The sequence below is a fragment of the Cupressus sempervirens genome, chromosome 8, assembly GCF_028749045.1.
Source record: "Cupressus sempervirens isolate cs-2001-9-10 chromosome 8, ASM2874904v1, whole genome shotgun sequence".
In the NCBI taxonomy this organism is placed as follows: domain Eukaryota; kingdom Viridiplantae; phylum Streptophyta; class Pinopsida; order Cupressales; family Cupressaceae; genus Cupressus; species Cupressus sempervirens.
Window position 1 is genome coordinate 43,058,197 of NC_143125.1, and position 72,089 is coordinate 43,130,285.

The 72,089-nt window shown below is 34.9% G+C and overlaps 2 protein-coding genes across 2 annotated transcripts; both read left to right on the forward strand.

Moving 5' to 3' along the window:
• Positions 1–42,924: 42,924 nt before the first annotated feature.
• On the forward strand, positions 42,925–46,481 carry LOC149541495 (2-alkenal reductase (NADP(+)-dependent)-like). Its single transcript, XM_089796740.1, has 6 exons — positions 42,925–43,181; positions 43,296–43,470; positions 43,595–43,761; positions 45,332–45,414; positions 45,704–45,830; positions 45,909–46,481. Exons 1-6 carry the CDS (start codon positions 42,951–42,953, stop codon positions 46,164–46,166), a joined length of 1,041 nt encoding a protein of 346 aa, XP_089652866.1. The 5' UTR covers positions 42,925–42,950; the 3' UTR covers positions 46,167–46,481.
• A 5,274-nt stretch (positions 46,482–51,755) lies between these two features.
• LOC149541496 (NADPH-dependent oxidoreductase 2-alkenal reductase-like) lies at positions 51,756–54,474 on the forward strand. Its single transcript, XM_089795619.1, has 6 exons — positions 51,756–51,920; positions 52,398–52,474; positions 52,755–52,779; positions 53,527–53,609; positions 53,899–54,025; positions 54,104–54,474. Exons 1-6 carry the CDS (start codon positions 51,756–51,758, stop codon positions 54,359–54,361), a joined length of 735 nt encoding a protein of 244 aa, XP_089651745.1. The 3' UTR covers positions 54,362–54,474.
• The last annotated feature ends 17,615 nt before the right edge of the window (positions 54,475–72,089 follow it).

The following is a 72,089-nucleotide window of genomic DNA, read 5'->3' on the forward strand; positions in this document are numbered from 1 at the left end:
CTTTAATTGTGAACTTATTGGTTGGTTGCAAACCAGCCACACCACTTTGTAGTTTTCCATAATAGTAGAGAGTTGGCAAGTTCTTCTTGGCCAAGGCGGGGAGAGTTCATAGTCTCAGACTCGTGCAGGCTTCTTCCAACCACTTTCGAGGCAATCTGGACTGAGGCATTACTCAAAATTCATGCTAAGACTATAGGCCACTCCTATGCTTTGAATAGAGTGTTGAAATTGGTGATATTAGAATGTATTTCAAAAATTCATGTTATGGGCAGCAGTAGTCATGGATCATTTTAGACCTACCACATGCAAAGTGTCCATTTTATGTTAGTTTGAGCTTCACTTGGTTTCAAGAATACTATAATATTCTCTACTTAACAAGGCCAACCACGTGAAGGTGGAAGCTCATATAGCCTCACCCCCCTCCCCCCTAACATCAATCTAAAGTACCCATTATCATCTAATTACATACTTCATTCATTCATCCATCCATTTATGAACTATAACATTCAATCAATACAATCACATAACATTCATTAATATGATATAAAATTCATTAATACACAATACTAATCAAGACTTCATTAAGACATAACAATATTCATTAACATAAGATAAAAATCAATATTAATACACATCATTCATTCATACATAATTACTTAAAACAAAGTTCTTTCATTATCCAACAAAGTTTATCAAAGAAGATTTTTTAAAACATCATTTCTTCTTTTTGTTTTTCTGATCTCTCTTAAGAAAAGTGCTCATAGGAGCATACATATCTGCATCATTCTCCTCCTCTTCTGGCACGTGTAATGTTAAATTACAATGGCTCCTTCTCTTTGGAGGAGCAGGAGGCTGCTACACTAAAGGGGGCTCTGTTGCAAGAACAAGTGAATGGGATAAATTGGCATAATCTTTTTCTTTTTTTAACTATTACCAGTCTATAATTAAGTACTAGTACAACATAATGTGCATTGTTCTTACTTGACAATGCCACATCATGTACATTAACATTTTGATCCGCCACCACATCAACATGTTGAACACTTGGAACATGTTCCACTCCTTTGACATGATGTTCAACATGCTCTAAAATATTCAAAAAAATATTATCAAGAGAGATGGATTCATTTTGAGTACAGTGCATGAAATATGAGTCAATAAATTTGACTCAAATACTACACAGTTAAATCATGATAGCAATATCACAATATTTACTATATGAGATTTGTTAGAACAAATGATTTATCAAAGTACAGAGTTGGAAATCATAATCAACTACTGATCAAAAGCTTAAAGATCCCTATTTAAAATAATGAATATGTTTCAGCAACCAGAGATAATCTTTAAAGTAGTGATGTTAGAGAAATAAGAACAAAACTATGTGAATGTTCCAAATCATATAATAAATTGCCTTGCCAATCTATAAACCTGGTTGTCATTGCTCAAGAATACCCTAAATACATAATACAAGAAATGCAAACTACTATGATTTAATAAACAACAAATAGCAAAGAGAAAAGTCTCAACTCAAACAAACAAAATCTCATGTACATTGCAATGGAATTGAGCAGCAATAGAGAGACACCTTCCAGTGATGAAAACTATAGTTATGGATTTAAAATATTTATCATTAGCAAAGCTTCTTATGATTTCATCCATGATTATTTTTAAAGATATGTGCTTTTTCAAATCATACATTAAAATAGCCTCACCAATCTGAAGACCTGGGGGTAATGGCTCACAAACTAATATGAATACTTTGTGTTTGATATGCAGTAAAATAATATTTGGGCTTCATTGTGGAAGTCAATAACTATGAGTAAAATGTATTAAGGCATATGATCATATATTCCAAAGTTAACCAAATTGACATTTTTGTCAAGTGAATGAAATAGGATATGTCTCAATTCTTTCTAGAGTTTAAAACTATTTAATCTACAACCACAATCAATCAAAATATTTTTGGCCTTCTCCTGGCAGGGTATTCTCATATAATATATAGGACCATAACTCTTGCAATCGAAAAAGTTGCACTTAATGCACCTGTTTGTCATCAAAACCCAATTTTTCTAATTGAAAACTACTAATAGAAGCTCTTCATTTAGCTTAGATTGCAGAAGAATCTTCCTACCTAAAATAATTCAAACAATCTTCCTCTATGAAGGTGCTCTCAGGGTAAATTCAACAAGGTCTTCCAACCAAACCAACTATGTCATTTTGTTCACATCTATACTGTAAACTTGGGAGCATCCTTTGCTAAAATAGCACATAATCCTGAGTATGATCATTGCTTCTTTCAAATATTACTTAACCCAAATCAGAAAAATAGTAGATAGTAAGGAGAGATAACAGTTTTCCTGAAATCATGTTATATTTTCGTTACCATTTGCTTCATAGTGATTACAGTCTGTTATCCTCTTTCAACTATGACCAATATTTGAACTTAGATGGTGTATATTCAAAAAGACTCTCGACGACTATAAAGTATAAAGATACACACATCTTAAAGACTGGGAAGTCAAGTCTCTCATGTCATTTGAGATGCATATTCTTGAGGATGCTAATAAGTGGTCTTTTATTATATTTTTATTAGCATGGAACCCTCACTTGGAGAAAAGTTTGAAGAGGTTGTAGTCTTTAAACAATACATTTTCTAAAAGATTTGCACAATCAGCATAGAATATATGTTTGGATAAGACCATGCTTGGACAATAAATGGAGGGACAACATTTCATATTTTTGATTGCATAATTAATTTCCAATAGCAAATTAATACCTCCACCACTATAATGCACATTATGGCCTTCGTCATGAGTAGGTTCTGTGGTAGGATATGAAGGCTGCAATAAAATGTTATGCACATTGTTATGTAGTCAATTTACGTTCAAAACTAATACCAAAAAAGAAAAGGATCAACTATTCAATTTCATTTACTTTTCATCTAACCAATTTACTTGTGAGATATCATTTCGTGAACTAGATTATTGGGCAAGGCTTATAGATTCTTCGCATAGGCATGCAACCACAACTTTATAGCCTTCCTTCAAGGCAAGTTTTCTATCTTCATCTGTGACCTCCAAATTGAATTTTGTGCCCTATATTTTTTGCTTAATATCATCAGTTTTGTATGTATGGTTTCAGTAAACAAAATTGTTTGCAACATTATATTAAAAAAAATTATTTCATATCATTGCTCCTACTTACAACTCGAGACTAGAGATTCATATAGCCACCAGAGCCAAGTTTGTGTTGGCCAAACTTTTCTAGTCTCGCTTTTGTAGCTATGGATGTGTCCTACTATCTATGAAAAATTTCAAACATCTAAGATTATATATTTACAAATATGAATAATTAGTGCATGATTACAATGTACTTAATACTATCATGACATACCTCTTTTTGCCTTGTGCTGCTTCATTATCCCTATCTTCACATAGCCTTTTCTCCTTTGCATCTTCTACTATTTCATTCCACTCCATTGGTGGAATCATAGTTGGATGGTCGTACTTTGGGTTATCCTTAAGAGCCCTTCTATATTGATCCCTCATAGTCTTTATATGCTTTACTGCTCTTTTGAGAAGTAGGCCATTGTCAAACATGTCTTTTCCAAATTTCTCGTCAAAAGATGCAAGGAGCTGATTTTTTAATTCTATGGTTTGTAAATTCCACCTTTTTAAAAACAAATAGATTGTTAGATCAATAACTTTAATATATTACAGTAAATGGAAGAAAAGAGAAATTATGTAGCAATGATATGAAACTGCATACCTTTTACTTATGGTGGGTCTAAATAGTCTCAATGTCATATGAAAAAGATGTTCAAAGAAAAAATTATTACCTACAAAAACATAAAGGTTTTATCAGTCCAAAATGAGTAATATAAAAATAAATTAAATTTAAACTTTAAATAAAAACAATTTTAAAGCACCTAGAAGCTTTCGTTCTTTTAACGGAAACATAGTTTTATTTTTAGCAATAATGTCCCTTCATATGAACCAGTACTAATCACGCAAAATGCTCCAGGAAATGGATCAGCTTCAACAGTACTGCTCTCTGCTAGTCTATCAACTGAAACATCATGACAATTAAAGCAGACACCAAATGAATTAAAGTATACTTATGGATATAATCAAATTGAAGAAATTGACTAGCAAAAATGTTTTTTCCTCGCATTCCATTAAGGATTTAATTCAAGATTTGCTTTCCATTTATCTTATTAATAAGATCACATTTTTGGAAAATCATCCATTCTAGACAATGTACCTTCATTTTGTGAATATATTTGTAAAGTAATCTCTGCAGGCAACAAAGCAGTTAGAGTTTCTAGTGGGTACAAATAAGAGACAGCCTAACACCTATTCTTTGGAAGAAGAAATGGTAGTTGTACAACACCATGATGCAATAGCTAGTACTTCAAAACACCATGTGGCCAATAGCTAGTACATTGTCCAAAACATGATGTCTAATATTGGACTAGATAGTGTGGGATTTGTTTCCATGAAGCGGTTGTGGTGCAGGATACGGTTCCGTACAGTACTGTTATGATTGCTAAGTGTGTGGATTAGTTGCAATGGTGTGTTCATAAGTTTTTTGGCTTTGATTTGACATAAATTGGAGTTGGGGTTTGCAAGTTATCAGCAATTTAGTAACAAGGGGTCTGAACAGCCTTGTTTTCTACGGCCTTGTACAAATGTAGCCCTAACTTGCAAATCCACTAGTGGCAACCTCTGAAACTGAGGGATATGCAATTTAAGGGACCTACAAACATGATTCCAAGAGTTGGAGGCGTGCTAAGAAGGGAAAGTATTTTTCCTAGCTGGCCCTAGGTCAAGCAAGACCATGTGCTTGACTAGTTTTTGCAAGTAGAATGGTGAAAATCATATTGGGAAGCACTATTGACCAGTGCAAGTGCTGAATCTAGTTTCAAATTGATGTGTTAAGGATTTCCATAAGTAATTGGGGTCTTGGTAACCCACCTTGTCCATTCTTCCTTAAAGCCCTAGCCTAACTTGATCAACTTGGCCTAGGTACCAAGAAGCAGTTTGGGGGTGCTAGAGCAAGATTTGCCTAAGAAATTTTTGGATCCTTACTAAGTTCCTAAAGAGGTGCTTGGAGTGGTGGAGAAGTCCCTATGCCATTGAGGGATGGTGAAAATACAAGAAATCAGATTGGAAAGGCTACAAGGATTGTAGGCCTAGAAGTGAAAAGGTGTGTTGTGGGTTTGGTGGATTCCAAACTAACAGTGGATTGTGGTTAGACTACATGTCTTGTTCGCTGTCACCATTGCTTGTGTTAGTGGGTGAAGTTTTTGAAGTGGATTGCCCATTTGGGCTAAGTAGTTGTGTATACTCGGTGTGGGTAAAGGGACTTGTGCTAAGTCCTAGTATCCTATGTTGGATTGTGAAAGCCATTAGAAGTCTAATGGAAATTATAGCTTTAGTATCTAGTGACCAATGCTATAATTTTGGTTTAGTTCACTACCATTCATGTAGTTCTAGAAAGATCATGAAGGTTGCACTGGCACTAAATCCAAATAAACCACACTATTTATGTGATTCTTGTTTTGCCAAATTGAAAAAAGCATCAGAACTGGCAGTGGTATCTTATAATAACAACCAAAACATGCTTCCTACGCATTTGAATGATATATGAGATAGACAAAAAAAAATAAAAAATAAAAGGTTCAAAGACACAATCTACAACTCTACAAGTAAAGACCCAAGGCGACAAGTGTGGTATAGAGCTGGAATCTTCATCCCAAGTACCTCCTTTGCTATAGCTGAAGGATATTACTATCTCAAACTTACTTGATTCACAAGAAACACTAACAAAAGCAGCTATTTCAATTCCATCGTTAATAAACAACTTACAATCAATATCACCACTCTCAAGGAGATCTAGTCCAGCACCTTGTTCTACAACACCAACTACACCAACTCCAACAATGGGAGCCCTTTCTTCTAATAGAGGTTTGGTTGAAAACCTTAAGAAGAAAAATCAAGTCTTGAGTGAAGAAGTCCTCAAGTTGCAAAGGCAAGTACTTCAATTATTCAATAACATTTTCATTCTATAAAAATGTAGCTTTGTTCCATAACACTTTGTAATTCAATATGGGGCCTAGAGCACTGGCCTCATTTCATTATCAGTGCCTAGCAAAGCCATGCAGCTTCACGATCTTAAAAATTAGCATGCAAAGAAGGCACAACCAGCCGTATCTTTTGCTGCAACAGAATCTTGTAAATGCAAAGCTGCAAAAGAAGCAATCAAATCCTTGAGTGAACAAGTAGATTCATCTAGAATTCAAGCATATTCTGTAAACTTGGTTTTCACATTGATTTGCTTTCAGAAAATGGTTGGGCACTACTGTTATTTGTCACTTAAACTTATTATACCCCTTTCTTACAAGAACCACTGTAGAGGAAAGAATGTATCTGATAGCATGCTTTTTATTACAATATTTTCTAGATGGTGGACTTGGGATGTTAAAGGCAAGCCCAACTAATTGCAATATGAATATTCTTCATTATAAAAACAATGAGTTTTATGGAAAATTATCTTTTCTACACTCTGGCCATTCTATTTATAGCAGCTAGCATAGATACTGCTTTTTGTTCCAATTAAGTCTTAATAGTTAAAATATTTCAAGATTTGAATTTTTCGTGCATTCGAAGGGGAAGATTGATTGGCAATTATTCCATTGTATGATTCAACACTATAGATTTAAGTTTCCTTGTGTTGATTGAAATGACAATTTAACAATGCAACTCAATGCTTCTTACGACATTATGATTGGCATCTATAAATCATATATTCATCAGGTCATTGCACAAATGCTCATATATATGCTTGTAGTCTCTGCATATAATATATCTGACCCTGTTGTATGCTAGGATCAAAATGTGATTTGTCTAGTCCACAAGATTGTTTCCTCAACTAATGTGAGAACTGGTTATGCTTCTTACGACTTTTATGAACAAGTACTATTCTACTCACTACTCATGAAACATGGGTCAATGAGTTTGACTCAAAAATCACACAGTTAAATCCTGATAGCAGTGACCGTTTTGACTTGCTATGGAAATTATCTCCTACTTATCAAGTACTATTCTTATAATCATCTTTATATATCATTCTCATGTTTTCTTAAGTCCTCCCAAAGATGGAGCAGTGGCATGGCATGGAAACAAGCAAGCAAATGAATCAGAACATGCATAGGAGAGCTAAAATAAGAACTATCCTAGAGAAATGAGAGGAAACTGTGCAGAAGGGTGAAGCTATGTTTTCTTATCGTCACTATAATATTCAAGTTTCTACAAGTAATTAGCTCTATTTGAGCCTTCAAGTGCATTGTAACTTTTACCTACACTCTACAGTGGTCTATCACATTTCTTAATATGGGTTATTTGAGCTATTAAGTGCACTGACTTTGCTTAGACTCTACAGTGCTCTATCACATTTCTTAATATAGATTATTTGTGCTAACTCAAGAGCAACATGAGTATAACAAGAAATTCCAAAAATCAAGGAATAAGAAATAGTTTATGCTTTCAGTTCTACATAGGTGAATCTACCACTTAAGAGAAAACATCATGGCACATAGGAGATGTCCCTATGCCATTGAGGGATAGTTGGTGAAAATACAAGAAATCAGATTGAAAAGGCTACAAGGAGTGTAGGCCTAGAAGTGAAAAGGTGTGTTGTGGGTTTGGTGGATTCCAAACTAACAGTGGATTGTGGTTGGACTACATGTCTTGTTTGCTATCACCATTTCTTGTGTCAGTGGGTGAAGTTTTTGAAGTGGATTGTCCATTTGGACTCAATAGTTGTGTATACCCAGTGTGGGTAAAGGGACTTGTGCTAAGTCCTAGTATCCTATGTTGGATTGTGAAAGCCATTAGAAGTCTAGTGGAAATTATAGCTTTAGTCTCTAGTGACCATGGATGGATCGGTCACCAAAAGGGCTTGTAGCTTAGTGGTAGATCATCCCAGCATCAACCTGGTGGTCCTCAGTTTAACTCCTGGTTGGTACACAGAAAATTTTACCCTAGTATCAAAGCCAAGGTAAAGTAGACGAAGGTCAGGATAAGAGCCCCAAGCACTTCCAGTTTGGATGAAAGGGAATGTAGGAAACACCTAAACCATATTTCTAGACCTTATATTTTGAATTTACTTAACAGGTTTCTATGTCTAACCATCATCTACCACTTATCTTTGTTACCTATGATTATAAAGTTACTCATCAATACTTATTTCATATCCTAGGTTGGCATGGCAATGTCTTTGAGGGAACTCCATGCAGGAATTGAAGAGAGAAAGCTATATTCACATGCATGGTGTGATAGGGTTTTTATTCTTTAGTGAACTTATCTATAGTAGAAATGTTAAGTTAATAATAATAAATTTGTAAAAAGTAGGTAGTAGCTTCGGCAAAGTCTACTCAATCAATTGACCAACAATACATGAGTTTTTCAAAAAACTAAATACAAAAATAGTGTATTAAAGATACCATATTTTTAGAATTCATGATATATTATTGTTTATGTTTATGATAAGATAATGTATGATTTTTAATCATCTATGTTTAGGATATCTTTCAATGGTCCATGGTCTATTATCACAGTGAGAGTTCAAGAATATAAAAGTATACAATATCCGGTGACAAAATCTTGCCTACGTAGTAAAATATATGTATGTATGTATGTATGCGTGGTGTGTGTATGCATGTGTTTGTGTGTATGCAGGCTTCTATAGACATCATTTAAGCACTGATATGCTACTTTTTTGTTCATCAACTTGTACAAATACATTACAAAATATAGAAAAACAAGGTTTTACTAGTTCTAGTGGGCATAGATGAGGATGTTTGCATGGCCCTTGTTGCCGACAATGCACTAGGCAATAGTGGACTGGCAACCGAAGGAGGAGTTGGCACTTCATCATGAGCTAAAGAATACAATATTGTTAGCAAAGACATTTGCAATGGATAAAAATCAAATGGGATACTAGCTAGAAATGTCCACAAAAAAAAAAAGTAAGTGTTATAATGTTGATGAAAACAAACAAAGTGCTACTTACACGAAGGTTGTGCGCAATGACCATCACCATGTTCACCATGTGATGTCACAAATGGCACAAATGTCTATACAAGTACACATAAAATTAGAGATCATGATCCATAAGATAGTATAAAATATTCATATCTATTGAACTTCTATTATTGCTTTAGTTGAATTACTACTTACCTGCAAAGATTGGATTCTACGGCCCAATTCTGTTCTCAGTGCCTCTTTCTCCTCACTTTTTTCACCCTCAATGATAATGTTAACAAGTTCATCAGTGTATCTTTGCTTGATTTTCTGGGTGATGAACACAAGGTCAATACTAAGGGCGATGTTATGTAGATATGAAGCTCGTATTTTAAATCGCATATGATCAGCGGTCATTCTAGCTTTTTCCTATCATTTGTGACATTAAATATCACTAAAATTTCAAAAAAATAACTCCAAAGCCATAAAGAAAAGAACATGATAATATGACATTTGTTTCTATATTAACATTAAACTTTACAATATTTAATGTTTACCTCTACTGAAGGTGTCTGAGATGGTGCATCCATATCACCCTGTGGAAAAAATTAGTAAGTCTTAGAAATCAGTAGCAAAATTAAAGTAATAGACTTACCAAAAAAAATATTAATAATAAAGTAAATTGTATATGTAAATCATTTGTCTTAAGTTAAAAATTTAGTGTAACTAATGTGTATATCTAAAAAAATATTTGACATGTTCTACTTAATGTTTATATGTGCACATATGGTTTAGAAAGAAAAGTTTGGTCATACAAGACCCCATCATAGTTCACATTGATCCTAGCTGGACATTTCATTGATCATCATGATCTTCATCCATGTCATCATCATCAACATCATCGTGTTAACCTCATAACGGTTTTTGACAATTGAGTGCCAACACACTTAATCACATTCTACATTGGAGCTGAGTACATCATGTATGCCGAGCCACAACATGAGCCGAGTTAGGAAAGACATCAGGTGTTGAGTGATCTTCAGGTGTTGAGTGAAGATTAGGTGCTGAGTGAGTATAGGTGTCGAGCATGATCCAAGTATTGAGCATCATTCAAGTGTCGAATCTTAAAGGATGCCAAGCAAGATAAGAGCATGTACAGAAGCTGAGTTACAGAAGGTGTTGAGCATCAGGAAGCAGTAAGTGCTAAGTAACACAGAATCAACATATGAGTTTGAAACTTCACAAACTCAGATGTAAAACATTTTCATAGTCAAAATAAGACAAATCTCAAAGGATCTAAGTGATAAGATCAAATCATTTATATTTCATATGCAATCTACATGCAGCAAATAAGAAAAATGGAGAAGGCATGCAACAAATAAGCGATGTGCAAGGAATAAGCAAATATTAGAGATTAAATAGGGATCATAGATCCATACTTAACCCTAAGCCTTTGAGTGTATTTATAAGGAAGACGAAATCAAATCAAGATTAGAGAGAGAGAGAGAGACGAATGAAAAAGGTGTGTAAAGATTAACCAGGTCACTATTGATACAGTGTAAAGCCTTTGACAAGGCAGGCCTTTAATAGGGCAGACCATCAGAAGTGGTTAAACATTATTATTGCAGTGATTTTGTGGGTATCATCCCCACCCCAGTTTTACCTTCTTATTTCTGGAGGGTTTCTGGGTTACCAAATCTTAAGTGTTATGTGGTGATGCATATTTGTTTCTTATGATTTCTTAATGTTTATATGCATGCAATTTACTTTCAGTTAAGAAGTTTTAAAGGTCAAAGCACAATACTTCTAATTCAGCCCCCCCCTCTCAGAAGCATTCTTTCCAATAAGATATTCCAACAATTGGTATCAGAGCTCAAGTTTCTCTCAAAGAGAAGCCTAACAGCTTGGAGGAAAAGATCTAAGGATGGAAGCCTTCAAACTTGGAAAGATCATTGAAAACCAGGTAATAGATGTGCATCTTGCTCTACAAAAGGTAGAGGAAGCTAGAGTGGAATTAAGAAAATCTTTACAAAGAAGAAAGGAGATAGCCATAGCTGAAAATGACATACACTACAAGGAGATTGATACCACAAAAGTGTTTACCAATGGAGACACTAAAGAATTTGATGCAGCAATAGCAGAACTAATGGAGAAAAATAAAGATCAAGCAAATGAGATAAGATCTCTCAAGATGGAACATGAATCACAGGCCATAATGTTATGTGAAATCACTGAACAAAAGAAAAGCGCAGTTGAGGACAAGGTCATGATGGAAGATGACAAAAGAAATCTTGCAAACAGACTGGAAGAAAAGAGTACTAAATTAACAAGGATCTCAAACATGCAGATGGATACACTTGCTCAAATGATAAACCTTCATCATGAACTTAATATGAAAGATATTGAGATCTCTACTTTGAGGATGCAAAATGAACAATTACAAAATGAACTAAACAGAGAAAAGGAGATAGTAGAAAATCTCAACAAGTCAAGCGAAGCCATAAAGTTCTTTGAACAGTTGCTGAAATTCCCAAGATCAACCCATGATACATCAGGACTTGGATACAACAGCACTGAAGTTGGAGAATCATCAAAGAGTGTTGAACAAAGAAGTGACAAAGGTAAAGATTCTAAACCCACTTGTCATTACTGTAATAAAAAAAGACATACTGCTAATATTTGCAGGAGTAGAAGAATCAATCAGTCAAACACACATAAAAGTAAGAGTTACTGTCACAAGTGCAAAATGTAAGGACATATGACACAAGACCGTAGATTCAAAATCCCAAGAACACAAAGATTTGATGGACATTGTCATAACTGCAAGAAATATGGACATAGGGCATTTGAATGTAGATCAAAGCCTATGTGGACATCATATCAACCAGCAAAAGGGAATGAAAGTCACTACTATTGGGATTACAACACCAGGTACAATTGTCACTATTGCCAAGAATATGGACATACACCCCAAAATTGCATAAGAACACATTTCAAGGGAAACTATAAAAGATGGTTGAGCCAAACTACATGTTTTAGTTGCTTGAAAACTGGTCATACCAACAAAAATTGTCCAACAAGGTCCAAAGCACCAAATACTGATGCCAACAAAGGAAAAGAAAAGATTGATGTCATAAGAGGACATATGAACAAGACTTGGAAGAAGAAAGATGAGTGTAGTACATCAAGCAAAGGGATCACTTCACCTAACGGGTCAAGTGATCACACTTCATCAAACTAAACATAAGGGAGGTGTATGGGACTGATATACAAAGTTATATCATACATTAGTCCCAAGACAAAGAAGCACTGAAAAGAAGAATTAAGCATAAGATAAGATGCTAAGACTAAACTCGAACAATGATGTCAAGTCATCTTTGAATGTTGAGTAGAATTGCTTTGGAGGTTGAGTTATCAGCAAAGTTATTAGATGTTGAGTAAGCATAGCTGTCGAATGGATGCCGAGTTGAAGAACATTTGGAAGCCAAGTGACAGGTGTAGGTACTAAAAAGCATTAAATGCAAAAGTTTCCTCTATTGTTTAAAAGTAAAATTTGATTCATTCCTGAGTCATTCAAACAAAAAGCGATTATTTCAAGCACATCTGAGCGATTTTCAAGCTCTCAACCAGTGATTTGCAGTAAATTAACATTCACCCAAGCGATCAAAGTATCTATTCAGGTATTTCCCACAAGTGCCAAGTTTTACAACTTGAAAAGTTTTGCTTTAAATTGTTAAAACCCTAGTTTGAATGCAAATGGCGACAAGCTCAAAAATGACCCAAGAGAAAATGAGTCATGAAATTCAACTTGTTAGCAACAAAGTTAAGCAACCTAAGCTTAGAAAAATACCAGAGGTTGCATACAAAAAAAATCCTACTGGTGCCCTATCTGCCATTCCTGGAAAAGTCGTTATGGTTCAGGATGTGCGAAAATACTACAACTATAAAATAGGAGCAATAGGAGATTTGGAAATCTTCAATGCCTATGATAAACTCTACAAAAATGGTATTCTGAAAGATGAGTTTTCTGTCATAGAAAAGAAGGGTTTAACCAAAGCCCTAGTTTTCCCAATCGTATTCAAAAATGAGTGGATACGCATTATACTCAGCAGAATCCATGATGGATCATTCTGGTTAGAACAAGGGCAAGTCAAGATTACCAATAAAATGGTTCATAGGGTTACTAGTTTTCCAACCCTAGATTGGCCAAAAACATTGAGGAGCAAAAAGAAGGAAACAATTGAGAAAAATATAGGTGCAAAGTGGAAGAACAGAGGAATGACCATAGATACTGTTACTAATCCTCTTTTAGATTTTGTTGTAAGGATCATATCACATAAGTTCTACCAATCTAGTAGGTTAAATAGTGTACCCTACATAATAGTTGATGTGGCATACAAACTTGTAAAGAAAGACCACACTTATGATCTTGTAGAACTCCTGTTGCAACAGATTAATGAAAATCTTGAAGCTATTAGAAAATCCAAGGGAGCACAGTGCAAATTTGGTTCAGTGTTGGTTTGCATGTTCTTCAATGTAATGAAGGAATTCCCTTCATTTGGCAAAGTCAATTGGAGTCAAAATAAAACAATTTTTTATCAAATTAATGATTTCATTGCACAAATGGGAGATAGCTTTGATGATCAAATGTCTATCTATTTTGAGGATTCCAAAAATGCAATGAAGAACAGAATGAGAATACCAGTCTCACTGGTAGAGAAGCATATAAATGACATATGTTTTCTTGTTGATATTGATTACACCTACATTCAAACAGTCCTTCCAATGACAAGATGGCTTAGACCATTAGGATATGAGCTTGATGTTGACCAAGCTTCTACAACCATCATAGCTTTACTTGTAGAGGAAATGGACAAATCTGCCAAGGCATTTGGAATGTATGACACTGTAAAATCAAGAGTTGTAACATAACTCAAAACAGCCTCAGCAGTAAAGAAAAAGGACAAATTGGTAAAACAAATAAAGAAGAAATTTGGCGTTGGAGAATCAAGTGCAACAGATGAAGAAGAAGAGATCAGTGAAGGAGAAGAAGAAGGTGAGCCAAAACAAGAGCCACCTAAATTTACTCAAAAACAAGGTGAAGAGAAAGATGAGAGTGTCGAGGAAACAAAAACAAAGGAAGCACCTATCAGAGGCAGAGTCATTAAAAGGAAAAAAAAGACCTCTCCTGCCTCTCAGCCCTCACCAAAGAAAGCTACCGTACAAAGACCAAAGAAGCCAACAACCAGAGCTACAACAAGGGCCTCTACCCAAAAGGCTAAAGAAGAAGCCACAAAGAAGAAAAAAACAAAGTCACAAGAAGAGCCAAAGAAAAGGAAAAGATATGTGGCCCAACCTGATACTGATGAAGAAGATCATACTGAAGAGGTAAGTCCTCCTAAATCTTCAATTGATATATTATGTAAGAAGATTAGGAATGGAGACATAAATGAAATGAAAAAGATTGATTTCAATAAGTTCAGTAAAGAGGAAAAAAATAGCATAGAAGAATCAGTCTATGCATTTATGGCACATTTCAAGTATACACCTCTTGAACTAAATGGACAATTGCCAAAGGAATTGTCTAAAATTGTAGAAGACAAATGGCATTTCTGCCTAATGATGGAGAAATAAATGAGGGAATCAACCCTAGCAAACTTACTGCCTGATTTGACAAAAGAATAGGTAACTCAAGTAGTCAAAAGGCATAATAAAAGGTTTACACCCAAATATAGGGCATTCTCCATCCTACAAAACAAAACTGAAGAAGTTGTGCAGAGAACAAAAAGAGTATGGAAAAACTTGTACAAAACATTTGAAGATGTTCTTGAAGAAATAAACAAAGAAGAAACTTCTGCCAAATCGGAAGAAAGAAGGAAGAGGAGAGAAGAGAAAACTAAAGAAGAGAAAAAAGTTGAAAAAGAGGAAAATAAGAAAGAAAGAGAGGAGGAAAGGAAAGATGAAGAAAAAGGAACTAATGAACAGCAAAGTGTGCAAGACACACATCCTTCACCTCCTAGCTCGCCTCACTCACCTACCACACCTATAGAAATCATAAAGATTAAGGATGTTGTTGACACCACTTGTCAAAACATCAATCCACTAACTGTAGCGGATCTTACCAAGATCCTTGACCAAATGAATCTACAAGCACAATTATGTACAAATCCCATATTGGTCAATGTGGATAGTCTTCAAAAGTTAGTAGATAAACTTAAAGAGGTCAAGGTGACATCATAACAACCACCTCAAATCACTCAAACTACTGGACTTACATTTCTACCACCTCCGTCACCACCAAGATTAGGCACTCAAACTCATCAGGAGCCGAGTGCAACAATAGAGGTAATCACAGGGACAATAGCTTAGATAGTGAGTACACCCCTAGCAGTAGTAACAAAACAAGAGGAAGACAAGAAAGAAGAAGAGGAGAAGGAAGAAACCTAGAATAAAGAGGAGTCTGCAATACAAACCTTGGTAGAATTACCAAAAATAGCAACTCCCACCAAATCTAGTCATGAGCAGAGTACTGAAAAGATAAATTTACATGTCAGTACTCCAAGTTCAAGTTCTACAAGGGTAGCTAGGACCATCCATTATGGTATTCCTGAGCTTGATGAAGAAATCAAAATACCCTATTATGATTCAAGCACTCTAAATGAGGAAAATATGAATGAAATACAGAGTGCATTAGATAAGAGGAGGAGACAAGAGGCAATGAGAAAAGACTACAAATACAAGCTAGCAATGAATGAAATAAAAGATATATTCATGGATGCTTTTAGTCTTCAACATCCAAATGCAAACCAGCCAATACTTGAGCAATTATCTGATATAGTTGATCAAGTAAATAATGAAGACCATGATACTAATGCAAAACTATTGGAATGGTCAGAAAAGAAGTTTTTGGGAAAAGTCAACCAAAAAATAGCTAATAACATGATTTTGGGATAGGTTGACCTAGCCAAGAAATTAGAAAATGTAAAAAGTGTATTAGGAAACATATTTTCCCTTTACAGCAAATTGTGTGATTTTTCCAAGTTCAAGCATGAAATAAATCAAAAAAATTTGAATCTTGAGAGTAAATTAAAACTCTCCAGCATGCAACTACCCTTCGAGCCTGCACAGAATGCAACACAATTTGCTCATACCTTACACACTCAGAGGGAATTAGCTACATTATCAGCAGAAGAGGCCACTATCAAAGAAAAGCTGATGCAAATTCAACCCTCCATAACTCCTCACTTAGAAGTATTGCACAAGGATCAATTGTATGTAGAAATAGTCCTGAAGAAGGATCCCAATATTTCCACACATGAAGGACTTTTTGATCTCACAGTAGAGCTTGCAATCCAACAAAAGTCATTGGATATTGCCTTAAATAACTGGGATGCAGCTCTCCAAATACTCCTTGAGGTAAACAAGAAATTTCTTGCCAAACATGGCATTACTATTTACCTAGACCCTTTGACATAAGTGTCAAAAAGGGGGAGAAAAGATATAAAGGAGGAGATATAGATATTATACATAGGGGGAGATAATGAGTTAATGGAGGAGCATAATACATAGCACAAGATAGCACAGATACTGGCACAATCAACTTAGGGGGAGTTACACTAATTTTGAGATATATACATAGTGTAATTTTACAATTTTGAGTAAGGTTTTTCAACCTCTGTATATACCGAGTAAGTTTAGTACATGTATTCATAAGGTCAATTAAAGTGTTTTTGTCACTCATGTCAAAGGGGGAGATTGTTAACCTCATAATGGTTTTTGACAATTGAGTGCCAACACACTTAATCACATTATACATTGGAGCCAAGTACATCATGTATGCTGAGCCACAAAATGAGCCGAGTTAGGAAAGACATTAGGTGTCAAGTGATCTTCAGGTGTCGAGCAGCTTTTAGGTGCCGAGTGAAGATCAGGTGCCGAGTGAGTACAGGTGCCGAGCATGAGACAAGTACCAAGCATCATTCAGGTGTCGAATCTTAAAGGATGTCGAGCAAGATAGGAGCATGTATAGAAGCCGAGTTACAGAAGGTGCTGAGCATCAGGAAGTAGTAAGTGTCGAGTAACACAGAATCAGCATATGAGTTTGAAACTTCACAAACTCAGATGTAAAACATTTTCATAGCTGACATAAGACAAATCTTGAAGGATCTAAGTGATAAGATCAAATCATTTATATTTCCTATGCAATTTACATGCAGCCAATAAGAAAAATGGAGAAGGCATGCAAGAAATAAGCGATGTGCAAGGAATAAGCAAATATCAAAGATTAAATATGGATCGTAGATCCATACCTAACCCTAAGTCTTTGAGTGTCTTTATAAGGAAGACAAAATTAGATCAAGATTAGAGAGAGAGAGGCGAATGAAAAAGGTGTGTAAAGAAAACTATTTCATAGAAAAGAGTATCAGATCTCAAAGAGGATCAAGATCACAAAAGAGCAAATCAAGTGCCTATATTCAGCAATCGAAGGATTGTAAGCCATCAGGTTTATCATACCTAATACTCTTTAGCTATTGTATTAGAAAGTAAATCCTATGATGATAGGTTAGCCTAGCAGCTATTTTGTAAATCCTTTCAATAGGTGATTAAATCCTTTAACATGGTAACACTTCATGTAAAGTGTTTGAAATCTTTTAACCAGGTCACTATTGATATAGTGTAAAGCCTTTGACAAGGTAGGCCTTTAACAAGCTAGACCATTAGAAGTGGTTAAACATTATTACTGCAATGATTTTGTGGGTATCATCCCCACCCCAGTTTTACCTTCTTATTTCTGGAGGTTTTCTGGGTTACCAAATCTTAAGTGTTATGTGGTGATGCATATTTGTTTCTTATGATTGCTTAATGTTTATATGCATGCAATTTACTTTTAGTTAAGAAGTTTTAGAGGTCAAATCAAAATACTTTTGATTCACCCCCCCCCCCTCTCAGAAGCATTCTTTCCAATAAGATATTCCAACACATTGTACTTTTCATTTTGATCGTCGTTGTCACCACCACCATCATCATCGCCATCATCACCATCTTCATCATCATCATCATGATCTTCATCACCATCGTCATCATGACCATCATCACCATGATCATGATCATCATCAACATCATCATCATCATTATCACCATTATCGTCAGCATGACCAAAATCATCACCATCTTCTTCATCTTCATCACTGGGTAACTTTTGTTCCTGATAATCATTTACTTCCTCTTCTACTTCTTCAATTTCTTCTTCTTTGATCACATTATACTTTACCGGCCTTCCTCTTGGGTCATGTCTAATAACAAATGACCAACCTGGTTCTTGTGGAACACCAAAATAAAACACTTGCTTGCACTGGCTTGGAAGAACATAGGGCTCATCTTCGACTGGCTCAAATGACCTTGTATTAATCATAGTAAATCCACTATCATGTTCAATAACAATCCTATCAGGATCATTTCGATTCAGTCGTAACCTGAACCATTTGATGACAAATAGAACTATTTTGAATGAATTAAAGTCGCACTCAAGTATATCATCCAAAATGCCATAGTATCGATTTTCAGATCGTTGAGGATGTATGTCAGTTCTAGATGAAATATTGTTGACCGCAAAGATAGCACTTATCCTAAAATCAACGTTTTCTTCATTTCATCTAACTTTTTTGTGTAGAATTTATAGCCCTGGTAGTACATAGCTTTGTGGTGTTTGACCTGCAATTATTCAAACATGTCAAGATTATTTGCATCGATCTGTGAGTTGATATCAAACTTATGTGTGATGATTAGTAATCTTATGCGTACCTTTGTATCTCTTAAGCCATATATTAGATCAAGTACCATTTGTGTAACATTGGGATCTCCATTACGATGAGCTTCTTTAACCAATGATACAACACCATCCCATGTTAATGAGCAACCATTTTCTTGAGACTGTTTAATCCATACCATCATCCAATCAAGATTGTTTGCAATATACAAGTGTAGTGCATCTCACTCACGACCAACTATAAAGAAGACAATTACACCAGTTAGAAACAACTTATATATATTGATGATGAATAATAATTATTAAACTACAAAAAAAAAAACTTATAATTACCTCTCACCCTCCTCAATCTACCTTTCCCCATCAGGTACTCCCCTTCGAATTTGTCATTAGAGTTGGGATCCCAAATGCGATCTACATGGATATCTGCTGCAAACTTTGGAAGATATTTAGTAATGTACACCATGGTCTGGTATATCATATATCCCTCTATCATAGAACCCTTAGGACGTGCTCTTTGTTGAACCAAGCCCTTCATAAATTTTGAGTGCCTCTCAACCATCCACATTGATCTAGCTTGTATAGGTCCACACAATTCAATCTCCTCAACTTGATGTATGAGGTAGTGTTCTTGAGCATTGAAAAAGGTTGGAGGTAAAGAATTTTGCATTTCACACATAAGCTGTGGAATTTTTCTCTTCTAATATTTTATATCTTTTTTGTCAATTTCTTTAGATGATAACCACCTAAAAGAGATTCAACACACAAAACCACATAAATGATATTTCAAATAAAATTATACAATAGATTTAAGAGAAAAAGATACAAATCTAAGAAAAACCACTTCTAACCTTGTGTATTTTTTAAGATCATACATAACTTGTTTAATACTGTTGTCAAACTGTTGTTGAAGGGATAGAGGTAGGATGAACTGCAATCATTAAAAATGATCATTTCAATATATTATTAAATAATGCAATAGGTAGTACATTCAATCTTACAAATATACTGTAAATAGAAAACATGACTTACCTTGAGGAAGGTATGCCAATCATGTGTCTTCAACCTTGGCCCAAATCACCTTTCTTTCATAGAAGAGTACAACAAATCCTGTTGGAATTTTTGTTTTTTTTATGACTTCTTTTAATGCATCACTCTGTTACTTCATTAATAACCAAGGAAGGGCACTTGTATTTATGCAGTCTCTATTTCTATTTGATTCAATGGAAGCTTTTAGTGCATGATTGGATTCATGAATGTCGGTATAGATTTTGGTAATTTGTTCTCTATCATGCCTTCCATCCAACATTTTCCATAGTGTCTTTGTTACATTCTTTCCAATATGCATAGCATCAAACAAATGCGCAATTGGGAGATCCTTGTAGTACAGTAACCTAGTAAATTGAGTAGGATAACTTTTCATTCCTCTAAGAATTTGGTCATTGATGCCTTGATGACCTTCACAAGCATCAATTACAATGTTAGTAAATATAAGACAATATCAAAATACAAATTTTAAACTTCGAGCGACAAATTGGATATTACCTCGACAATTTAGTCGATCATATTCCAACTTCCATAAACGAGGTGTCATTCTTCATGGCCTTGATGATGTCTCTTCTTTCCCATTGAAAAGATGTTTTTCAGAAATTTGATACCTATGATTATTGTGGAGAAAGTGTCTAAACTCATCAAACACCTACTTTCTTAAAGTTCTCGAATGACGAGATTTCATCTTCGGACCACAAACTGGACATGTAAATTTTTCCTTTGTCTGAAGACCTAAAAGATCATGTAGAAGTAGATCATGTACAATTATCATGCGCAACTTAAACATATGATAGTAATGTGTAAGCACTATAACATACCAAAAATATGTGATATTAACAATATAACATACCGCAAAAATGAGTTAGCCCAGGGGCATCATGTATTGTCCATACAAGCATTGCATGGAATTGAAATTGTCAATGTCCTATCAGTCTAGAGATGTCATACATAGTGATGCCATTCCATAACTTCAACAACTCAACAATTAGGGGCTTAATATACACATTCGTATCTTTAACATGGTATTTACCTAGCAATTGAATGAACATAAACCATCAGCAAATATTACATGAAACCATTGACAAATATTACATGAAACGATTGGAAAATATTACATGAAACCATAATGTTGTCAATGATTTGTGCTAGGTATTCTATCTCTTTAAATGCAAAACCATCGGCAGGCATTCACATAATGTCATCCTAACTTCTATTGCATGCATGGTAATCCATAAATTGTGCCAAGGTAGTGCACTTGAATAACCGTTGAAGACATGGAATAATGGGAATGTACCGAAGAACTGCGAGGCACTTTTTTTGTTATTTGATCTAACCGATATCTACTACTATGACAATCAGGGCATTCTGCTGCAAATTCATATTGTTTATGATATAGAATGTGATCATTGGGACATGCATGTATTGTTTGATACTTCATTCCAATCTAATCCATAATGTTAGATAATTCTCGGTATGAACAAGGAAAAATGTTTGATGGTGGTAACAAAATATCACTAATCAACCTACAACAACAAATATACATTGTTAATATAATGAATAGTAATTGTATGCTAACATTGAAGATGACAAAAATGACATACCTTAGCATACGTGACATTGCTACATTGGATATACCATTCATAACCTTTAAGTTCACCAACAACACTATAGCCGAGAGTAGAGTTGTTTGGGAGCCTTCGTATAAGGGCTCGTGTGCCTTCTCAAGTAAAGGTATATCAAGACCATCTTCATCATCATTATCGAATTCGCTAGTACCATCATTGTGAGCCTCTTCATCACCTGCCCCAATACCATCTTCTTCAATCATGTCCTCTGACACATTATCATCTTCTTCCATGAGAGTGTTATCCTCAGCTTGGATATTCACACCTCCATGTTCCTCCAGTAGGAAATTCACATTTAGCAATGGACAAAAATTGTGGCCCCCTTCAACATGACCATGTTGCCTACAATGACTCCGGGTTGTTGTGATTAGAATTCTTCAAGTCTTTAATCCTTTACACTTTTTGCAAGGACAATAACATTTATTAGGTTTTCATCAGAACTAAGCCCACAATGCAGCCATTGTCTCATTTTGTTCAGCGTTCATATTGTCAGGCATGGTCTTTCTTCACAGGAAAATATATCTACAAATAAATTGGACAGGTTGTGATTAATGTTTATATCTGCACATATGGTTTTTCTTGATTAATGTTTTCAAATGTAACTAAAATAATCCTATAATTTCTAGAAGGTGTAGATGTTTGCAAAATGTGCAGTACCACCCTTCTACCAAAAAAACACACCTAGTATACAATAATGGATAAGATCAAGACAACAATAATATTGGTCCTTTTGTTGATATGCCTTTTGAAGGTTGAATAAGGTCCTAATTTTGTTAACCCACTCTATTTTATCTACTATACTTTCTGCTTTCAGCTCACAATTGCACTATGTGCTAGAATAGACAGCCATGAAACAAAGATCAACAACCATTTGAGCATAGAAGGTGCCAATTTAATATACAAATATGTGCACTTGCAGTTTGAAACTTGAACCCCAAAAAGACACACACCTTTTAGTACTATTTTGTATGAAACCTTGTTGTTGATTTTGAATGTAAGACTTATAGCTACAGCATCAGGACCATTTGCCTTTTTTGAGTTTTTAGAACTTGATTAGCTAGAGCTGGAGAATCAGAAGTACCATCATTAATTCATTAATTCATTAAAAAATTTTGTGGTGCTTGCTAGATAATCAAGAAAACCAAATACTCCATACAAAATTACACAATGGATAAACAGACAAAAACAATCAATCTCATTTTTTCGTTACTTGATTTAGAAGTTTAAAGGTTCCAATTACAAAACAATTTTTGTATCCTTCGGGGAACTTTTGAAAAAGACCAAAAGCATTTACAATCACAAGAGATTAACTTATAGTATACTTAAATGTTAGTAAAGATCTGCATTGTAAAGTTTCCTGGAAGTGACTGGCACACATTACAATTACTATGCCACTTAGGCACCACGATATTGCCACATAGGCACTACGATAAACTTAACCATTTCTATTGGTTGGAGAGGCTATGGTAAATTAAAGTATATTGTTGTGAAGGAAGAAGGTATGCTAATCAAAACCTTATTAGAGTAGTTGGAAATATATTAGTAAAGTTCGCAATAAATCTTCATGTGAGAATCTTTTTCATGAAGAGTTTGGCTGCTAATAACTTCATAGTCCACATGTTCAGTTGATGGTATAAATAGCTATGTAGTTTGTACTTCTAGCCATCTAAAGCTAGGAATTACTTTCTTATGTCAATCATATTGCCTGAATTGGGCATAGCAAGTCAGCAAGAACAAGGCATGTCAAAATCCTTTAAGAGCACTCAAAAGTCTTGGCACTACTTGGTGGATACTCGCTGTAACAACTTGGTCATCCATTGCTATCTTGGATCTTAGTCATCCATTACTATTTTTTGAAAGATATTGGCAAATATTGTAGTTTGATGTGCACCAATATGAGGAATTAGAAGATAAGGAATCATATTAAGAAGTCAAATGATATGAAGGTATCATGTCGATACTAATGATAAATGAATTCAATAAAATAAAACATATTCATATGGAATTATTGACTAAGACCACTCTTAAAGAGGAGAGATCCACTTTTAGAGTAGGCCTCCGGTGTTCATCATTTACCTTGACATCCTCGTAGGTGCTTCCAGGTCTACCAAGACACAAACAAATATGTTGCCATGCATCCTCTTTTGAATAGGGCAGCCAAAACCATATGTCTATAAAGGGCTTTCACAAGCCCACATCTTTGATATATGGGATATTTAGGACTTCCATTGGGCTTGTAAGTCGAGCATGCTTAATACATAAAGAAGAATGCCTAATCACTTGAAGAAGAACAGATACATATATACTTGAAGGTGCTTTCCCATGATTAGCTTCTCTGAGAATGCTCCCACATGCATGGCTAGCAAATCTCTCCAAAGTGTTGGAAGCATTTAGTCAAACAAAAACATGTTGTGTATTAATTGATTTAAAGGTCTTTCTTTTCTTTTGATTTTCTTCATAAGTTGATATTCCTTGCAAGGATGGAATTGACTGCACAACTGAAAGGCAATGCTTTTGACTACTTATTTTTGGAGTTATGTCAGATGTGTTACCATGACAAGTTAAAGAATCTAATGTTTGACCTATAAGATGTATACCTCATGCAGAAGCTAGATGATATTCAGTTAAAAATAGAAGGCATACAATAGACACAATTGACATGCCCAACCCAACATGCTACCATTTTCTATCTCAAAAGTATAGTGAATTAGAAATAGAAACTTGCATGCTGGGGGGATCATGTGAAAGCTAGTTGCAAAGCTTTTGAATACAATTGATGTTTGACCACCAGTTGAAGTCTTAACAAGAGAAGACCTTAACTGTTGAATGGAATTCCTATGCACTAATGATATTCTTGTTGTATATGATGAACTAGTTTTCCAATGAGTAGAATGTGATGGGAGCCCCTCCTTTGGAGAATCCGTTACTTTTCTTAGATGGTTTTCCTCCATTGATTGATAACCTAAAGTGTATACTTTGTAGCTGATGATAGTTTATTAAAAGATTGGATCCTTGCAGGGTTGAGTGTGGATGTCTTGACTCCATAATTGTGTCCACCAGCTAGGAGGCTTGAACCAGTCTACCATACATTCTTATGATTTGGTTCAGACATCAACCTAGTGTTAAAAGGTGAGCTTCCAATAGAAGTTTTTCCAGTATTATTAATTAAGGACAACTGAGAGTTCCTATCCCATGTAGTTGGTGGACCATACTTTCCTCCTTGTTGAATACCCCACACAACACTTAGATGATTTGATGGTGAAGATTCAACAAGAAAATTATGTTTTGGTAAATATCAAGATAATGGCATTCCCTTGTCAAACTCAAATACATCATCTACTAGAGATGAAAATCTTGACTACAAGCACCCTTGGCCTTGAAGATCAAAATCTGTAAATGCATCAAGATTAGACACAAATTCTGACATTAAATTTGAAAATTTTGTTATCTCTTTCTCTAGAGATGATTGCCCATTGTCTAAAAGGCTCAAGTTCACCTCATGATCCACCATTTGCTTTCTTCTAATATCAATCTTGTTGAAATGAAACATGTGGATGGAACTGGAAAGAAGATCAGATTTACTTGTTGAGTCCTTCTTGGACTCCAAAAGGGTAAAAGAGGCTTGAAATCCATATCCAATTGTATTAGGAGGTAATAAGAATTTCTATAGTTTAGAAAACCAATGAGCAGTAAGTTTGAGCCTTTAATTATTGATTTAGGAAGCTTAACTATAGCCACACCTTTTTCATACACTTGTAATAGGAAATATTGATAAACCAAAACCATTAAAAAGCATGTCAAAATATTTTAGTATGATTCTATTTCAAAAAAACATCTATACACTTTTCATACAGAAACAATGGCAAAAATTGGATAAGAAATAAGTTCATAAATGCTCTGTCTTGCTAAAAAATATTGGCAGGCATACAAAAATAAAAAATATGGTTTCTTAGATAAACTATTAGAAGTGCATTTAATGGACTAAATGGAACATTATGTTTCAATAAAAGAATTTTTCATAGGTATTCAACAACTCTTAGAAACCCAATGCACATCTCTATACCCAATTTGGATCTTGCATCCCTATAGAGCCCATATCCACTCCTCAAGATGAACATACATGTATACCATGTTCCTTGAAATCAACCTCGAAGAAAATTCTATCTTTAAATGGAAGTGTATTATAAGGGTTACTAGTCAACGTATGATCTTTCCAATGAATGAGAATCATGTACTTGTCTATTATCTAGATACTAGAAATAGAAGTACATGACCTTTCTCCCCACAAAGATGGCTTGCTTCAAAGTTACTCTAGACTTCTAGAATTGCATTGTGAGACTAAAGCATCCCTAGGTTAATAATATTTTGCATTGCTCTTGCATCTCTACCTAGTGCAAGTTCCTTTGAACTGAAGATACACTGATGAATGAATCACACAATACACTCACTCTTCACAAGATTAGTTAATGTCAATGCTAAGTAGTGGTCATTGTATTCGAGTCAAACACTGAATAGCTTTTCTGATAGCATGCTAAGCTTGAAAGGAAAAAAGAATGTCAGTTCAAATTTGTTGAGGAATTGTTGGATTTTTCTTTGTTAAATTGCACCTCGTTGGCTCAGCTAACTCCTGAGCACATGTTTATTTCAGCTTCCAACTCCCACCCACTCCCAAACCCTGTCTTTAGTTCCAAATCTTCATGTTTGAAAGCTATGGTTTAAGAACTTAATCATATCTGAAACATATGGTAAACATAAATCTTCAGCAAAGATGTATCCAAAGTTCTATTAGAAATTACAACAATGACAAAATGATCCTACTTTAATCTATTGGGAACATTATAGTTCTAATGGAATGGTATTCATATTAGTAAAGATAGCCTAAATGTTGTTTGGATTGAACACCAGAATCTTGGCTCTCCAAAGAAAACAAAAACAAAATACCATCTATTTTTTAGTTCATAAATTTTGCAAGTAGGAAGGATAAGGCAAAGCATGTCCAAAAGAGTACACAACATTATAAAGTATGACTAAGGTGACTGATTATAAATTTCTCCTGGTTAATAAAAGATGATAGAGATATTGTATTTAAAGATTTATGTCAATGGTTGTTGTAGCTAGAATTAAGCTAAGAAATAATGGTGGACAAAATTTATGTATGGAAGACATTGAACAAAAGATCAATGAAGGCTTTGGTGATGACTTGAAATGCTTTCAACAGATACTCCACTTGTTGTTTGCAAGTGAAGAGAGTAAAATTCAATCAGAAAGCCACATGTATTTCTTATCCAAACTAGATATATACATATGATAGAGCTTTTACATATCACTCTCAAATTTGCATAGGAAAGTGACTCCTTCAAAGGGAAAGGTCGTGTCTCTCCCAAAAGGTGGTAATTGAGAAAGGTTGCAACTCTTTCATAAGGGGGTAGCTATGAAAGGTTGTGACTCTTTCAAAGGGCATAAAGGATGAAGAGTTGTAATAATGAAAGGTTTTGACTCTCCCATCATGAAGATATAAACAGGGGGGAAAGACTTCTTTTGAAGGCATGGAAGACTGGATAATCATAAGATAACCATAGTAAATTTTGGCCTAAGATATAAGACAGTTTTGATATGCATAAAGGGAGAATAAGAATTAAGGAAGGATTGATGGAAGAAGGGAGGGGAAGAAATTAAGGAAGTACCTTCATTTGGTCAACAATGATGAAGAGTTTGACCTTATTTGAAGGGTGGTAATTGTGAAAGGCTGTGACCAATGCAAGGGGCACATGTGTTGAAGAGAAGTGACTCTTACATTGTAAGATATAAAGAAGAGGTTTTGTTTGAGGAGGGCATCCAAGGGAGATAAAGTTGGGGAATAACATATTAATCTAAAGTGGTGATTCAATTTTTATGATGGGTGTTGAACCTTCCACGAATAATATATAAAAGAAGAAATTTTTTTATGATCATTTACCATTCATCACTTCCAAATACATTAAGTCAACACGCAATCATCACTCCTCAATTTATGAATTACAACATTCATTTACTCATTATTCACTAACTATCAAATTGTCAAATCAAAGGAAATCATTCTATCATTCATCAAACATCAATTGGGAATCAAACAGACTTGCAATCAATTCTTCAATTAATTCAATCAGTCTATATTAATCATTCAATCATCCTGAGTGAATAAAGAAATATAAAAGACAAGAAGACCATATGATTTAGATTCTTGGGTATTCTTATTTAGTCTTTAGCTATAAACTCATGTTTTGTTGAAATCTTAACTAGTGCTATGTTTATGCCTATTCTTGGCCTGATTTTGTTGATAAAATTTTAACTAGGGTATTGGAGAAAGAAGAGCTGATCAAATTTTAGAACTGCGAGAAACTTCCCCGAAGGGCTTGAAGGAGGTAGTTATATCTTTGAATGTATTTAAAAGTATTTTTTGACAAATGAATTTGTGTGGGAAGATCTTTGCTAAGTAATACACTAATTTTGTTTTGCAGCTCCATGATCTGCAGATACAAAACATGTTCACGAGTACGACTCAGCAAGTCTTTGGTTGAAACAAAAAGAGTTGTTCCTTGTGTTAGGCCTTATTTTCTATAATATATGACCTCTTCTATGCTAGAAATTGGCATTCATTCTCAAAGTATGAGGAAAAGTTGCTTTTTCCCTTAAAATGGTAGACAGAGGATATAACTTCTAAAATTCAAGAAGTGTGAGATACTCATCCTCTAATCATATGAGCAACATGAGTCATGTATTTTTAGATACCTCTTGATGCTTCTTGGAAGCTCATTCCACATAATTTCCATGAGCTAGAGGGTTCTCTAAAGTCCAATTGAATATGAGAATTATTCTTAAAAGATACTGTGTTCTCTTAGGACTTTGGAGCTTTAAGTGGTATATGTTTCCAGCCTTGTAGGATAGAAAGGTCTTCTAATGAGCCTATTCAACATAATTGCTTTCTATTGTGACATTTTCAGGATTTTAATTAAATTGACATTTCACGTTATTTTTCGGCATGCTATAATGTTGTACATTATACCCGACAGAATGAAAACTTCTCTACTATTTTCTTCATGTAAATAAAGCCAAGACAATTTGTGTATTGTTCATCAGTATAGATTTTATCTTGTGAAACATCTGCATAACATCATGAATTTAATTTTGCTTTCTTGTAATGTCTTCCAAAGGCTACCAATAATAGGCTACCAATAATAGAAACCATTAACCTTTTTTTGTCAATTGGCCCTTTTAGCATTTAGAGGGCTGAAGACTCTATTATTGATGAAGTTTAATATTCTAATCACTTGTTCACCTTTGCTCATCCCTAAGAACCCTAACGTTGGCATGATACCCTCAAACTATCTAGCATAGTTGGCTTGATTGCATAGTAATAGATTTGTAGGTTATTCTAGTAGTTGATTTTATTATTTTGAAGCAAACTTTTTCTAAGCTTCATCTAGATTGATCTAGTAAGATGCATACATGTGTATAGAATGAATGTTGTAAGTATGGATAAGTTTGTAATTATACACGGGGATAGTAGATGCAAATTAGATAGGGATACTCAACTTTGTTATAATAGATATTCTTTTTGAAAATTTTGGAATTTGAATTGTCTAGAGTTTAGAAATGATAGGGGTAAACCTTGGATTTCATCTAAGGGTTATTATTGGAGGGCCTTTTTGTGTCCATTGATTAGATCTTGATAGTTTTGTGTTCTATTTTTTGACTCATCAAATTTGTTTGCCTTGATTTGGATTACTGGTATTTATGAATATCTTAGGAGGTTGTTATAAGCACTAGTTTGAAAACTCAAGTTAGGGAACAAAGCAAATGAGAAATGTCTAGTCCAAAAAAAGGCAAACATTGTATAGGGCATATAAATATATTCAAAACAAGGCAAGAAAGAAAGCAATCAAAGCGCAAATTACAATGACTAATGATTTTGTAGAAATGGGGTGGATTATTAAGAGTATGATGAGATCAAATGTCAATCTATAAAAAAAAACTTCAACTCACCTTTGTAACACTGGGAAGGAGACTCTTCAACATTATCAACTATTATTTAATCCTTTCACGCCGCCTTCTTTTTGAAATCTCTTTCAATGGATCAACTTTGAAGCATTCACAAGCTCTCCTCTGCTACAATCAACCACCAAAGAACCCAAGATGTCAAACCCTATTGGTGTTGACGCTATAAAACCCTTTTGGCGCATACTCCTGGCCACAAAATGCAGTGTAGAAAATGGTTCAGTGCACGAGCTATCTTCTGGGTCGTGTAACAATAAGATTAGGGCGGCAAACAACACTTTTTTCAATTTTTACATAGTGTGATCCCGTGTTCCCGTGTTGGTCAAAATTTTGACCAACACAGGATCACATTTAACAAAAGTCATCATAATTCGACCAAATTGACCCCAATTTATCAGATGGTCAAAATTTTTGGTCGAAAATTTGGGTCAAATGTACTAGTGTAATCAAGGAATTGATCTTTCAATAAGATAAGGTAGATAATATTTATATATTAATGAAGATAGGACATCATTAAAGGGATAAATATGTTGACGAATTGGGATTAATGTGAGTGAGATCTTTCTAAAAAGACATTTTTATTTTTGGCAATGATGTTTGGATACCTAAGCAATGGAGGTTGAAGGGATCTCAAAGGAGGAAGAACCTTAATCCCTTTCTTTTATGCCTGCCGATTGACTTTTATCTTGGCTATGTACTTTGAAATTATTTTTTTCAAATAAATAAATATTTCTTATGTTCATATGTATTTGTTGTACCTCTTCTTCTTTTTTGTTAATGATAGTGCTTAGTCCTCTTATCTCCTTTTAAACTATATGGTTTTAAAAAAAAAAGACAAATTCTAGCTTTGGGATCTTAATATATTACGAACTAATAGACTAATAAAGTAGACCAAGAGTTGTTTGGTGGTTTCATTGTGTTATTTTAGGACTGAACTAGATGAAGGGATTTTTAATGGGCAATAGAATGTGGGAAGAGAATTCTAATTCATATATTGTATCTCTCTTGTATATCTTTCAAAATATAGGCAAAAATGAGGGACGTCTACCCAACTCTGTCCTCTTAGTACCTCTTGAGTTAGGTTGTAGGTTTTTACTATTTTAATCAGTGACTTTGACCACTTTCTTATAAAAAAAAACAAAACAAAAAAAAATTCTCTTAGATTTTTTTAATACCATTGTTAGTAACAACCTTTATTGTGTTACCTATTTATTCTTTTATATTCTTAAGAATCACTAGACTAATTAAGAGTTGTTACGTTTTCTAACATATTTCATATCAAATCTTGAATTCAAAGTACAAAGATACTATACTTTGGCCTTTTTTCCCCAAACGATTCATAAGACTAGTAAAATTACATATTTGCAATTGCATGAAAGTGTGTTGCAAAACAAATTGTTGAGTTTAATAACCATGACCAAAATTTTAAATATTTGTGGTGCTTACCATTATAATTTTAGATAAAATAAGAACTCATTTTAAGGTGATAAAATATTCAAAAGTAGGTATTATTTATTAGTTGTGAGCACATTTTAAAGATGAAGTAAATTTGATGATAGTATGTAGTATTTAAGATTTTTTTTTTGTAAATAGTGAATAATAGTGTATACTATACTTTGTATTTGTTTCTCTTATACATAATTCGATAAATAAAATTTACAATAGAAAAAGGAATTCAAGTTATACAAGATTTATGGGATACCTCCACCTTCTAATGGAATTCATGACCTCTTTTTAGACCAAAATTACACTTTACTTCCTTTGATAAACACCCAATTATTGAAATCTACTAGCTTCATGAACTTGCACTTTATACTATGTTATCCATAGAATGTCATGGAGTGGTCCTAGAATAGAGTGTCCTACTTTTTAGCCAATTTTGACATTGAGATCACGATTCTTCTTTTTTTTTTTCTTTTTTTCTTTTTTTTTTAAATTCACTTTCAAACACCTAGTGTCACAAAACTATAAGTATTTGAAGATGATATAAACTAGTGTCTTTTAGAATTTTCTTTCTAGTTTCTAAATATTTTAATTAAAATTGATTATACATTTTTTTACTTCTCCTTCAAAAATTGGTTGGTGTGAAAAACCAACATTTTCTATGAGTAATTATCACTTGGATAAGCATAGTTGTTTTCTTTAAAAGATAATTCTTTTGAGGTTAGATTTGTAACATCAATATCTAGAGGATGGAATCAGTTTCATTTATTTTGGTTCAACATTTCATAGTTTATTAAGTTTTATAGTGACAATACCTATAATTTAGACATAGGTTCCTTTAGATCGCTCTAAATTGATCGATATATATCAAGATTCATTTTTATTTTTATTTTATAGAAAGGTAACACATATAGTATTTTCCAACATAATCTTTTTTTTTTTTTTAAATTCTAATTTGCTATTTGTTCTAAAGTGTTAAAGAGATGGATTGTTGAATGGCCAAACAAGATATTTTTAATTAAAGTAAGATTTGAAAGTGCATTTGAACTCAGTATCTATTAAAATTATAGTATTTAGAACGTGTGTTCTAAGTAGTATCATCTAAAAAAATTAGAAGATCATCCTATTTGATCCTTCTTTTAGGCCTTGAAAGGCCATCTTTTTGAAGGCTTTCTATAGGTGCAAAGGAGATTGGATTATAGGCATGACTGAGACTTTGAGAGATTATACCAAAGAGATTTTGATTAAGAGGCTTTTATCTAACCATTTTAAAATTAACTCTCCTAAATGGGACCTATTAGGGCTCAGACCATCATATTTTCTTTTTAAAATGTGATTTAAGCAAAAACTAGGATGTTCAAAAAAGTGGGACACATTATTGTGGGACCACCCCAATGTGCTAACTTTTTGATTGTGGGACCACCCCAATGTGCTAACTTTTTGAATGGTTAGAGATGGCATAATACTCATAAAAATTTAGTCCTTTCCCATTTGGACCATCTATAAAAAAAACTTCTCACACTTATCACTATCTCACATTGTCTCAATAGGAAGTGGCATTGCACCAAGTTCCTTGTTTTAAGTGGAAAAAATATCAACTACCAAATACAAAAGTCCAAAAAAAATGACCAACCTTAAATCTTAGTGTTCATTTTCCTTCATATTAAGCTACCTATTGGTAATTTCCTTAAGTTTGTTTCCCCTTTTCTTACATGTCAATTTTGTGCATACATAGAATCCATGAAACATTCTTGTTGGTTTCATTCCCATACTTGTAAATTTCACCTCTTTTATGCATTATTCCCTCAACTTTGATCTTGAAAACAAATATTGTTTGTGCCCCTCCATCCCTAGACATTATATCCCACACCTATAACCAAGGATTATCAATTATTTTTCTAAGATTCGCTATCTAGTTTCCTTTTTATATTCCATTATTCCCCTTAAATTAGGAACTCAAAATATTTGTGCTAACATGCCTCTCCATATTGTCAAATCTCAAATAGCCTTGTCTAGTGTTTTATGTAATAATGAAAGATGTCACCCTCTTCTACAATTGCATACAATTGCTGAGGACATGAAAGTACACTGCAACATTGGCAATCACTTGCTTTCTTATTGATAGCTAGACTAAATAATGAATGACTTGAAACTTCTACACTTTGAGCTACTTTCTATGGAATAAATTTTTTCTCTCATATACAACTTCTTTATGTCATTACAACTAAATTATTTCGGTTTTTTTTAACTTTAATTTTAGTTTGGCAAAATCATAGGATATCCCCTAGAACTCTTTGTCCAATTAGTATCATATGCCCTCTAAGGCACATTTTTAAAGTTGCAATTCATGTATTGTTGGGTGTTTTAATTATCAAATTGTTTGACGTTAAAGGTCTAAGTTCTTGATTTGTATTTTCATAAGTTCTCAAAGTTAGTTTTTAATGTTTCTTTCAATTTTTGGTTTTATGCCCTCCATTTCATGTTTTCATTTTTATTTAAATAATAAACCTTGAGTCCCAAATCACAAAGTGTGGGCATATAAGAAATTTTAGTGGTGACTGCAATTTAGATTATAGTTAAAACTTTTAGTCCCAACTACATTTTGTATTATAGTCAGGATTTTAAGTCCTTATTGTAGTTTGCATTGTAGTAAAGAAATTTAGTCTTGACTATACAACATTGTTTTTCCATTGTTCACATCTAGTGTAATCATGACTTTTAGACCCAATTAAAACAATGAACTTACTCTTTCCTTTTGTGCACTTACAAATCACCTCCCAAGACTGTAGTTACAACTTGGTTTGCATTAATCAATTTTCCCCTTCCTTGTATCTTTTTAGGATTGTTCTCTGTCATCTTGTAAATTGTGTCTAGTTCTTCTCTAACTTTTGAGACCCTTAGAATTTACTATTGTAACTTAATTTCATATATTCTCATCCATACAATGAGAATTGAAGACTTCAAGCATGATCCATCTTGTAGCAAGATGAAGACCTCTTTAACATGGGATGATGTTAATAAAGTTATCTCATCTAATGCTTATGGTTTTTTCATTATGCATTATGTAATTCAATCTTGACAGATTTAATGAAAAGTTGTAAATTGTAATTTCGAGTTATCACTTTACAAGTCCTTTGGAATCATCTTCAACCAACAAAAACATACTATGGTGCAAAGGTTGGCTACGAGTTTCTTCCACTTAGAATAAAATGCTTTCAATGGTATTATCTTCTCCTTGTAAGGATATTTTGAGAAGCTCATATTGAAAATCTTCCTCTAGTTATGTTGCAAGGAATTTAAAAAGTGTCTCTCTCACCACCAACCATCAAAAAACCCAATAGTAAGGACCTTTGAATTTGAACAAAGTGATCTATTGAATCTCTTATAGGAGAAGGAAACATACATATCTAGTGACTTATATATCTAGCCAGTACATTATAAAGAGCCTACTAAGCTAAAATTTGAGAATGTGTATGATACCTTGCAGAATAAAAATTAGAAGCTTGATGAAGGCATCTTTCACAAGGTTCATGCAAATGACGAAAATCGAGTCTTGAAGTTGAGATGTGAAAATATGGATACATAAAAAGGTATTAGTCAAGTTAAAAAGAATGCATTTTTGTTTCAAGGTAATAAACTTGAACATATTGTGCATGAACTACCCAAGAATTTGATGACTTCAGACCTTTTTAAAAACATCATAGAAGATTTTTTCAAATCTTGATTAAAAATTTCTTAAATATGTATTTCATTAACAACATATTTAAGCAACTAATTTAGCCATGTTTTCACTTGAATCATAGTAGGCAACTCATTTCAAAATGAATGAAGTTATGGTTGACATGTGAGTTAGCAAGAAGAGTTTTGAGTCTATCCTTTCAAAGGAGTGAGATACAATTGGGAATGGAGCTAAAAGGAATTTTCATTTGAGTAGGGATGGTATGGATTCATGTATTCACTTTGGAGAAGTAGAACATTTCATCCATATAAGGATCTGTGTGACTTTGTTCATCTCTTCCAATAAATGATGTATCAATTCATGACACCATTATTTGTACTCCCTCTACCTAGTTCTCAATGATTGTGCAAGGCATTTGAAGATACTGAAGAAGGGAAACTAATTTGGCGAGATAGTGAATGATTTCATCTAAGAAGGTTAATAATGTTTGTTATTCTAGGATAGATAAAAAATTTCTTTATAGGATTGATTATGTGAGTAGATTATTTGTGTAGTTGCACAAACTTGAGTCTTTTTTTCAATAGGTTATTTTAATCAATTATATGATCCATGTTGCATTTGTATATTTTAATTTATGCTTGAAAAAATCATATGATAAACCCTGAAAAAAATGTCTAATTTTTTATCCTATGCTTTCAAAGACACACATTTTGAGATGCAGTCATGTATTCTTGAGTATTTTGATCATCAAGTCATTTGACATCAAATGTCTAAGTTCTTGATTTCTATTTTAATATGTTTTCAAAGTTGATTTTTAAGGTTTCTTACAACTTCAAGTTTTATACCCTTTATTGCCAATAAGTTTACATTGTACTTTACAATATGAGTCTTGAGTCCTGAATTGATAAGTGTGGACAAATAAGCATTAGAGATAGAACTTTCTCAACTACAATTTGTATCACAATCAAGAAATTTAACCTTGACTACAACTTGTGTCGAGGTAAGAACTTTCAATCTCCACTAGAGTTTGTATTTTAATAAGAACTTTTAGTCCCAATTGTAGTTTGTGTTACATTAATATATTTTAATCCTGATTGTACTTTATATTAAAATAAAAAAAATTAGCCATGATTATATAGTCAATATTATAGTTGGAATTTTTAGTCCCAACTATAGTTTGTATTGCATTTGAAACGTTTATTCCTAGATGCAGTTTGTATTGTAGTTAAAACTTTTACTTTTGACTACAAAATATTTTTTACACTATTTCCATGCATCAAAACTATAATTCCCAATTGCAAAATGACTTCCCATTTATTATACATACTTCTAGTTAGGAATTTAAAAAATGGTTACAACAATGAACTTATGTATTTCTTTTGTGCATTTGCAAATTGGTTCTCAAGACTAACTATAACATGGTCTACCTTAGTCACTTTTCTTGTTTTGTGTGACTTTTCAAGATTGTTCTCTATTATCTTGTAAATTATGTTTAGTTTTTTTACAACTTTGGAAAGCCTCACAATTCATCACAATAACTCTATTTCAGATTTTTTTTTCTCCCATGCTTGGTACGATTAAAAGCCTCTCAGAGTGCACCCTCTTGTAGTAGCATGATGACCTCTTTGATAAGGGGTGATGTTAATAAAGTCATATTGTTAGACACTCAGTTTATTTTCATCATGCATTATGTTATTTAGTCTCGTCATATTCCATAAAATTTTGCAAATATGATTTCAATCAATCACTTACATATTGAATTATAATAGGATTGTAATGTTGAATTCAAGTCAATAGTTAATTAGGATTCTCCAACCTTCTTCTCTTAGTCTCTCTTCTATAAATATGAGAGGAATCATTGTAAATTTCTCATCTTTTGGAAATGTAAAAAGCCTCTTTAAATTTGGAGAATACTCTAAAACTTTTATTTTAGATGTTAATGAAATTACAATTAATAAAAGATGCAAGTTGCTTTTGATCTTTGTGTTGGAACAAGTTGTAATGAGATCAAATTATCTAGAGTTGATTATGAGTTTTGTGGTATTATCTAAAATGATTTAAACTTTAAACTCAATATTGTATACTTTTAGTTGCTAATTGTGTTTAAATTTAGTTTTTTATGCCAAGCTAATAAATAACTTATAGGACCTTTGTATTGCTTTTATCTTCTATGTCTTTGTGCTTAAGGTGTAGTCCAGATGAAGTTTGGAGATTCTTTGAGCTTCTTGGTCATTAACTCTACCAAATTGTACTTGGAAGTTCATTGTAAAAAAGGGTCATCTATCCTAAGCGAAGAGGTTAAGATGAAAGAACAACTATTTCTAAAAAAGAGAATATGGTGAAAGTAACATCCCATTGATTATCTTAGTGTACATAATCTTATATCCTAGTTATGTGTTAGTTGTTTTTAGTAGCAATAAAAAGGGGAAGCCTTCCCTTATAAATAGAAGAGACTGCATCTCAAGTGATGTGGTGTAAATTGTCATTTTTCAATTGATTCAATAATTGTCACTTGTAAACTTTTCACCTAACACCATGTGTTGTTTTCTTAACAATTATAAAACAAACTTAATTATGTTGTGAGAATCACTTCTCTAGTTCTTTACAATTTTATTAATACTTTGCTTAAATGTTAATTAAAATAATAATAAATAGAGATTTTATCAAATTTATACAATAATAAATATTGCAAATTTAACCAACTCTATAGAACATAATTTAAAAATAAATAAAAAGATTTTGTACTCATATACAAAAGACATATTAATAATGTAAGAACTTTATTTATTAAAAGAATATGCCTTTGCAACAATTTAATTATGAAAAAATAGAATAAAGTAGAAAACTAAAAAATCTACACAACGTAACAATAGATAAATTTTTTCTATAAATATATTTGGTGCCTCCTCCACCTTTGCCATAAAAAAATTAAAAATAGATACAAATATATTTTATAGAAGAATATAAAAATATATATAGATCATTATTAGTCCATGCCTTAATGTTTTCATAGACACCCCCAATTGCAGTTAATTTCTGAAACAAAAAATCTCATACTAGAAACTTTTAAAACTCAATTTTAAAATTGAATTATGATAAACTTATTTCCTTTTCTGATTGATCGTAAACAATTTTCCTGTCATTAAATCTTTTTTCAAGGATATAAATAATTTTTTGAAATTTAAAAATCACAGAAAAATAACGGATAAATATGCAATGAATACTTGTAAGAGTCGAATCTTTTGACAAATATTGGTTTGCTGAAGCGAGAGGCCGTTAAAAGAATTCTATATTGAGACGTAACCGATCAATATACATCGGATTTCATGCCTAAATCTGTGCACGTTATTGATAACTGCCTTGCCTGTGCCCACTAAAAATTAAAATTTAGTCCTTACATACAAAGTGCCATATATCTATTAAAAACTTGTATAAGACTCATTAAGCAGGGGTCTTATAGCAGGGGCTACTGTTCTATATTTTAGGTGGAAGAAGTCTGAGGAGAATGTTTTTTGGAGCGTTGGAGGATAATTAGAATCTTTTCTTCCAAAATAGGAGCCCCTCCTTTTCAGCTGCCTAAAAAGGAGGGGCTCCTATTTTGGAGGAAATGATTCCAAATTATCTAAAATTTTAGAAACAAAAAATTTATTTTTATTTTTAAAAAAATATTTAATCAATTACACATTGCTCAAATTGAAGAGTTAAGAATGAAATACACTTAAAATTCCATGGGACCCTAGCCTAACTATTATGTTTGAGTAGGCTAGACCATGGCATTGACTTGTGTACAATTAGTCAATAGTTGTGTTGTAATGTTAAGAAATGGTTGTGTTGTAATGTTAAGAAATGCATTCAAAATTTAAACATTGCTCAAATTAAACAATTCATTTTGAAGTGGAAACAATCATAATCATGAATCGTGGAACTCTGTTGCAATTAATCATAATCATGCTAGTAGAAAATGAATTGTTTTATTTGAACAATGTTTAAATTTTAAGTACATTTCCTAACATTACAAGACACAATTCCAAATACCAACAAAGCACTGTAAGACATATCATTATGTACAAATATTTTTAATTATTAATATTTATTTTTAATTAAATATTTATAAAAAATAAAATAAAAATTGTTTTTTGATCGATAAAATGGCCAAGGCCATTATGATATATAGATAAAATTAAATAGTTACAATAGCGTTCCTCCATTCAAACGGGCACTGGTAGGAAAGAACGGGGAAAGAAAACCTCCAGTCTAGCCCGGGACCTCAGTCCTATATTATTACACATGCAAAGGGGCATACCCCAGTTAGAATATCCTGATTAAAATTCTCATTTGGTACTAATTTACATTGAAAAAACTGTACACTGCTTTGTAAATCCAGCAGCTCCTTTTAGAGAGCTTCCCGTATTCTTTAATCTAGGCGAGATGATCAGAAGCTTGCATCCTTGTTTGATTACCTTGCCATTGAAGAGGTTAGTAGTATTGCTTAAATAATCTCCCAACATAACTATCTAGTGCTAAATCAAATAATATGAAAAAAGGAGGCCTTAAACAGACAATAATGCTGTCTAGTCAGTGATGGATATAAACTCTAAAAAGCTCCCGCAAAACAAAAAGGACCAAAAGGAGAAAGAGGGAACAAAAAACAAACAGAGGCCAAACTGATCCTGAGATCGAACCTCAACCACACTAAAAACAAAGGAAGAAAAAACAACAAAAAGAGAAAGACAAGAACCAAACCAAGGAGACATAGATCGGGTCATGGAAACCAAGGCCAGACCAAACCAGAGCAGAGAGAAAAAGAGACCAAAAAAGAGAAAAAAAAAGGAACTGGCTAAAACAAACAACAAAGAAACACAACTCCAAAAACCAAGAGCACACTAAACCTCTCAGAGAAGGGAAAGGAGGGAAAGCAAGGAAAAAAATTGACCTACTCCATACTAGGACAATTTGAACTTAGAATAACCCGAAGCAGCAACTCGACCACCACTCAGGAAAACCAACAAAAGAGAAGGCAACAACACCAAGCACAAAACAAAGAAAAAAGAAAATCTATACTAAGGCTAGCAAACAAAAGGAAGAAGAGAAACCAGAGGATAGAAGACAAAGAAAACCAAGGAGATAATACCAAGATAGCTTGAAGAGAGAAACACAGAGAGGGAAGAAGATGGAAAGCTATTAAGCTCAAAAAGGACTAAAATATCTCTCCAGACCCCTACTATCAAGAGAAGCACAACCACACTTTAAAGCCAGCAACGAAAAGAACCCATGCTAAAATGTCATGCAGAAGCTTAACAGAAGAAACTCGACAGACGTTACTCCTGACCCAGCATCTAGCGGCTTTTAAGGAAAAAGAGAGATGACCAGAGGACTAACCCGAGAATCCAAACTCAACATAGAATTCTAATCGAGATTAGGAGTGCAGATGGACATCCCTCTCCTTAAAATAGAGACTTGATTCAATGAGGGGATCCATACAATCCGTGTATTTCAAAAAAGAGAACCTTCTGAATTACATTTGAAGCACTAAGGAAACTCTAGCATTAATACCATAACATTACATAAGAGAATAAGTATGGGCTATCGAGCTAAAGACTACAAAATTATCAGAAAAAAAAAGGAGTGTTTTCATCCCTATTGGGGACCATATACAAATTGAGAGGAACTTAACTTAAACAATATGTACAAAGACCAGTTAGCGAACAAATCAATGGAATGAAAACTAACTACTTAAGCAAAGAGGGAAAACAGGAACAGAGGACAAATGCCAAATTCTTATCAACACATTTTCAAAGCAAAGAAGATAAGCAACCCTTATACAGAAAGGGATCTAAATTAAGAGATCAGAGCCTACCTAATCATTGCTCGAGAATAATAAATCAAACTACTGTCATTTAGAGAATGCAAAGGATGAATACTTAGATAAAGCTAGACCTCCATAGCCCTGAATTATGATTATCCTAATAGGTAGCCATATATTATATAAAAACTTAGAGTTTCTTAAACACAAAGCTAAGAGAGTGAGGTTATGATATAACATCCGTACATATGTATCAAACTAAGTTATAACACTAGAGAGTCAATAGCATACTAACAAGATTGCTTGCTCTGTGTGGAAACCTTACTAATATGATACTAATCCTAAGCGAGGATCATATTTCAACCGGACCTCTGCCTTCCTTCCACTAGACTGTGATAACATCCTCGATGTCGCTTAACTGTTCCACCTGGTAATTCGGCGAGATTTCAAACTCGAATCTCCTTCTGCTCGATCTTTTTGCATTTGGTGTGCTGAAATCTAAATCATTTAGATTCTCGAATGTCACCCCAGGTTGGATGTAGGCTTTGAAGAGCTGGAGATAGTTAATTAGCCATTCCATATTTTCTTTTGGAATGATGTCCCTCCAGTGCAGAAGAAAATTCAAACTGGCCTCCATCTTTGTCCACTCATGGTAAAATATACAGTGCTCTCGTATGAACAGAGATTGGTGGCGGGGAGCTATGTCAAGATCCGGATGGCCCAGTGGAAGATTCATATATTTATAAATTTTTATTCCTAATTAATTATTATTAAATTTTTAATTAAAAATAATTAATTATATCTCAATCTTACATAATAATTTAATTATAATAATTAATAATTATTATATTATTTCACATTAAAATTTAATTATTTCAAGTACTAGCGTGAGAATTTTTATACACATCTAACAAGGTGCTAACCTATCAACTTGCGCTATCAACCTAACATAAAAGTAAAACTATATATTTTTGGATCATGTTATTATTAAATGTAGACCTTGGAGTTTGTCCCTAATGCTTCTTTAAAATGGGGATCTATAAAGAAGGGAATGTCACAATGAAAAATATACTTCTTTATGTTCTTATTTGGATTGATGTTTTCTTTGTAGTAAGGACTATATAAAAAATTATTGTACTAAAGGAATATAAATAATTTAAGAGACTAGAAAGGGACACAACAAATGATTGAGATACTATTAAAGAATAATCTTTCAATGAGCACAAGTATTGAAAGGAGGAAATATATGAGGATATGACATTTTTTAAAATGATGAGAGAGAATAAGCTAATTGTTGAGATATTCTTATTTTGTTAGAAGATCCAAAGAAAATTCTACTAACATATTCTTGTTTTGTTAGAAGATCCAAAGAAAATTCTATTGAGAGACTTCTTGAAAGTAATTTTCTTAAGAGATAACTACTATTCAATAGTGGGGAATATTAGTATTCATGATTTTTTTAAAATGCATATGGTTTGACTGTGCATGGTTGGAAAGCTAAGGTAGATCCATTGAACCTTTGTAGAACCCATTTTATGATTATTAGTTAAAAGTATCGAAAAAACAATTCAAGCAATCCACCAACTTAAGTGTGTGCCAACCATCCATAAAAGTGGAATTATCCTTTTGTTGGAAAATTCTAGATCATACAATTTCTCTCTTTTGTCTTCCTCTTTAAATGTTAAAAATATTAATTAGCATGGTCTCAAACAAAAATTTAAAAAAATGGTTATGGTTTTAATGTGAATAAAGTGGTCCTATTTTTGCTATTTTCATCATTATAGAGCAATGATCTCCAATGCCTTTTCATTTTATTTTATTTTTTCACATTTTTAAAATTTGGATAGATTAAGATATCTTTTTCCTTTGTCAAAATCAATTATTAATAAAATTGAGAAAATATATTGTTACAATTCTTATGAAGTTAAATTATTGAACAAATTCAAATATATTACAAGTTGAATTTGCTTACCAACTCAAACCTTCTTGATAATATACTTTATAAAGTAGGTAGACTAAAGATTCTTTTCACTATGATAAATTATCAACATAGATATCATTTGTTGGTTGTGAGTATATTATGAAAATAAGATACCTTTGATGATCATACCTATAATGTATTTATAATTGATTGTAAAGAATGAAGAATCCTGTACTTTATAATTATTTTTCTTAAACAAAATATATATAACATAATAATAACTTGAAACCTAACATATTAATCAATTTATATATATGATTAAAATAACCTATATAACATTTCTATTATATAACATAGAATCTTAATGTTATGATTTAATGTATTTTCCCATATGATTGAAGTTTGACTGGATCATGATTGTGAATCTCCAACGAACCAGCCAAGTTAGCCGTGCCAACTACAGATAGATTTGAAATCTACTTCTTTTTATAAATGTGAAATCAACTACGTGGCAAAATCCAGACCTCGCGGTTTATCCGTGCTTGTTTTAAAACCCTGTTTTAATGTGAGGAAGAATATGAATTAAGGGACTGGTGAAAAAGAATGGAGAAAATGGTGAGGAACAAACAAGTTGTCTTGGTATCTTACGCCAATGAAGGGCCTGTAACAGAGGATCATGTGAAGATCAGAGAAACCCAATTGAATTTGAATGGTTGTAAGGAAGGAGAAGTTGTTGTGCAAAATTTGTGGGCTTCGGTGGATCCATATCTCAGATGGCGTATGAAGGAAGACACAAACAGGGGACTCTATTTTGATAACTTCAAATTAGGCCAGGTTTGTTTTCCAGAGTTTCTTAGCCTTGTCTGATTGGGTTTTTTTTCTGAGTTCTATGCATTTATTATGATCCTTAAAAGGTTAATTCGGCATAAGTTAATGTGCATTGTGCAGCCCATCGCTAATCTTATGGTTGGGAAAGTAGTTGTTTCTGCGCATGCCGGATTTGAAGTGGGTGATTTAGTAACTGGGTTGTATGATATTTCGGAGTACAGCATTGTTGGAGGATCAATGTTGATAAAACTTGAGCCCAATTTGGCTCAACCTTCTGATTATTTGGGGCCTCTGGGTATTGTTCATTTTCTTCCAAACTCAGATCTTTGGGGTTTTTTTGACATACTGTGATATGTTACATATTTTGTGAGGATTTTTTTTGGTTTATGGGATTGAAGGATTTGTGTGGATTGAACCAGGAATGGTAGGAATGACCGCTTGGGGTGGTTTACTGTTGCTTGGAGAGCCTAAAGCTGGAGAGGAAGTGTTTGTTTCAGCTGCAGCAGGAGCAGTTGGTCTTTTGGTGGGGCAGTTGGCTAAGATCAAAGGCTGCCGCATTGTTGGCAGTGCTGGTACTGACCAAAAGGTAATTGATCTTCTCCAATTTTTTTCTCAAATGCTTTTCTGAGGTTGCATGACATTGATAATTCTTCTTGCAATGTATCTAGAGTTTTTGAAACATTGTTTGTTCTCTTCTAGGATTTCATATAAACAAGAAGATACATAGAGTGATTTTGAATGTTCTATAGAACCAGTCTAGAGCTATTTCATGGTTGTGGTTTGAAATTTTATGTTATGATCGAAGCAAATGGGTTTAAGTGCTATGTCATTTATGAATTTTTTTTTGCTTAAGAATCAGTCGGCCCTCTTAAGGGGCTTGTGAGATTTTATTGTACTGGTTATATCAGACAGATAGGCTTTTATGATTTGGTAAGGAGGGCTCTCACTGGGACTGAAGGCTTATTGGGAGGAATGATGTAGGAGGATGGGGTACAAAGTGGCTTAAATGCATGGCTTGATAGTAATGAACAATCCAGGAATTCTTTTGGTTGATTCTTAAAAGTTAGATTCTGATCTCTGCTGTGGTGGTGAGGTTACAAGGCCTCTGTATACTGTGCTGAGATACTTGATAGTGGTAGGGTGAGTGTTGCCAGGGTTTTTGAGTGTTTAGCTAACTACATGTCTCAAGAGTTGGTTAGTCTGGAGGTAGATGTTTAGATGTTGTAACTGTGAGGAATGGTGAAGGAGATCAAGAGAGATTAGAGAGGTGAAGATCAAAATGATGTATCTTAGACAATCAATTGGGGTTCGAGGTTGAGGGTAATAGTCTCCTTCAGGGTTTAAGAGATGGAGCATCTTTTAGTCTGTGCCTACATGTACTACATGGATAAATTAATTTAGCACAGTATAAATGCTTCTCAGATTGATTGGGTACTAATTTTTCTCCTTGTCTCTCTTGCATCTTGATGATGGATCATAGATTGTGATCAGAAAGATTGATAGAAAATAAGTACGCAATTTATTCTAGAAATATTTGTACTATAGATTAAAAAATCCCAGAAATTTTCTAAAATATTGCAGAAAAATTCGTAAAATATCTGTGATAACTTGATGTTTTATTGCAATAAGTGGGAAACTGATCCCCCAATGGCTGACAGAGTCACATACACAACTCCCTTTAAAAAAGAGAAAACATAATTTTCTTGGTTGGAAAAAAAATTTGGAGAGGAGAGAAAGTGTACACTATTTTGATATGATATTTTGAAATATGATTTGAGACTATATTGATAAATTGTGAAAATCTAATAGATTTTAATTTAATACTTAAACAATATTTTGATGAAAGCTTTAAATAAACTTGTAGAAGTACAATATTTTGATCAATATCTGAAAACAAGAGTGAATTTTTTTCCTTCCTAATGAAATCTATTAAACTACATACTATTAGAATACAAACTTTTAATAACCCCAACTTAGTAAAGAGTTCATCACCCTCAAAGCATACAGCTGAATTTGTACAATTTTATTCTTGTGCTCACGATTAGGGTTGGATATAAAAGGTGCTTTTTTGTTTCAACTTCGGCTCTTTTACATTTTATTTAGGTTCTCTTTATCTTTATACATCACTCAAACCCTTGGCTTTGTTCTTTCAACAGGTTAAGATGCTGAAAGAAGAATTTGGATTTGATGATGCCTTCAATTACAAGTCTGAGACAGACTTGGATGCAGCACTGTCCAAGTAAGTTTTTCCTTAATACTATTCTTTGAAATCAAATGATTTTTTTTGCATATGGTGTACTTTAATATAGGTTATATATTTGTTAGAGCCTTGTTTAAGCCTGCTGATAAAGAAAATGAGAGACATGGGATGAGAAACAAAGTTTGCAATATGTATAAATATCCCTCCATTGGTTTAAGAACCCTTCAAATGCATTGCACTAGATTACTGAATGGTAATGAAGCATGTAATGTAGCCTTCTTTCATTGAAGGATAATTTAATGCTGGATGATTTTTGAGTCCTGAGCAGGTACTTCCCAAAGGGAATAGACATTTACTTTGAAAATGTGGGAGGCAAAATGTTGGAGGCTGTTCTCAATCACATCAACATGAATGCTAGGATTCCTGTATGTGGAATGATTTCTCAATATAACCAGGTAAGCCAAATTTATATATCTGTGAGTTTTGGAGTTCAAAACACTTTATGGGTGAATCTGATGGTTTGCCCATTGCAGGAATGGGATAAATGTTATGGAGTGAGAAACCTTATGAATCTGGTAGGAAAATGTGCAAAAATGCAAGGGTTTCTTTCTGGGACGTTTCTTAATCGGAGGGAGGAATTTGTGAAGGAGATGGGAGGGTACATGCAACAAGGTAAAATCAAATTCAAGGAAGATGTGAAACAGGGAATAGAGAGTTTCTTAGAAGCATTCAATTCTCTGTTCAGTGGGGGAAATACAGGGAAAGTTCTGGTTCAGATTGCACACAGCTGATAAGCATTAGTAAGTCAAAGTTTTTCCTCTTTTGGAAATGTGTCTACAACGCTCTGGAAAGCTTATGATCGCACTGAAACTCCTTATAATAATAAAAAGAGCATTCTTTATCAGCCAAGCTATCGGAAAAATATGTTAATGGCGGAAACGCCTGAGGTTCTTGTATGTTGGTGATATATCAGTTCTAGATGAAATAAAACTAGGGAGTATTTACAGTTTGCATGTATACTTGCAAAACAAACAGTTTGTAATGTAGACGTCAGATGAGCGGCTATTCTAGAAATCTAAAATCTATAATAATGTTTTTTAAGCAAACCCATAAGGTGAACTGGGCCCATCTTATTTTGTTTAATATGAATCTTGTTCTTCTTAAATATATCTTTGGGCTTTTCTTGAAATCTGAAATATAATTTTTGTTCTTAGATTTGTTTTTTTCTTCTTAAATATAAATTTTTAACCATACTCATTAGGTTAATTGGGCCCGTTTTGTTTTGTTTAATTTGAAAGTGTTTTTTTTTTTCATAAAGAAGTCATCTGACATTTTAATTTTTAATGAATAAAATAGTTAATTTAGTAACCTGCCTTCAATTGTGATAATAAATCAGGGCACTTCTTTGATCTTCATATTTTGTTATGTTTTTTGAAGTTTGTTTTAAAAATACTATTATCAGTTAGAACGAATGTTTAATGAATAATTATTGTAAATAAGTTAGCTGATTTATATGTTTGTAGTTTTGTATGAGTTCATTAGATAGGGAAAATTATTTATGAATTATTTAGTAATATTTTTGGATTTTATTAGTATTATTGTATTATATTTTTTTAAAGATTATTAGATGTATTTTTTTAAAGATCAAATTGTGTCCAAGTTTTTGGCTAATATCATATGTTCGAGAAGAAAATGTTATAATTTTTTCAATCTATATAAAAAATTTGTATATAATTAAGATTGCTTCAATCAATTACTTCATAAAATAAGACAATTGTAATAGTAACATGTATTTAGATTCTTTTTATTTAGTTTTGTGTTTATTTTCTATGTAAAAAAAATGTACACAATCTAATCTTCAAACTATTTGATTAAGATCATTTTAATTAAGTAATTTATAAGATGACACACAATTGTAATAGTTATATATATTTAGATTCTTTTTTTTAATTTTGTGTCTACTTTGAAGGTACGTCCTCATTCACTTCCATGGTTTAAAAAATGATTTTGTGAAAGCATTACATTTATTTTTTATCTAGGTCTATTAAATTATGCACTATCCATTGGCATGTTGATGGCAATGGATGATGGTGTCCTATATTTATGGTTTTTCTCTTTATTTGATTATATGTTGTCTTGCATTTGTCATTTATATAATTATTTGTTGTTAGATATGTAAATAAATAAGTGAAGTCTATTTTGGCATGTTGATGGCAATGGATGATGTTGTCCTATTATATTTATCGTTTCTCTCTTTATTTGATTATATGTTGTCTTGCATTTGTCATTTATATAATTATTTGTTGTTAGATAACTAAATAAATAAGTGAACTCTATTGTAAGATAATCTAAAACAAAAGTTTAGCATTCATAATTTAATTGCCACCCTTCCATCTCAATCTTATTATGTACATATTTATATGATTTGATGATATCTTCTCGTAGAAAAAAGAAGATTGCAAAAAGAAGCAACTAGAGATAGAGATGAACAACATGATGTGTAATCTTAGTATGGATACAAATAGCAACAACAAAGCATATTACAAAAATCATAAGCAAAAAAGAGCAAGATCATTCTTGTAGAAGTGACCACCATTTTAGCAAGTAGTTGGAAAATTTGCTCTTTAATTTGTAGAATTTGGAAGTACAATTGCAACCTTTTTAACAAGTAGTCTACTAACTTGATCTTTAATTTGTTGAACTCAGAAGTCCAACTTCAAGTCTTTTTCAAGTCTCTAAAGATATTTAGATTTGAGCTAACAATTTAAACTATATTTCTATTTAGAAAGTGTATATTTCACATACATCTCAGGGAGAACATGTAAGTAAACCTTCTTTAAAAAGAAAAAGAGCCAAGAATATGAAGACAATCATCTCCAATCTTTGAAAAAATTAATATGTATTGATAAAAAAAATTGCTCTCATTTTGTCATCTACTGGTCATGTAAACAACTCTTGTAGATGTACTTACAAGAGAAATGAAAAGTCACACATTAAAATTAGGTGTTTAAAAGAAATAAGAAACCTTCTTTGTAGAAAAAATATTAGTTGTCTACATAGACTTTAAAGCCATCAGATTGATAACTTCACATTAACTAAGTTGTAATTAGTGGGTCCAATGAAGGACTCCTGACACATGCAATTGAAGTAACTCCTAACACTATAAGCAAGACTTTTTAAATGTATTTTTTCTTTCAATTGATCAAAACTGGATTATCAAAGAGAAATTGCATTTCAAAAATGAAACAAAAAGAAAACGAGATTTTTTTTACAAAACACAATTTCAAGGACACTGAAATAATAGTCTACAAAACAATAAAATATGATCAAAAAATATAAACAAATGCAACAACTTTAGTATCGTACGATATGTTGATATATATATATATATATAGACTTTAGAGCTGTTTAGAACATCAAATGTTTCTTTCATGGAGCCATAAAAGTGATGTTTAATCTCTTTCAAAAGTTTGCTGTATTTTGCATTATCTTTTAGTTAAAGTATAAAGAGACAAATCATATTATTATTATTATTTTATGACAAGACTTTCAGCATTTCATTTCAACTTTATGAAATCTTGAATGTTACGATTTTGAGCACATCAAAAACATATTGATAATTATCATAAATTGTACAAATCTACCATCACTAATACTTAAAACGATTAAAGAACAGTACGGCCACTAAGCTGTGGACCTCAGGTGGATATGTACAGCATAAATCTCAGTAAAAAATTTGGATGATTGAGAAAGAAAGAAGAAAATGGAAAGTGAACGAGAGATTTCATTTCATAAAAGCGGCATCTTTGATCAAATCCATTTGTTTTTCTTTCTTCTAATAATAGCGCACTAAACCAAAGTTCGCTAGTCTTCATTTTTTATTTCTTAACAGCAATTATGTACAAGAATGCATCTTCAATCAAATCCATTTCTTATTGTGCAGCAAACATAAATGAAGGATTTTTAGCCATCAGTTTTGCTTTTCCAAAAAATTCGAATGGTCAAATTGGCTGCCATCTGCAATCCGCAAGTGAGACTTTGTACGGCAATTTGTTATCCGACTGGAAACGTTGCAAGATGTAGAATTTTCTAGAGTTGAAGATCTGGAACTTTCTGTTTCGTTTCTGTAGTTTTCATCTACTTTATTAGGGTACTAACTAGAATATTGTGTCCATGGTTGAAATTACTTCAGTTTCTCACAATGAGTTTTATATTATTATTTTTATTAGTGTTACATACTATATCAATTTATTTATATTATTCTACTTTTTAAATAAGAGGATTGATTGAGGAGTTTAATATTTTTTAAATAAAAGAAGGGTTAAAATCTATTTAAATCAGAAGAAAAATAAAGCAAGGATGTCAAATAGTTCTACTAGGATCTACAATGTGATCAAATTGTTGAGATAAATTCAGAGATAACTGATTCAAATCATCAATATTGCAATTTTGTATAGAATTCACTGATGCTATTTCCTACCTATACAAGGAATATCTTTAAGATCACTGAGCAAAGGATGCCCTAATTTCAAATTAGTTGTTCTAAGGCGGGGATAATGGAAACTATTACAACTATGGACTTAGAACCAACTTCAATGGAAAGTGTAATGGGTAATGGAACGAATGCTGAGACAAGTGAAATAATCATGCACATTAGTCAGAAGATCAAATTTAGCGTATGTATCTTTATGTAATTCTTGTGTGTAGGATAATAATATCCACCACACATATTGGACCTATGAGCACTCCTTGAGAAAGCTTTTCTTTAATCTTTAACATAATTTATAGTGGCTCTTTGGGTGCATTAATGACATCTCTTGAATCCAAGGTACTACAAAATTCACACTTTGGTTTAGTTTTCTCAATCAAGTGCTCAACATTGTTAAGCTTCAAAATTTAATTCAACTTGAATCATTATGCTTAACAACATTGGTAGAATTGGAAGGCAAGACATTGGTTAAGCTCTGCAAATTTTGATTGGAAGTCACCATAAATTTATTTCCTTTATCACTCACACTATCCACCACTATTGCATTGGAATCAATGAGGTCTTAGATTCTATATTTGAATTGAAGACACTTCTCAGTATCATCACCAAGTTGACAATGGAATTAACAAAGGGATTTTTTATCGAATGGAGGTGTCAAAGGCTTAGAGGTATCTATGGGATGAATAGGACCAAGCATCAACATGCTATTATTAATCAATTCAAGATTGATAATATATGCAAAGATTTAGAAAGTGTTGTAAAGTTGTAAGATTTGAATCTAGATCCAGAGGGAGCTAAAGTGAGAGTTACAACTACCACTTGAAATTTAAAATTTAACATGATTGGAAGAATTATTATTGATTTTCAAGTTCCTAGCTTATTTTCAAAAGTTCTAAAAGGGAACATCCTCATTACAAGCAATAGGGATTGACAATAAAAGAGGTTCAAATTGACTCACTTTACATTGATAATTATGAAGTGTTGCATACAAGTGTGTGAAAGAGGTGAATCAATTAACAAAAAGCTTAGCTATAATTTCTTGTTTGTAAATTATTAATCAAAGTGGTTTGAACATCATCACCACAAATAGGATAAGCAATGTGTAGATACAAGTGTATAGCTACAAGTGAAATCAAATATTTTTCCTTTAACACTTTGTTTATGATTCCCTAAATTAGTTGAAGTAACTTGTAGACAAATATAATTTTAAAAATGTGAAAAAGAAACATCGGCGACTTGTTGGAATGAAGTAATTAAATATCCAAGCAAAAAATAAAAAACCATTCTAGAGCTCTATCTTTCAAAGAATGATAGGGGAGAGGACCCAACACTTGATTGTGTTCCAATAGTTGTGATAGGAGTTGTTAACTTGATACCTACACTTATTGACTTAATGCCCAATTTTTTTGACAACATTGTACCAATACTTGTGGCTTCAAAGTTATTAGTACAATTATGACTACCCAAAATTGAATGAAATTTACTCTAAGTTGTAAAAAGTAACCAATGATATGATGCCACATCATTTATGCAAGTATCCGTACAACTTGGCAAAAAGTATGTTGATGTGGCATCATAATTGATGACGTGGACTTGAAACCTTAGTTATAAGTAGTAGATTGACCAAGTAAACCACTATAAAAAAATGGGAGTGATTTGAAATTTCCATGTAGAACCTTGATAAGCATGAAATTAGGGTGTTCATGTACTAGGTCCTCTAGGCGCTTGGTGAACCAAAATATTTTTGACCAGGGGCCAAAGAAGACTAGGAGAATTTCTAATCTAATTATGCTACTTATAAATCTACTCACTGTGAATTCTGTCCATACATATTTTGTGAGGATTTTTTTTGGTTTATGGGATTGAAGGATTTGTGTGGATTGAACCAGGAATGGTAGGAATGACCGCTTGGGGTGGTTTACTGTTGCTTGGGGAGCCTAAAGCTGGAGAGGAAGTGTTTGTTTCAGCTGCAGCAGGAGCAGTTGGTCTTTTGGTGGGGCAGTTGGCTAAGATCAAAGGCTGCCGCGTTGTTGGCAGTGCTGGTACTGACCAAAAGGTAATTGATCTTCTCCAATTTTTTTCTCAAATGCTTTTCTGAGGTTGCATGACATTGATAATTCTTCTTGCAATGTATCTAGAGTTTTTGAAACATTGTTTGTTCTCTTCTAGGATTTCATATAAACAAGAAGATACATAGAGTGATTTTGAATGTTCTATAGAACCAGTCTAGAGCTATTTCATGGTTGTGGTTTGAAATTTTATGTTATGATCAAAGCAAATGGGTTTAAGTGCTATGTCATTTATGAATTTTTTTTTGCTTAAGAATCAGTCGGCCCTCTTAAGGGGCTTGTGAGATTTTATTGTACTGGTTATATCAGACAGATAGGCTATTATGATTTGGTAAGGAGGGCTCTTACTGGGACTGAATGCTTATTGGGAGGAATGATGTAGGAGGATGGGGTACAAAGTGGCTTAAATGCATGGCTTGATAGTAATGAACAATCCAGGAATTCTTTTGGTTGATTCTTAAAAGTTAGATTCTGATCTCTGCTGTCGTGGTGAGATTACAAGGCCTCTGAATACTGTGCTGAGATACTTGATAGTGGTAGGGTGAGTGTTAGCCAGGGTTTTTGAGTGTTTAGCTAACTACATTTCTCAAGAGTTGGTTAGTCTGGAGGTAGATGTTTAGATGTTTTAACTGTGAGGAATGGTGAAGGAGATCAAGAGAGATTAGAGAGGTGAAGATCAAAATGATGTATCTTAGACAATCAATTGGGGTTCGAGGTTGAGGGTAATAGTCTTGGGTTCTAGTCTCCTTCAGGGTTTAAGAGATGGAGCATCTTTAAGTCTGTGCCTGTATGTACTACATGGATAAATTAATTTAGCACAGTATAAATGCTTCTCAGATTGATTGGGTACTAATTTTTCTCCTTGTCTCTCTTGCATCTTGGTGATGGATCATAGATTGTGATCAGAAAGATTCATAGAAAATAAGTACGCAATTTATTCTAGAAGTATTTGTACTATAGATTAAAAAACTACAAGAAATTTTCTAAAATATTGCAGAAAAATTCGCAAAATATCTGTGATAACTTGATGTTTTATTGCAATAAGTGGGAAACTGATCCCCCACTGGCTGACAGAGTCACATACACAACTCCCTTAAAAAAAGAGAAAACATAATTTTCTTGGTTGCAAAAAAAAATTTGGAGAGGAGAGAAAGTGTACACTATTTTCATATGATATTTCGAAATATGATTTGAGACTATATTGATAAATTGTGAAAATCTAATAGATTTTAATTTAATACTTAAACAATATTTTGATGAAAGCTTTAAGTAAACTTGTAGAAGTACAATATTTTGATCAATATCTGAAAACAAGAGTGAATTTTTTTCCTTCCTAATGAAATCTATTAAACTACATACTATTAGAATACAAACTTTTAATAACCCCAACAAACTTTTAATAACCCCAACTTAGTAAAGAGTTCATCACCCTCAAAGCATACAGCTGAATTTGTACAATTTTATTCTTGTGCTCACGATTAGGGTTGGATATAAAAGGTGCTTTTTTGTTTCAACTTCGGCTCTTTTACATTTTATTTAGGTTCTCTTTATCTTTATACATCACTCAAACCCTTGGCTTTGTTCTTTCAACAGGTTAAGATGCTGAAAGAAGAATTTGGATTTGATGATGCCTTCAATTACAAGTCTGAGACAGACTTGGATGCAGCACTGTCCAAGTAAGTTTTTCCTTAATACTATTCTTTGAAATCAAATGATTTTTTTTGCATATGGTGTACTTTAATATAGGTTATATATTTGTTAGAGCCTTGTTTAAGCCTGCTGATAAAGAAAATGAGAGACATGGGATGAGAAACAAAGTTTGCAATATGTATAAATATCCCTCCATTGGTTTAAGAACCCTTCAAATGCATTGCACTAGATTACTGAATGGTAATGAAGCATGTAATGTAGCCTTCTTTCATTGAAGGATAATTTAATGCTGGATGATTTTTGAGTCCTGAACAGGTACTTCCCAAAGGGAATAGACATTTACTTTGAAAATGTGGGAGGCAAAATGTTGGGGGCTGTTCTCAATCACATCAACATGAATGCTAGGATTCCTGTATGTGGAATGATCTCTCAATATAACCAGGTAAGCCAAATTTATATATCTGTGAGTTTTGGAGTTCAAAACACTTTATGGGTGAATCTGATGGTTTGCCCATTGCAGGAATGGGATAAATGTTATGGAGTGAGAAACCTTATGAATCTGGTAGGAAAATGTGCAAAAATGCAAGGGTTTCTTTCTGGGACGTTTCTTAATCGGAGGGAGGAATTTGTGAAGGAGATGGGAGGGTACATGCAACAAGGTAAAATCAAATTCAAGGAAGATGTGAAACAGGGAATAGAGAGTTTCTTAGAAGCATTCAATTCTCTGTTCAGTGGGGGAAATACAGGGAAAGTTCTGGTTCAGATTGCACACAGCTGATAAGCATTAGAAAATCAAAGTTTTTCGTCTTTTGGAAATGTGTCTACAACGCTCTGGAAAGCTTATGATCGCACTGAAACTTCTTATAATAATAAAAAGAGCATTCTTTATCAGCCAAGCTATCGGAAAAATATGTTAATGGCGGAAACGCCTGAGGTTCTTGTATGTTGGTGATATATCAGTTCTATATAATTTTTCTTCTTAAATATAATTTTTTAACCATACTCATTAGGTTAATTGGGCCCGTTTTGTTTTGTTTAATTTGAAAGTGTTTTTTTTTTTTTCATAAATAAGTCATCTGACATTTTAATTTTTAATGAATAAAATAGTTAATTTAGTAACCTGCCTTCAATTGTGATAATAAATCAGGGCACTTCTTTGATCTTCATATCTTGTTATGTTTTTTGAAGTTTGTTTTAAAAATATTATTATCAGTTAGAACGAATGTTTAATGTATAATTATTGTAACAAGTTAGCTGATTTATATGTTTGTAGTTTTGTATGAGTTTATTAGATAGGGAAAATGATTTATGAATTATTTAGTAATATTTTTGGATTTTATTAGTATTATTGTATTATATTTTTTTAAAAAGATTATTAGATGTATTTTTTTAAAGATCGAATTGTGTCCAAGTTTTTGGCTAATATCATATGTCTGAGAAGAAAATGTTATAATTTTTTCAATCTATATAAAAAATTTGTATATAATTAAGATTGCTTCAATCAATTACTTCATAAAATAAGACAATTGTAACAGTAACATGTATTTAGATTCTTTTTATTTAATTTTGTGTTTATTTTCTATGTAAAAAAAAATGTACACAATCTAATCTTCAAACTATTTGATTAAGATCATTTTAATTAAGTAATTTATAAGATGACACACAATTGTAATAGTTATATATATTTAGATTCTTTTATTTAATTTTGTGTCTACTTTGAAGGTATGTCCTCATCCACTTCCATGGTTTAAAAAATGATTTTGTGAAAGCATTACATTTATTTTTTATCTAGGTCTATTAAATTATGCACTATCCATTGGCATGTTGATGGCAATGGATGATGGTGTCCTATATTTATGGTTTTTCTCTTTATTTGATTATATGTTGTCTTGCATTTGTCATTTATATAATTATTTGTTGTTAGATAAGTAAATAAATAAGTGAAGTCTATTTCGGCATGTTGATGGCAATGGATGATGTTGTCCTATATTTATCGTTTCTCTCTTTATTTGATTATATGTTGTCTTGCATTTGTCATTTATATAATTATTTGTTGTTAGATAACTAAATAAATAAGTGAAGTCTATTGTAAGATAATCTAAAACAAAAGTTTAGCATTCACAATTTAATTGCCACCCTTCCATCTCAATCTTATTATGTACATATTTATATGATTTGATGATATCTTCTCGTAGAAAAAAGAAGATTGCAAAAAGAAGCAATTGGAGATATAGATGAACAACATGATGTGTAATCTTAGTACGGATACAAATAGCAACAACAAAGCATATTACAAAAATAATAAGCAACAAAAGAGCCAGATCATTCTTGTAGAATTGACCACCATTTTAGCAAGTAGTTGGAAAATTTGCTCTTTAATTTGTAGAATTTGGAAGTACAATTGCAACCTTTTTAACAAGCAGTCTACTAACTTGATCTTTAATTTGTTGAACTCGGAAGTCCAACTTCAAGTCTTTTTCAAGTCTCTAAAGATATCTAGATTTGAGCTAACAATTTAAACTATATTTCTATTTAGAAAGTGTATATTTCACATACATCTCAGGGAGAACATGTAAGTAAACCTTCTTTAAAAAGGAAAAGAGCCAAAAATATGAAAACAATCATCTCCAATCTTTGAAAAAATTAAGATGTATTGATAAAAAAAATTGCTCTCATTTTGTCATCTACTAGTCATGTAAACAACTCTTTTAGATTTACTTACAAGAGAAATGAAAAGTCACACATTAAAATTAGGTGTTTAAAAGGAATAAGAAACCTTCTTTGTAGAAAAAATATTAGTTGTCTACATAGACTTTAAAGCCATCAAATTGATAACTTCACATTAACTAAGTTGTAATTAGTGGATCTAATGAAGGACTCCTGAAACATGCAATTGAAGTAACTCCTAACACTATAAGCAAGACTTTTTAAATATATTTTTTCTTTCAATTGATCAAAACTGGATTATCAAAGAGAAATTGCATTTTTTAACAAGATTTTTTTTACAAAACACAATTTCAAGGACACTGAAATAATAGTCTACAAAACAATAAAATATGATCAAAAAATATAAACAAATGCAGCAACTTTAGTGTTGTATGATATGTTGATATATATAGAGAGAGACTTTAGAGCTGTTTAGAACATCAAATGTTTCTTTCATGGAGCCATAAAAGTGATGCTTAATCTCTTTCAAAAGTTTGCTGTATTTTGCATTATCTTTTAGTGAAAGTATAAAGAGACAAATCATATTATTATTATTATTTTATGACAAGACTTTCAGCATTTCATTTCAACTTTATGAAATCTTGAATGTTACGATTTTGAGCACATCAAAAACATATTGATAATTATCATAAATTGCACAAATCTACCATCACTAATACTTAAAACGATTAAAGAACAGTACGGCCACTAAGTTGTGGACCTCAGGTGGATATGTACAGCATAAATCTCAGTAAAAAATTTGGATGATTGAGAAAGAAAGAAGAAAATAGAAAGTGTAGGAGAGATTTCATTTCATAAAAGCGGCATCTTTGATCAAATCCATTTGTTTCTCTTTCTTCTAATAATAGCGCACTAAACCAAAGTTCGCAAGTCATCATTTTTTATTTCTTAACAGCAATTATATACAAGAATGCATCTTCAATCGAATCCATTTCATATTGTGCAGCAAACATAAATGAAGGATTTTAAGCCATGAGTTTTGCTTTTCCAGAAAATTCGAATGGTCAAATTGGCTGCCATCTGCAATCCACAAATGAGACTTTGTACGGCAATTTGTTATCCGACTGAAAACGTTGCAAGATGTAGAATTTTCTAGAGTTGAAGATCTGGAACTCTCTGTTCCGTTTCTGTAGTTTTCATCTACTTTATTAGGGTAATAACTAGAATATTGTGTCCATGGTTGAAATTACTTCAGTTTCTCAATATGAGTTTTATATTATTATTTTTATTAGTGTTACATACTATATCAATTTATTTATATTATTCTTCTTTTTAAATAAGAGGATTGATTGAGGAGTTTAATATTTTTTAAATAAAAGGAGGGTTAAAATCTATTTAAATCAGAAGAAAAATTAAGCAAGGATGTCAAATAGTTCTACGAGAACTTACAGAGTGATCAAATTGTTGAGATAAATTCACAAATAACTGATTCAAATCATCAATATTGCAATTTTGTATAGAATTCACTGATGCTATTTCCCACCTATACAAGGAATATCTTTAAGATCATTGAGCAAAGGATGCCCTAATTTCAAATTAGTTGTTCTAAGGCAGGGATAATGGAAACTATTACAACTATGGACTTAGAACCAACTTCAATAGAAAGTGTAATGGGTAATGGAACGAATGCTGAGACAAGTGAAATAATCATGCACATTAGTCAGAAGATCAAATTTAGCATATGTATCTGTTACCTCTGGTTTTACCGCCAAGGATTTAAATTTGAATGCGTGGCTCGTGCAACGGTTAGTCTCAGATTAGTATTTAATGCTACGACCCGCGAGTTTCTGGCCGTCAGATCTAAGGGGTACCGACGGCTGGCGCCATCGCGCTATAAAGGAAATGCACGATATTTATGATAGCGCGATGACGCCCTGTCGACACATTGCAGGGGTGGGTCCGACGTTCGGCGGGTCAGAAAAGTTCTTTGATGCCCTTGGTGCTATGTCGCTATCGCATATCGGCCGAAAAATCTCCATAGCGACATAGCGCCCGACGAAAATATTCACGGCGGCGAGTTTCAATGACCGGCAGAATCAGGTGTCACGGCGACAAATCAGAAGGAACCACGTGTGCCAGGTCGGAGTTCTGTCGACACGGTTAACACAGTCGGGGTTTATGATCACCATTGTCGAATTAGCTCGGATCAACGGTAAGTGCCATCTCGCTATGGCGGAGATGCACGGATTTTATCATGACGACATAGCGACCATCCGCCACGTGGATCGACATGGGCCAGGTCTCACCAAGGATTGCCAGGTGTCATTCAGAGTCCGGTCGCAGATCGCAGAGTACGACAAGTCAAAAGCTTCACGGCGGCGGGCAAACAAGTTTCACGGCCCAGAGGTTTCAAAAAATGGTGAGGCGCCATGGCGCCAACGGAAAACTAATGCGTTTTCCGATGGCGACATAGCGCCCAAACAGAAAGTTCACCGTGGCGAGGAAGGATCAGGCAGATGGGTCCCGTCGGTACTCTGCAGCGCAATTTGTCAGCCCGACATCAGGATAGCGAATCGGATGGGGACACGTGTAAATCTCAGGGCATGCTGTCAGTGGGCGCTATGGCGCTATGAGAATTTGGTCTCGATTTCCGCATAGTGACATGGCACCTAGCTAACACGTGGTCGCTCTGCGGGTCAGGTCTTGGGTTGCCAGCTGATGCTTCATCGAACCAAATAGGGAAGTGCCATGTGTGTATGAGTCAGTGCACAGCGTACAGCGGGCCTAGTAGTCTCAGAAGGAATGGCGAGTCTTCACGATCGTCGGATCCGCAGGGATCTACGACTGGCGCTGTCTCGCTATCGAGAACTGCCCGGGAGTTAACATCGGCGACATAGCACCCGTGCGCCACGTGTCCTGGCGGGGCCACATTTCATGTCGCCGGTGCAGTTAGATTTAAGTAACCAACAGAACAACGAGGAGACGTCACGTATCAGCGGGCCCGGCGAATCAATAGAGGAGGGTCGCGAGAGGTCAAGTTTTGTGACCGTCGGATTGGAAATGGATCAGCGGCAGGCGCTATCTCGCCATGGCGAAGCTGCAGGGTTTTTAGCATAGCGACTTGGCGTCCTTTCGCCACGTGTTGGCGGGGTCAAGTCTCACCAAGATGCGTCGTTGAGGTGGTGCCAAACAAGATGGGCCCAGTCGCGGATTGGAAGGTCCACGGCGAATCAAGAATTGCCACACATGTCAGGTTAGGGCATGGACATGTCGTGGGACCAGCTTCTTGACGCGACCAGCACGTTGCAGGGGCGAGTTCTACACCGTCAGATCTATGGAGATCAGCGGCGGGCGCTATCTCGCCATGGAGAAGCCGCGCAAATTTTATGATAGCGAGTTAGCGCCCGTGCGCCGCGTGTCCTCGTGGGCCCGGATTTGGAAGCACAGTAAGTAAGACGGTTAACGGATGGCGGTCATTGCGATCATCGCAGTCGACGTAGCAGTTAGCGTGTGGTTGTGGTTAGATGGTAAAGGTGGCGAGATCGAAAGTGTGATTGGCCTACATGGCCCAATTGGCTCGTCGAGCCTGTTGACTGATCGATTCGATGGATGCACGAATCATGAATGATGAGAAATCAGGGTTTTGCCACAAATCCGATGGTGGGATTAATTGCCACCAACTCGGAATGAATGCCAAGCGCAGGAAGACACTCCATCCATTCGGTCGATCCATCTACCATGTCAGGGAATGTTGTGGCACCGTTCCTGTCTTCTCCAGGCTCTTTCTCAGAGGGATATCAGATTTCTTGGTATGCAGACCATGTTCAATCAGATCGTTGATTGGATTCTCAGGATGGAAAGTTAATGCCAGTAGGTGAGAAGTGAATGTAATGCAGAAATCTTCAGTTATGCCTAATCTATAAAGGCAATTTGGTGATCTGTTCTTAGGGGTCGACTCTCCCTAATTTTCTCTGCTGTTGCTTGCAGACTTGCAGTGTAAAAAATCCCTTTGTCTCTGAGCTAGATAAGCATCCTGTATCATCTCTTTCAGCCATCAACGTGTATGTGTATCGTTTTGCCTCTCATTGATGAATTGTTGAGATCAGTGGTCTGCATACTGTATCTATCTTTGGCCTATTGCATAATATACAAGTGAAATCTTCTGTTCCTGGTGTTATTCAGTTGGTCTCCTGATCTGTATGTGGTTGTTGATCGATATAAGTCTAAATGAATGTATGACTTTGGATGTTACCCTAGTTCTGTAGTGCATATATGGGCAGAAATGAGTCTGAACACTCTATTTTGGTGCATCACCGCCTTAGATTAGACTAGGTAGATTTTCTTTAGTGCTCTCTTTCTCCCTTTTCCTTCTGAGAATAGATAGGTGCGCCCTGACAGTAAGAGGAAGCCAGCCTTCTCCGGAGACTCAACCTCGCAGTTCAAGTCCCACAGCTTGGAGGTTGTTTCCATGTTTCACTAGGTTGTCCTCGCGCATAGGCCTTGGACAAGGGTGCAAACCTAAGTGACAACAGTTTTTGGCACGCCCGGTGGGACTCATATCAGAAGATTTCAGGTCTATTGGTGTCAAGAAGAAAGAATTCTAGAGATAAATGCTGAAGAAGTAGTGCTGGCTTCAATTTTCAAGCCTTCCACAGGCTGATTCTTCAAGTACTTGGCGACTCTGAACATCAAAAAGTCTGGTTCTAGACCAAGTTTGCAGTGATTCATGCCCAGGACTGAAACAAGGGCGTCTTCTAGAGGTAAATTTCAATATCAAGAGCTTTCTCTTTCAAATCCTAGGAGAAGAAGGACTAGAACTTCATTATCACCAGTTAGGGGTAGAATAACAGTTGATATACCTGTAAGATCTGTCTCTACTACCCCTACTGTTCGAACTTAGCCTAGATTGCCATCAACACTCATCAATAGAACATTTGTTTATATGGCACAGCCAAGAGTTCATCCTTTTGCCACCTTTAATGGTGGAAGTCCTCTGTTGTTAGCCCAAAGACATGATATACCAGTATCCGCACTAAAAAGTATACCTGATTTTACTGGTGAAACTTCTATTTCCCCTTTAGAGCATATCCAAGAGGTAGCGAATGTCTGCAATATTCATGGTATTATAGAAGATGATGTTGTTGTCAGACTTCTAGCCTCATCCTTAAAAGGAAAAGCATTACAGTGGTATAGAGGCTTAGCTCATGGTTCCATAACTGATTGGGATGGACTAGGAGCAAGATTATGCAAACATTTTGAGGATAAGAGTGACCATTTGTCACTACTAGAGCAGCTGACTACAATAAAAAGAGCCCCCCATGAATGTATGACTGATTTTAATTACAGATTCCAAAAGACATGGGATAGAATACCTACTATAGTGAAACCTACCCTTGGTAATGCCTTCTTGCATTACCTTAGAGCTTTCAATAGTGACATTGCCACTACAATCCAAACTATGGGAGGAGATACATTACCGAATGCTTATGAGACATCTATAAAAGCTGAGAACATCCTAATACAAGGAGGAAAGTTGGCTCCAAGGCCTCCTATGCCTTTCTTTCCTGATGTTCCCAACCACCAACCAGCAATAGCCCCCCTTCCTACAATTTCTACGTCACAAGCCCTTACTCCAGTTCCCCAAGCTTCCACATCCTCAAACGGAATAGATGAACTTAAGGAAATGCTCCAAGGTCTAGTGTTGAATACAGATAAAAGAGAGAGGACTCTGGATAAAAAATTGCAAGAGCAGGGGAAGGAGTTGAAGGACCAAGGGAAGAGATTAGAGGATAGTTTTTCTCTAATACAAAAAATGAATAACAAGGTGGTGGCCTTAGAAAGGCAGCAAGCCCAAAGTGGCAAGCTCCCCCAATTACAACATCAGCCTCCAAGTGGTGGTAGGCCTCCTAATCATTGGAATAGCTCTTTTGATCAGAATAGGCAAAATAGTCATGCTGCTGCTTCAAGCTCAAATCAGAACAGAGCTTTAGTTCCTCAAAATAACTTAGCCCAAGATCAAGACTTTTGTCCTTCATGTAACTATTCTTATACCTATTGCCTATGTCAGAAGGCAGAATCTTATTTGGCCCTAACTGTCCAGGAGCCCGCAGTAAAGCAATCATACAAGGAAGATCATCCCAAGGAGGCCTCATATATTCAGAGGGAGGGTGATTGCTCTTTTATGAATCATCAGATGGAGGAGCATTGTAATGTAAACTAGGATTTTGTTGCTCATAACACAAGAAGCAAGAAGAGAGCTATGGAACATACTGCCCCCCTTTCTCCTAAGCAGGCCTCAACTTCAAGTGTTACACCTCATATACAAACGGCAAGTGAGCAAACAAACACTTCACAACAGCAAAGGCAAGGTCCAAGAAAGGAGGATGTAAGTGATCCCTATGTTGCTCCATCTCAGCCTCTCATGAGTACAGCTCCCAAAGTTTCCGCCAAAATTCCTAATGCACCCTTGAGTGTGGTAGAGCAAATGAAGAAAACCAATGTAAGCATTTCCATGTGGGATGCCGTTGCCACCATACCAATGCAGAAAAAGATGCTGCAGCAAGAATTGGAGAAGATTGAACCCAAAGATCAGTCATCTACCATGGAGAGTGACACTAGTTTAGTATAACCAGCAGGTGATGTGGAGACAAATAAAAAGGTTAGACCTCCTCCATTCTATGTTTCTCTGATTATAGGGGGCAAGTTAGTCCATAATTGCATGATAGATTCGGGGGCTAGTAGCTCAGTAATGCCTAGGTGTGTTGTTGATGCTTTAGGAATGAAATATGAGCCCATTATTAGGGATGTGTTACAACTAGATGGGAGTATTGTCAAAACCGTAGGCATCCTTAGGAATGTGGAAATGGCCCTACATGCATGCCCTGGTTGTATTGTGATTCAAGACATATCTGTTGCTGAAGTCAAGCCCTATTTTGCTATCTGTCTTTCAAGAGACTTCACTGCCCAAATAGGTGGATTCATATCTACTGATTAGTCTTATATGTCATTTAAGACCAGATATGGGGCCAATGCTTCAATTAGAGCAGAACCTCAAGCCCTTCATCACACTAAACCCTACACCCCCAACTTCATTAATATGAATTTCCCTATTCTAGAGATGGATGAAAATGACATAGTAAATGAGCCTGTCACTTCCATAGCAGAGATTCCTGATTTCTTCTTAGATGAGTGGGCAAATACATGTCAGTTTGAGCCTATGTCGGAAACTCTTGAGACAGGCCTTAGTACATATTGCATAATAGAGAAGGAGGCTCAAGTTCCTGATCTTGTTGGAGCTAATGATGAGATAAGTGGAATATGGAGTATGTACTTTGATGGCTCAAGGAATAGAAATGGATCAGGGGCTGGTGTTATGTTGATCTCTCCTGCACAAATAAGATACTACTTCTCTTTTAGGCTCCAATTCAGTTGTACCAATAATGTGGCCGAGTATGAATCTTTGATCCAAGGTCTCCTACTTGCCCAAAAGAGGGGAATTCAAGCCTTGAAAGTATATGGAGATAGTGAGTTGGTAGTGAACCAAGTGAGAAATCAGAATATCACCAAAAATGGCCTGCTCAAGTCTTACAAACACAGAGTCTGGGATTTGCTTGAGGGTTTCCAAGCATTTAATATTCGGAGCATTCCTAGGAAAGAAAACAAATATGCTGATAGACTTGCAGCAGTGGGTGCATCTTATGATGTGCTAGGGAATCTTGAGGAAGAGAAGAAGCAACAAATAAAGGTGGTAGTAAGGCATGCTGTTCCTGATAATAATACTCATTGGCAAGTGTTTGAGTCTGATGAGCAGATTGTGAGTTTCTTGCAGAATGAAGCAGAATTTTCAGAAAGAAATCAGTCAAGACTACAAGATCAGTATGGTGATCAGATCATTCACCTCAGTTCCAACAAACTGCCCAAGGGTCTCATTACCTTGGAGAGTGTCTTTAATCCTGATGATCAGTCAAGAGGCAAATGAATAAATCTAGCTGCAGAAAAGGATGATCATGCCCCAGTTACTATTGCTGATGGAAAATCTCTTAACATGGGGAAGGTATGTTTTGAGGCTGAGCAAGAAAATTTCATTCATCTATGTCAAGAATTTAATGATGTGTTTGCTTGGACATATGATGACTTAAAGGGGTTTGACCCTAGTTTGTTTCAGCATACCATAGATTTAGTTGATAGGGTCAAACCAGTAAGGCAAAAATAGAGGCCAGTGAATCCCAAGATTGAACCCTTAATGAGGAAGGAACTATCCAAGTTGATTGAGGCTAACATAATTTTTCCTATCAAACACTCATCATGGGTAGCTAACCTGGTCCCTGTAAGGAAGAAGAATGGAGAAATCAGATTGTGTGTGGACTTTAGGGATCTTAATCAGGCTTCCCTTAAAGATCACCATCCTCTCCCTTCTATGGAGCAAATTCTGTCCAAGGTTAGTGGGTCAAGGAGGTTCTCTTTTCTTGATGGATTTTCTGGTTATAACCAAGTGTTGGTTAAAGAATCTGACAGATATAAGACAACATTTACTACTAAATGGGGCACCTATGCTTATTGCAAGATGCCATTTGGATTAACAAATGCAGGTGCCACATTCCAAAAGGCAATGGAGGTGGCTTTCAAAAGATTAATTGACAAGTTTGTCTTAGTATACCTTGATGATATAACTGTATATTCCAAGAATGTAGAAGATCATCTTGAGCATTTGAAACAGGTATTTCTAAGATGTAGAGAGTTTGGGGTTTCCCTCAACCTAGCCAAGTGTGTCTTTGCTACAAGCCAAGGAAAATTACTGGGACACATTGTATCTAAGGATGGATTGACCATTGATCCAGAAAGAACAAAAGCAATATTTGCCCTTCCTCTCCCTAAACACAAGAAGGGGCTGCAAAGTTTCCTTGGTAGGATAAATTTTGTAAGAAGGTTTATTCCTAATCTTGCCATCATGGTGAAACCCCTTACAGCCATGCTTAGGAAAGATATGGTCTTCTCATGGACCAAGGAGGGGAAGGAGAATTTTGAAGAAATCAAGGCAGCCATAGCCTCAGCCCCCACTCTCATGAACCCAAATTTTGAGAAAGATTTCATCCTCTACACTTTAGGTGGTGAGTCAAGTATTTTTGTTGTCTTGACTCAGACAAATGACAAAAATGAGGAGCAGCCCATAGCCTTCTTTAGTGAAGGACTCAAGGAATATGAAGATAAGTATAGCTTTGTTGAGAAGCAAGCCCTTGCAGTCATTAGAGCCTTGAAGAAATTTAGACACCTCTTATCCCACAATAGGATCCATTTGTTGGTGCCCCATGCGAGTGTAAAAGACTTCCTGTTAAGCAAGGACATCAGTGAAAAGAGAGCTGGATGGATCACTAGGGTAATGGAATATGATGTTGATATTCAGATTACCAAATTGGTAAGAGGGAGAGGATTATGCAAAGAAATGTTATCAGGTCAGGATTCAGATGAACAAGTTGCTATGGTAATAACAGAGCAGCAGGAGGTAAGAAATGGTAATGGTCCTAGGAGCTGGATGGATGACATGAGGAACTTTTTATTAGGGAATGGATACCCTCAGGGATTGGACAGAGCTAAACGAAGACAATATAGGCTGCAGTCCATTCCCTATGTTGTGATTGATGATATCCTATTCAGGAGGGATTTTAATGGGACCCTGTTGAGATGTATTGAAGAGGATCAGGTTGAGAGGATGATTAAAGAACTTCATGATGGCCCTGATGGTGGCCACTTCTCTGCAAGAACAACCACCATGAAGATCATGAGGGCTGGATATTATTGGTCATCTCTGTTCCATGATTGTTATAGGTATGTGAGAAAATGTGAGAAATGTGCTTTTTTCTTAGGCAAACAGAGACTTGCAGCTCTTCCTCTTCATCCTATTCAGGTGGATCAGCCCTTCACCCAATGGGGGTTGGATTTTAGAGGCCCCATTAATCCTCCATCTAATGCAGGTCATAAATGGATCTTGGCTGCTACCGATTATTTCACTAGGTGGACAGAGGTAGTTGCCTTGAAGGATGCTACAGAGCCATCAGTTGTTGAATTCCTTGATGGAATTGTATCTAGGTTTGGTGCTCCTTCTACTATCATCTCAGATAATGCCAAATCTTTTGTTGGAACCTAGATTTGTGCATGGGCAATGAGTCACAATATCTATATGAGCACATCATCAAATTACTATCCTCAAGGTAATGGTTTGGTTGAATCTTCCAATAAGAATCTGATCAGAATCATAAGGAGAACAATAGAAGACAATCAGAGGGTCTGGCATAAAAAATTAAGGACTGCTCTGTGAGCTGATAGGATAACACCCAAGAGATCTATTGGGAATTCACCTTTTGTGCTGGTATATGGTAGGGAGGCTAGACTTCAATCTCGTTGGAATTCCCATCCTTGGAATTGGCTCATCAGCTGGAATTAGTTGAAAATAGTTCCATGTCAGTATGAATGGCAGAGTTGATTGAACTGGAAGAAAAGAGAAACAAAGCTATGCAAACCTTGGAGATACATTAGCAATAGATGAAGAAGAGTTTTGATAAGAAGGCAAGGGCTAGAATCTTCAGAGAAGGAGATTTAGTTCTCAAGTGGAACTCAGACAGAGATAAACCAGGAAGGCACTCCAAATTTGATCCACTATGGAGTGGCCCTTATCTGATCTCCAGTTGCAAACAGGCCAATGCGTTCCAACTAAGCAGGCCAAATGGTGAAATTTTGCCCATTCTAGTCAATGGGATCCATCTGAAGCCCTGTTTCTGAAAAGGTTGTGAGTCCATGTACATAGTTAGTTTAGTTGCTTCCTATTTGTTCCTGTTTTGCAATAAGTGCACGTGTACATGGCTCACTTCTTGAGTCGCCAGTTCCCGAAGTTTTGACAAGTCTCAGGTTGCTGAGGAGGTTCTGTTTTTGTTTCCAAGTCCCAAAGACAGAGCCAGAGTTTCAAGGGTTTTCAATGTTTTGATTTCCTCATTAAGGGTTAGGGTTTCTTGCAGCTCTCGGTTCCGTACCTTCCAGGCCCTCTTTTCCGACTCCATGGCCCAATGGATCATTCTCAGGCACTGGTCATGCATTGAGCAGGCTCATGCCCCCTGCGAGTTGCCAGACATGTTACCTCTGGTTTTACCGCCAAGGATTTAAATTTGAATGCGTGGCTCGTGCAACGGTTAGTCTCGAATTAGTATTTAATGCTACGACCCGCGAGTTTCTGGCTATCAGATCTAAGCGGTACCGACGGTTGGCGCCACCACGCTATAAAGGAAATGCACGATATTTATGATAGCGCGATGACGCCCTGTCGACACGTTGCAGGGGTGGGTCCGGCATTCGTCGGGTCAGAAAATTTCTTTGATGCCCTTGGCGCTATGTCGCTATCGCATATCGGTCAAAAAATCTCCATAGCGACATAGTGCCTGGTGGAAATATTCATGGCGGCGAGTTTCAACGACCGACAGAATTAGGTGTCGCGACGAAAAATCAGAAGGAACCACGTGTGCCAGGTTGGAGTTCTGTCGGCACGGCTAACACAGTCGGGGTTTATGATCACCACCGTTAGATTAGCTCGGATCAACGGTAAGCGCCATCTTGCTATGGCGGAGATGCACAGATTTTATCATGACGACATAGCGACCATCCGCCACGTGGATCGACATGGGCCAGGTCTCACCAAGGATTGCCAGGTGTCATTCAGAGTCCGGTCGCAGATCGCAGAGTACGGCAGGTCAGAAGCTTCACGGCGGTGGGCAAACGAGTTTCACGGCCCGGAGGTTTCAAAAAACGGCGAGGCGCCATGGCGCCAACGAAAAACCAATGCGATTTTCGATGGCGACATAGCGCCTAAACGGAAAGTTCACCGTGGCGAGGAAGGATCAGGCAGATGGGTCCCGTCGGTACTCTGCAGTGCAATTTGTCAGCCCAGCGTTAGGATAGCGAATCGGATGGGGACACGTGTAAATCTCAGGGCACGCTGTCAGTGGGCCCTATGGCGCTATGGGAATTTGGTCTCGATTTTCGCATAGCGACATGACGCCTAGCTGACACGTGGTCGCTCTGTGAGTCAGGTCTTGGGTTACCAGCTAATGTTTCGTCAAACCAAATAGGGAAGTGCCATGTGTGTATGAGTCAATGCACAGCGTACAGTGGGCCCAGTAGTCTCAGAAGGAATGGCGAGTCTTCACGATCGTCGGATTCGCAGGGATCTACGATTGGCGCTGTCTTGCTATCGAGAACTGCCCAAGAGTTAACATCGGCGACATAGCGCCCGTGCGCCATGTGTCCTGGCGGGGCCACATTTCATGCCGCCGGTGCAGTTAGATTTAAGTAACCAACAGACCAACGAGGAGACACCATGTATCAGCGGGCCCGACGAATCAATAGAGAAGGAGGGTCGCGAGAGGTCAAGTTTTGTGACTGTCGGATTGGAAATGGATCGGCGGCAGGCGCTATCTCGCCATGGCGAAGTTGCAGGGTTTTTAGCATAGCGACTTGGCGCCCTTTCGCCACGTGTCGGCAGGGTCAAGTCTCACCAGGATGCGTCGCTGAGGTGGTGCCAAATAGGATGGGCCCAGTCACGGATTGGAAGGTCCACGACGAATTAGGAATCGCCACACATGCCAAGTCAGGGCACGGACATGTCATGGGACCAGCTTCTTGACGCAACCAGCACGTTGCAGGGGCGAGTTCTACACTGTCAGATCTACGGAGATCAGCGGCGAGCGCTATCTCGCCATGGAGAAGCCGCACAAATTTTATGATAGCGAGTTAGCGCCCGTGCGCCGCGTGTCCTCGTGGGCCTGGATTTGGAAGCACAGTAAGTAAGATGATTAACAGATGGCAGTCATTGCGATCATCGCAGTCGACGTAGCGGTTAGCGCGCGGTTGCGGTTAGATGGTAAAGGTGGCGAGATCGAAGGTGTGATTGGCCTACATGGCCCAGTTGGCTCGTCGAGCCTGTTGATTGATCGATTCGATGGATGCACGAATCATGAATGATGAGAAATCAGGGTTTTGCCACAAATCCGATGGTGGGATTAATTGCCACCAACTCGGAATGAATGCCAAGCGTAGGAAGACACTCCATCCATCCGATCGATCCATCTACCATGTTAGGGAATGTTGTGGCACCGTTCCTGTCTTCTCCAGGCTCTTTCTCAGAGGGATATCAGATTTCTTGGTATGTAGGCCATGTTCAATAAGATCTTTGATTGGATTCTCAGGATGGAAAGTTAATGCCAGTAGGTGAGAAGTGAATGTAATGCAGAAATCTTCAGTTATGCCTAATCTATAAAGGCAATTTGGTGATCTGTTCTTAGGGGTCGACTCTCCCTGATTTTCTCTGTTGCTGCTTGCAGACTTGCAGTGTAAAAAATCCCTTTGTCTCTGAGCTAGATAAGCATCTTGTATCATCTCTTTCAGCCATCAACGTGTATGTGTATCGTTTTGCCTCTCATTGATGTATTGTTGAGATCAATGGTCTGCATATTGTATCTATCTTTGGCCTATTGAATAATATACAAGTGAAATCTTCTATTCCTAGTGTTATTTAGTTGGTCTCCTGATCTGTATGTGGTTGTTGATCGATATAAGTCTGAATGAATGTATGACTTTGGATGTTACCCTAGTTCTGTAGTGCATATATGGGCAGAAATGAGTCTGAACACTCTGTTTTGGTGCATCACTGCCTTAGATTAGACTAGGTAGATTTGCTTTAGTGCTCTCTTTCTCCCTTTTCCTTCTGAGAATAGATAGGTGCGCCCTGACAGTAAGAGGAAGCCGGCCTTCTCCGGAGACTCAACCTCGCAGTTCAAGTCCCACAACTTGGAGGTTGTTTCCATGTTTCACTAGGTTGTCCTCGCGCATAGGCCTTTGACAAGGGTGCAAACCTAAGTGACAACAGTATCTTTATGTAATTCTTGTGTGTAGGATAATAATATCCACCACACATATTGGACCTATGAGCACTCCTTGAGAAAGCTTTTCTTTAATCTTTAACATAATTTATAGTGGCTCTTTGGGTGCATTAATGACATCTCTTGAATCCAAGGTACTACAAAATTCACACTTTGGTTTAGTTTTCTCAATCAAGTGCTCGACATTGTTAAGCTTCAAAATTTAATTCAACTTGAATCATTATGCTTAACAACATTGGTAGAATTGGAAGGCAAGACATTGGTTAAGTTCTGCAAATTTTGATTGGAAGTCGCCATAAATTTATTTCCTTTATCATTCACACTATCCACCACTATTGCATTGGAATCAATGAGGTCTTAGATTCTATGTTTGAGTTGAAGACACTTCCCAGTATCATCACCAAGTTGACAATGGAATTAACAAAGGGTTTTTTTATCGAATGGAGGTGTCAAAGGCTTAGAGATATCTATAGGATGAATAGGACCAAGCATCAACATGCTATTATTAATCAATTCAAGATTGATAATATGCAAAGATTTAGAAAGTGTTGTAAAGTTGCAAGATTTGAATCTAGATCCAGAGGGAGCTAAAGTGAGAGTTACAACTACCACTTGAAATTTAAACTTTAACATGATTGGAAGAATTATTATTTATTTTCAAGTTCCTAACTTATTTTCAAAAGTTCTAAAAGGGAACATCCTCATTACAAGCAATAGAGATCGATAATAAAAGAGGTTCAAATTGACTCACTTTACGTTGATAATTATGAAGTGTTGCATACAAGTGTGTGAAAGAGGTGAATCAATTAACAAAAAGCTTAGCTATAATTTCTTGTTTGTAAATTATTAATCAAAGTGGTTTGAACATCATCACCACAAATAGGATAAGCAATGTGTAGATACAAGTGTATAGCTACAAGTGAAATCAAATATTTTCCCTTTAACACTTGTTTATGATTCACTAAATCAGTTGAAGTAACTTGTAGAAAAATATAATTTTAAAAATGTGAAAAAGAAACATCATCCACTTGTTGAAATGAAGTAATTAAATATCCAAGCAAAAAATAAAAAACCATTCTAGAGATCTATCTTTCAAAGAATGATAGGGGAGAGGACCCAACACTTGATTGTGTTCCAATAGTTGTGATAGGAGTTGTTAACTTGATACCTACACTTATTGACTTAATGCCCAATTTTTTTGACAACATTGTACCAATACTTGTGGCTTCAAAGTTATTAGTACAATTATGACTACCCAAAATTGAATGAAATTTACTCTTAGTTGTAAAAAGTAATCAATGATATGATGCCACATCATTTATGCAAGTATCGGTACCCTTTATGCACAACCATAGGTCTCACTTTTTATTTGGGTTGTTTTGGACAACTTGGCAAAAAGTATGTTGATGTGGCGTCATAATTGATGACGTGGACTTGAAACCTTAGTTATAAGTAGCAGATTGACCAAGTAAACCACTATAAAAAAAATGGGAGTGATTTGAAATTTCCACATAAAACCTTGATAAGCGTGAAATTAGGGTGTTCAAGTACTGGGTCCTCTAGGTGCTTGGTGAACCAAAACATTTTTGACCAAGGGCCAAAGAAGACTAGGAGAATTTCTAATCTAATTATGCTACTTATAAATCTACTCATTGTGAATTCTTTCCATACAAGATTCACCACCTTCTCATAGAGGCAATTGCACAGGGAGCCCTGGTCCACTATTGGTGCCCTAGTGGCTTCCACTATGGGTTTTTGCTTTCTTCATGTGCATGTGAGACTAACTTCATGTAGCCACAAGTTCTCTTTCTATCTGGAGTCGCAGACATAGGAAAAGAAAGAGCTTAGCTACTTGCACAAAGGAACATGATGTGGGCATTTTGATCCAAGACAACATAGAACGTAGCTGAACACACATGA

Excerpts from the sequence above, each read along its gene's own strand:
- LOC149541495 (XM_089796740.1), top strand. The coding sequence starts at position 42,951 with ATGGAGAAAATGGTGAGGAACAAACAAGTTGTCTTGGTATCTTACGCC. Across the intron at positions 43,182-43,295 it reads ATAACTTCAAATTAGGCCAG|CCCATCGCTAATCTTATGGT; the intron begins GTTTGTTTTCCA and ends TGCATTGTGCAG. Across the intron at positions 43,762-45,331 it reads GTGCTGGTACTGACCAAAAG|GTTAAGATGCTGAAAGAAGA; the intron begins GTAATTGATCTT and ends TTCTTTCAACAG.
- LOC149541496 (XM_089795619.1), top strand. The coding sequence starts at position 51,756 with ATGGTAGGAATGACCGCTTGGGGTGGTTTACTGTTGCTTGGGGAGCCT. Across the intron at positions 52,475-52,754 it reads AGATACTTGATAGTGGTAGG|TATAAATGCTTCTCAGATTG; the intron begins GTGAGTGTTAGC and ends AATTTAGCACAG. Across the intron at positions 54,026-54,103 it reads TGATCTCTCAATATAACCAG|GAATGGGATAAATGTTATGG; the intron begins GTAAGCCAAATT and ends TGCCCATTGCAG.